Source organism: Symsagittifera roscoffensis, chromosome 4 (genome assembly GCF_963678635.1).
Source record: "Symsagittifera roscoffensis chromosome 4, txSymRosc1.1, whole genome shotgun sequence".
NCBI classification, from domain to species: domain Eukaryota; kingdom Metazoa; phylum Xenacoelomorpha; order Acoela; family Convolutidae; genus Symsagittifera; species Symsagittifera roscoffensis.
The window spans coordinates 30,985,814-31,057,902 of NC_087065.1; positions in this window are offsets into that span (position 1 = coordinate 30,985,814).

Consider the following 72,089-nt stretch of genomic DNA (forward strand, 5'->3'; position numbering starts at 1 on the left):
TCCAGACGCAGTAGAAGCAGTTCTAACTTGGAAATCGCCAAAAATGGAACACCAATTGATGAGCTTCCTGGGTTTTGCAGATTACTACAGAGAATTCATCAAAGGCTATGCAGACAAGGTTTATCCGATGCAACAGTTAATGAGACACAAGGGCAAGAAGTTCACGTGAAACAACGCAGCAGAAGAGTCATTCCAGAGAATAAAGAAAGAGTTGTGCGAGGCACCGGTACTAGGGATGCTAACAGAGAAAGAGATATACGTGCTGGACACGGATACGTCGGTAGTAGCGATTTCTGGAATTATCCATCAGGAACAAGAGTGGAACGGGAAGACAGTCTTGAGACCAATAGCGTACGGGAGCAAAGTCTTAAGTGACACGGAAATGAAGTACGGGGCACCAAAAGCGGAGATGTTTGCGGTGGTTACCTTTGTAGAGAAATATAGAGCATACCTAGGCAGCGAGCGATTCAAGCTGCGAGTCGACAACAGGGCACTAAGCTGGCTGAAGACGTACTCAATGGACCAAAGTTACATTGGGAGGTGGATAGTTCGCCTGGACGGATACAACATGATAATTGAGCATAGAACACAAGACAAACATCAAAATGCTGACAGCTTGAGCAAGAAGACGGAGTTCTACGAGAGACAAGAACAGAGGGAGGCAGAAAGACCTGAGATCAAGGATGGCTTCTCCTTCATGGACAAGGAAACGTACGACAGTCTACCACTCACGAGATGGTTGGACAAATCAGGCAAACCAATTGAAGATCACCCCGAATTACCAAAAGAAACCCCCAGAGAAAACAATCTTGAAAAAGAAACGAGGGATGCCGATAGGAATAATGCTCAAGTCAAAGATCGTAAGGGAGACGCTCAAAGCAAAAGGCTATGATCTTAACCAGGTGGAGACGGGAGAGGCACAAATGGACGATGACTTAAAGAGGTTACTCGAGAAACTAGCAGATAATAAGCCCGTGGTCGAAGAAAATAGTAAGGAGGATCTGAGGTCACAATACTGCGAAAGAGCGGGATAGTTAGTGACGGAAGTACCTCGAAGGTGACTAACACTGATGGGAAGGAAGTGGTGCAGTCACTGGTTGAAAAAATCCCAGCCGACATACTTGAACAGACTCGGGTTAGGAAAAAGAGAGTGGAGTTCAAGGAAGAGGCTGAATACCTGGGACTAGGTCAAGAGTCCGGGGAGTGGTCCACGTCCACGGAGGAAGGAAACACTGAAGGAGGAAATTTGTCCGGGGAGTGTGAAATGTGGGATGAGGACTCGGAAGAGAGCAGCGACAATCAAGATAGTCTCTGCATGATATTGGCAGAAGAAAAGATTAGACACCGCGACAGGGAATTACAAACAGATCCGTCCTCAGGAACCTTCAACTTGGACGTACAGGAAGTACGAGGAGGTAAAGAACTTGAAAGAATTGCAGTTTCGAGGAAACCATTCAGGGAACTATCATGCAACTCAAATGTCAGAACAAATCTGGTGCCAGAGGATGACATGAAGATAGTAAAGAGAATAGTATGCGTGAAGCTGAATGACGACATCCACAACCCTGGGGAAATGAATGGACAGATCATGGCACTGAAGGAAAACGTCAAGGCGAGATTTAGGCTGTCGGACCTGATAAGAGCCCAGAAGAATGACAAGATGACAAGTAACCTCTCCAAATGGATCCGAATGGGGTCCAAGGAGAAAGGGGAACTTGAAGAAGACAGCTACAAGATCCTGAGCCAGTTCTACAAAGAAAGGAAAGAGTTACTCTATCACACGGCTGACGGGGTGGTAGCATGCAAGAGAAAAGACGAAGAGAAGATACTACACAAGCACAACCTCATCATATTACCACAATTATATCAGACAGAGGTGCTGTTCAGATCGCACGACCAAATGGGGCACCAGGGGATAGACAAGGTGCAACAGAGAATACTTCACAGGTTCGATTGGCCAGGATTGAGGAAAGCTTGTGAGATGTGGGTGAATGAATGCCTGGCATGCCTGCAAGTTAAAGACCCAAGGAAGATGAAATTCCCACTCAAGTCGGTGGAAAGCTCGGAATTTAATGAAGTGGTGCAAAAAGACCATCAGAAGATCTGTATGACGGAGTCGGGGTATAACCAGATACTGGTTATAATTGACCACTTCACAAAGCTGGCAGAAGCGGTGCTGTGTCAAACAGCTTCGGCAGAGGCGACTTTTGACCACTTGATAACCCATTGGATATCGAGGTATGGTTGTCCAATGACTTTTCAGTCAGACAACGGCCAGGCCTTTGTGGGGGACTTGACTAAGGAATTAATGAAGAGGTCACACATTGCTCAAGCACACTCAACGACTTACCATCCTCAGACCAACGGGCTGGTAGAGAGACAGAATAGAACGTTGGTGACTATGCTGAGGGTATACTGCTCAAGGTACATGACGGACTGGGATAAATATCTGCCGCAAGTCGTAGGGGCATACATCAGTACTCAACACTCAACAACGGGCATCAGTCCTTTCATGATGTTGACAGGCAAAGAGAGAGCAATGCCCCTGACATTCTTTTACCCGGAATATGAAGGGAAAAGGACGTCGCTTCAAGCTTACGCGAAAGAAGCGATCAGAAGACAGCAGGAAATAAACGAGCTGTGCAGGAGGAACACTGCGCAAGCACAAATGAGACAGCGCAAGAAATATGATGAAAGGATATTACAGGCGAAGCCATATGAAGTGGGCCAGTACGTGTGGGTTCTCCAGAATGTTATACCGCCCAAAGGGCCGAAGAAACTACTCAAGAAATGGAGAGGACCATTCATGATAACAGAAGTACATCAACAAGGACGGTTCTACCGCTTGAGTACTGGGCGAGCAGCAGACTATGAGAACCTGAAGCCTCATTTCCCACCCCCAGAGGTGTGAAGTGAACGAAAAAGGCACCAGAGACAAGAATGATGGCAATGAGAACTTGAGTTTGGATGACAATGAAAAAATAGAAGCGGACTCTGAAGCGGAATCTTTTGTGGAAGAAGACTGGAACGATCCGGAGCAAGGTGAGGTGCCGAAGTGGACAGAACCAGACTTGTCAATACCAGCGGGGACAAGGAGTGGCAGTCGCAAACGCACAGGCATGAGGTATAACAGGTATGGAGACGATTTCTTGATCGATAAGATACAGCCCGATGACCTAGGCAAAGAACTAATAAGTGCGGGCGAGCTGGCGGCAGATGGTGAATGGCAAATCATCGATGATAATGAACACTACCCACAGGAAGACTACTCGACACCGGAGCGGGAGACGGATTTAGAACAGAGCGAGATAGAGAGGAGGGAGAATACGAACCTGAGGATATTAGAACGGATGCGCGATGTCAAAAACGGAAGCGAAGAAGGACAAAGCATACAGCAAATTGACATATCAGCGGGGAAGTACATGAAGACGGAGAATCCTCTTTTCGGCTGGACGGTAACAGACAGCCCGCTCGACATTCCGCCAGATAATTCAGACCCAGCATCATCGACGGGGACGTCGATAAATATTTTTGTCCGGGGAGTGGGGGTAGGACTTACCCACACCGAAAATTTAATGATAAAGAAACTCAGGGAAGTGAGAGAAACGTGCTGACTGGAACTGGATGGGGAGGAGGCCGAGCCTACCATAGGACGGAGTTTTAAAACGAAGTTTGTGCCCACAGAAACTACGAGGTGGCGGAGCTGCTGAAGTTCTGGACAGAGAAGATAATGGAGATAGCCACTGTGGAGAGAGAGAGACCTAGGTTTGATTCTCGAGAAAACACCGGAAGTAATAAGTGTGCCGCGCTCAAACAAAAGAGTCGAACTAAAAATGGGTAACGGGAACGGCATGTTGACCACGAATCTGGGAGTGGTGTGGAAATTGCTCAGGCCCTCCTGGTTTCCACATCCCCATGCGAGCCTGATCGAGGAAGTCACGGTGCGAGTGAGACTAGCGCCGACAGAGGATGAAGATTTGGCGACATTGAGTATAGTACATAGACTGATCTTGCCTCATGTGAAGGAGTCGAGTGAGGTGACGAGTGGAACAGGGTCGGTAAAGAAAATGGAACCGGGCAGTTGTCTTGACTCGACGTGTGGGAATGGCGAGCACACCTGCGATGGACGATCATGCGTCAGGATACAGTCTTTCCAGAAAGAAGACCTAGTCACCTGGTTTGAAGACATTACCGAAAGGGAGAAGAGTGAGATACAGATAGTGGCTGAGTGTTACGCGAGTACCACGGTGAACCTAGCAACAGCTCTGGTATTCTTCTCAAGAATGTGCAGTCTCCAGTCACTGGAAAGGCTAGAGTCAGAACACCACTCGGTGACCGCGTTGAGCGTGGAGTCATGGCCCGGGGTGTTGCAAGTGACCCAGAAACACATCAAGAGTTGGAAGGTTGGACTCGAAGCGGAGATGGGATTTCCCATGAGCGAAGCCTATGGTTTGCCTCTAAATGCGAAGTCCCTAGTGGGGTCAGTGATGGCCAACCTATGTGGCAGCCACTATCCATTACTTATGGCGATGGTGGAAGTATCCAGCCAAAGGGTATTGATAGACAAAGCCTTCTCAGTGCCCAAATGCGTAAGACTGGCTCGGATGTCGCATCATTCACACAAGCTGTTGAGGAAGATCCGAGGAACAGTGCCAAAAGAGCAGAGGGACGACTTGAGTGAAATCTGGGCTGAAGAACTTCTAGGTTTGGAGGGGAAAACACAAGTGACCACGAGAGACAAAACGTGATCGGGAAACCCATGGTTGGTGCTCCAAATTTGGAGGAGATCGACGTGATACACGAGAAAATGATGGAACTTGAGCCTCTTCTAGAAGCCTCAGGAGAACGCAATCTTAGGAGCATCGACCTCACACATGGGTATTGTCCATGCCACTGTCTGGCGCAGACAGTGTGGTACCCAGACCACGCCAATCTCTGCCTGATCTGAGATGTGGAAGAAATCAGGTCGTTGGGACTGCCCGATCATCAGCAAAAGGTGATCATCTTGGTGGTGAGCACGATGCTGGCTCTACGATGGATTGAAGAAAATATAGCAAAGTATCGGGAATCGAAGACGCCAACGGCAGAGTCGATTCACGCGATAGATTACAGCAGGACACTTGAGTTGTTCGAGACCGCATGCAAGATATTCGCCATACCAATGGAAGTCAGACACATGTGGAGCCGCTTGTAGTTCTTTCCTTGGCGACGTTAACGTCCTGGTTATACGTGGTGACGAAGGATCACATGAGGAAACATCAAGAGGAATATCGACAGTTCCAGGCCGAGATAGGACCAGATGCCTTTGAGAGACCTCTGCTGACCCATCGAAATGCGATCACGACGGGGTGAAAAAGAGTGGGGTAGAGTATCCAGAAACAACACTAGAGCGAGGGAGTCGATACTGGAGGACGACCTGGCGAAGAATGTAAGCCTGATTCTTCACAATTACTTCTGTTTGAACCGGGAGTCGAAGGTGAAGAGCTTACCAAATCAAGTGAAGAGATTGCAGGAGCAAAGGGAGTGGATGCGATCCTATGAACAGCTGAAGGCTTGGGAGGAGATTGTGATCAGCTCCGATGATGAAGAGGCACTATTGAAACAGATCACAGTGTTAAATATATCTGGGTCGGGTACCTCGAGGGTGAAGAACACGAGGTGAGCCGGTGGCTCAAAAGGAAATTCTAGAGTCTTGAGTCTTGAGAGGGAGGGGGCTCGAGGGTGAACTTGGATGAAATCTGGGTTCACGAAAAAGAAATTTTAACAATTGAGATATTGTTATTAATATGCTATATCTATTATATAAATCAAAATGCTGCATGACAATTTCCTGATTGAATAGGACAAAAGAAATTTCAAATTACCAACCTAAAAAGCGAGAATTCATAGGTGCAGGTGTGTGCAGATTTTGGTTGCTGTTTAGCGATAGTGTAAAAATTTTATATGGTTGTGAATTTTGGAAGATAGATAAACTTAAGTCTGCTGCAAACTTCTGTAAATGACCACTGGCACTGTATCTTGAGTGACACTCGGATTTCTGGGGATTCACTGACAGAGGCAGCACGCGATGAGGACATCGTTCTTGAGTCCGGGGAGTATGTGCCAGTCGGTCATATCTGGAAGTTTGACCTTGAGGGACACAAAAATACGTGATTTTCGAGTAAAGTTTTATTTTTCAAAATTTCGAATGGAGCCTGTCATGCTCAGTTTTCTCGCAACAACTGAAAACAAAAAGTGAAAAATCAGAACGACCGAATTTACAATTGCGGGAAAATACTTAAGAAAAGAGCAGGAAATTGCTATTCGCAATTTCCAGATACAAAATAAGACACGAGTAGAGCGAGATAATAGGAAGATAAAATAGGAGGCGAGATAATCACGAGAGAAGAGAGCAATTATTCAAACTGAACCAGAGTGAACCTTCAACGGAAAGGTGGACAGCTGGAGTGTCCCAATGGTTCAGACTAAAACTTCAATTCTAGAGTCTAAACTGATTTCTGTTGTTAAAACTGATTAGTATTGAACTTATCAAGTTATCTTATTTAATTTTCGAGTTGCTCATTAATTTAATTACTCCTCATACTCGAGTGCGTCAACATGTGAGTTCCTAATTTAATTTTCTCAAATGTGTTTTATGATTTTTATGTTGAGATAAGGCGAGTTTTAGGTTGATCCATCTGAAATGGATCAAAGTTCCACTGTCCAATAAAAAGTAACTTAACGGATTGTTCCGACCCTGTTTTTAACGGCGTCCGTGTATTTTGGGTATTTTGAGACCTAAGTATGGGAACGTTCTTATTTTTTAGAGTGGGGGGATATTTTGGTAGTAGCCTTTAAGCTGTAACGGGTTCTAGTCTCTGTCGCAAGCGAACCGAATTGGCTCCGACCGTTCTTGAGGTAGAAAACCACAAGAGATAGTGTCCCTGACTCTTGAGCCTGTTTTTCTTAAGCCTCATATGTGACCGATGTAGGTGACTGTTACAGCGCTCTTGATATCATTCATTCAATATTGATTTACAATCCCCCTCAAACTTCATTATTCAGAGTTGATTCTTCTGTGCTTGTTGAGGCTATGTTTAACCACCGTGATGAGGTTGTAAAATGTCTCGGTCGCAAAGTTGCGAAAGACCGAAATGTTACAGCAGTTCTCGGTGACATCAACCTTCCTGATGTCTGCTGGAGCCCACACACTGCTACTTCTGATTATTTAAACAAATTTTTGACAGCACTAGATGATCTTGACTTGCTTCAAATTGTTGATTTCAGCACCATAGTTTCGGGCAACATCTTTGACTTGCTCTGCGTTTCAGATCCTCATCGATTCATAGTTTTTCGAGGTGCCACTGCTTATTCTGATCATTTTCCTGTTTTTGCGCATGTATTTGCTGCAAGTTCAGTTTCACATTTTACTACAAAGCGATCTGTCACTTACTCAAAAAGTTGTCTTAATTCAGAAAGTTTCAGTCGGGCTATATCGCCCTTATACTCTATCTTGCATTCAAACTGTCATAATGAGTTCATTGACAAGTTCAACGAAACTGTTTATCAAGCACTTGATTCTTCATGTCGTAAAATTACGTCGTCTCGCAGAAAAGATTTTTCGTTTTACTTCTCATCTCATTCTATTCAAATTGCTAATAAACTGAGAAATATGAACAATTCGAATTGTTTTAATCCTCAATATCTGTCTCAATTAGAGAATGAATTCTCAAACTTAGTTGAACTCGATAAAACTCTGCTGATTCAACGTTTTTTGCCGAATTCTTCCAAGCATGCTTTTATGTTTCTTACCCAATTTAAATCAACACAACCTGTCCCTACTAAATTTTTTGGGTACGCAAACAGGTCGAGAGTGATGTTTCAATTAGTGACACTTTCAATCACTATTTCGATTCTGTTTATCAAGTATCTGAAAGTAGTCCTTCTGCTGGTGGTAGTTTGGCTGATTCGGAAATCAAACTTTCCGAAGTTGATGTCTCCCCCAGTATTGTTGGCGAGCTCCTAGCTAAATGCAAAAAGACTCGTTCTGCAGATAATATACCTGCATTCATTTATAAATCCTGTCACAGCATTCTTTCTCCGCTTATTTCTTTCCTTTTCTTGTCCATTATACAATCTTGTGTTTGGCCCGATTCCTGGAAAACTGCATTCATCACTCCTGTTTTCAAATCTGGTTCTCCTTATGATATTACCAATTATCGGCCAGTTAGCACACTTCCTCCTCTTTCACTCATTTTCGAGCGTATTTTGTTCAATTATATTTACCCTCGAGTTCGATACAAAATTTCGAATGCTCAGCATGGATTCCGCAAGAAGCGTTCCACCATAACGCAAATGCTCTCATATCTAGATGAAGTATATCGCACTCATGATGCCAAAATTCCTTGCGCTGCCATGTATTTCGATTTTAGCAAAGCTTTCGATTCTGTCAGGCACGACAATTATTGTACAGAAGTTTGCTGCTTTTGGTTTTGACGATATTTTTACCGCTCTTTTGATTTCTTATCTTTCAAACCGTTTTCAGTGTGTTAAAATTCGAACAAGCATTTCCACCACTTTACCAGTTACTAGTGGTGTACCTCAAGGGAGCGTACTGGGTCCTCTGCTTTTCCTAATCTTTATTAATAATCTTCCTGATATATTTAATCATTCAAACTGTTTTCTTTTCGCTGATGACTCAAAGTTCATTTGTAAGACAATTTGCAGTGATTTAACGTCTGATGTGGAGAGTTTCACTCATTGGTGTACTCAGAATGGTCTTAAGATCAATAAAGACAAGTGCAATTTCATTAGATTCAATGGCAAATTTGCTGATTGTATTTTTGTTAACAACCAACCTGTTCATTCTATTAACTTACTCAAAGACCTTGGTCTGCTTGTTAGTTCTGATCTCACTTGGTCAGACCATATTAGTAAAAAACTTCTATCGAGCAATAAAAGCTTTCATTTTATCAAACGTTCTATTCCATATCACATTCCACTTTCTGTTAAACTCATGTTCATCAATATTTGTGTTAAAAGTATTTTATTGTATGCTAGTCCTGTGCCTGTGTGGTCTCCCTCTTTAACTATGTTAAGGAAGCTTGAGAACTTCATCAGGAAATGTCTTACCTGGGTTACAGGTCATTTACCTTATTTAAAGCAACTTTCTTCAAGGAACTCGCTTCCCATATCCTTCACGCTTATATTTAACGACCTTATCCTTTTTCACAAAATGTTAAATGGCGACTCAGAACTCCTTTTTGCTGCGTATTATTATTTTAAGGTGACGAAATTAAGATCCAGCGCGTTGAGGACAGTGAAAACCGCAAGAAGATGGTCAACCGAGACGTTCTTCACCCACCGAACAGCACGTGCCGTGAACTACATGCTGAAAACATCGGAGATCGACTTTTTCACCTCTTTAAGCCGTTTTCGCAGTACCCTCAAAGACTTCTCACTAGAGCGCTCTAAACTCTTCAATCGTGAATCGTGAAAACTCATGCACTTGGTTTTTGAAGTGCTGTTGCTCTTTCTGTAGATCATAGTTTTTTTAACATATATTTGTTTATCTATTTATATAAATTTTGCCTTATTTTTAATAGGGGAATTAATTTTTTTTTGTTTGTTTGTTTTTTTGTCGTCGAAAATTTTTTTGTCATTTATTGTTCCTAGTACGCAGGGAGGTTCTCTGTTTTAAAAAGCTGCCTGCTCTGGTTTACTCAGAGCATATGCTTAGGTTCTTACAAAGCTTGCTCAAAAAAATTCTGTGCTGGGGCCTGCCGCGCCCTGAATTTCAAAAGCTAGCGGTTGAAAAAGATATCCATATTTTACGAGATCTTTATACTTGTCATATTTTTGCTCTTCCGCTTCAGCGGCAGCCGTACCAGGGTTACAAACAGACCCGGCATTAATCCTACAAGAAGCTAAGGAGTCTACTACCGTTACATCTCACAAGAGCTGTTTACCAACAGCCCATGGAACGAGCGTCAAACCGTCTGGTCGCTTCTGATCGGTCCTGTAGAGGTGTCGTGGTTCTAAAACAGACGGAATGTGAGCAGCTGATAAACTCTGCTTTATAAGGGCATTCAGGTTCGAATGCCTAGAGAATCTCCCTGCACTTTTGAGGCAAGAAAGGCCATGCCAACCATCTTCGGTAACGTCTTTTCCGCACACGCATTTTTGCCGTTCGCTTATTTTTGAGACTAATCGAAGTCCTATCGCATTTCTGAGTTGTTGGCTCGACAGTTTTTACCTTAGATTTTTGCACGGGACGGCGTTCAACCATTGGGAGCCAAATCTATCCTGGAACGCGTTGAATCTTTTAACGTCCGTTGGTTCCAGTCGTAAAATCAAGTCTGCAATTTTGCTGTCGAAAATTGGCTCCGTCCAATTTTTTTTTGGATTTCATTTTCCGGAGTCATTTCAATTTTTCCAAGTTCAAACCATCGTTTAAGCGCATCATCATAGGTTCCATCCACATGCTCCAAACCAAAGATTTTGCTCCAGGCATCTTTTGCTCCTAGTTCTGAGGCTAAGAAAGCGGGTACAGCGGGTAGACGAGCGGAAGAAACGCCCAAGCCGCCTTTGGCTGCCGGGAGAACTGCTTGTAAAAACTGGTTATTATCCATTTTCCCGTTATTGACCTTGCATAACAAATTTGTTAGTAATTTATCGTAGCGTTCCAAAAAAATTTTTTGCAAAAAAACAAGGGCTCGTACGCAAAAAAATATAGGAGTTTTGGCATGCTAAAGCAATTTTTCAGGAGGTAAAAACCATAATGGGCGTCTAGTTTGTCAATGACATCCGAGATTTTTTCAAACTCCTTAATTTTTTCGTCGAGCAATTATTTTCGGCAAAGTTCGCCGATTGGAGATCCTAAAATGAGGAGTTCCTCTTTTGTTTTTATTTTTACTTTGGGGCATATTTTTCCAAGTGGTGTTAAAATTGAATTATACTGTGTACTAGTAGTCGGTCCCAAAAAACAAAGATCGCACTTCTCAGTGTTCAAGCTCAGGCCGTACATTTGTTCCAATTTCAGAATGTTTTTAAGGTCCCGGAGTACTATCTTATAGTCGTCGGCTAAATTCCCATCATCTAAATACCAGATGATAATTTTCGACTCCAACTGTTTGACTAGTGTATGAATTGCTTCCGCAAAAAGGGGTGGGGCTTCAGGATCACCTTGCTGAGTTCCGTCTTCTGACATTATGACAGAGCTTCCGTAAAAAAGGTAACTAGGTTTACTATACGCGCAATGCAATGGGGGTAATTATGGAGTTTTGAATAAACATGATTCAGCATTGTTTCTCTGTTTAGAGAGTTAAAGACATTCTTAAATTCTAGTTTTAAAAGAACAGTGCAGTTTGGATTGTCGTCGCGTTCAATTTGGTTTCGAAACGAGTGCGCAGCTATTTCTGCTCCTCGTTTGGTACCGCATCCTACCTGTACGTTTCCGAAAAATTTTTGTCGCTCGGAGAGGGCCTTGCTTCCAGCGCATTTAGACGCGATACGTCTCAGCGTGTTGCCTATGGCAATCGGTCTCAACCCTCCGTCTATCTTTATTGGGGCGATAAGCTTTGCGCCAAAAAAGAAAGGTCTTAGTGGTTCGGGTATGTTGCCCTATCCAATGAGGTATATCAGCTTAGTAAGCAATTTCAGAAAATTAAGTCCTGCACTGCCATTCGACTTACTAGCAAGATCTTTAAAAATTTAAGGAACTATTTTATCAGGACCTGCTGCTGATCCGTTCGGAAAGGACATTATCGCTTTGTATAGGTCGAAATCGGTTACAAAAAAACTATCCAACTTTTTTGGATTTGGAGCTGCAAATTTGGCTCGCTGAGGGTGCTTAGACAACAATTTTTGATCAGTTATCAGTTGAAAAAGGAGCAATTTCGAAGCAGCAAGCCATATTTCTCCCTTTACATTTCCTTCATCGAGCCTACTACTTATTAACTTTGTTCTCTGCTCGAGGTCACTCAGAGGCGGGCTTGAAACTTGGGGATGGGTTTTGGAAGTGACACGTCAATTGCTCGAATTTTTTTATTGATCAAAGAGCTCATGCTTGTGGTCTGTTTGCGTCCACTTCTTTTCGGTTGCTCCAAAAAAAAACCAGAACGATGTTAAAAATAATTAGCCATTTTGTAACATCTTCTACTTGTGTACGATGTCATTTATTTTGTCCGACAGACTTTCCGCCAAGGGAACACGCGAATCTTTTGGTACTCTCTTGAGTACTCGGACATTTGAGATGGCTGTATTAACATAATTGACTAGCACTAAATCATTACCTATTGTTGCTTTTATAACAAATTTTACATCAACGCATAAAGGACACTGAAACCATTGGGTTTTCTTAGAGTCGCTAAGAGAAATATTTACAAATTGTTATGATACCAACTAGAACAACAATCACATCTAATCCAATTTATCAGTCCTGAAGGTTTCAAGCAATCTTTGCTTGTACACTCTTTGTTGTTTTTCCTCATCTTGACGCAGCATAAAGATAAAAAAAGGATTTTGACTGGACTTTAGGTGACTGAACTAACCCATGATAAGCGGTTAGTGGGAGTTTTACAAATCAGCAAATAAAAAAAATAAAAGACAATTAAATTAATTTAAATTTTTAAATCGAATTATAAAAATCAAAAACAAGGAACAATCTCACCCGAGCTCAGTAGGTCCAGCGGCGCACCACAAGACTTCTCAAGCCAGTTCCAGTTTCCCACCTCCCCACAGAAAGCCACTTGACAGACCTGTCTCTAAAATCCCTCAGAGGGCGCTCCACAAACAGGCACAAACATCAAACAAAACAAATCTATTTAATAAATTTATCACAACAAGGTCTCAGTATCCCAAGGACACGAGGTCATTCCTAAAAACAGGGCTACTACTTATTTATTATATTACTATAGTTTTTGTTCAGTAGATAAAAATCATGATCTCCGTCGAAGATGGATCAACCCTTTCACTTAACTCCTAGCTTCTCATAATTCGTAAACGAATTTAGATATTATTCATTCAATTCAGGACATGACAAGAAGCTAAAAGTTCATAAGACAGAGAGTTACAGTTTTCTCCCGAGACCCCTCCGGATTCTGGAATCCGGAAAATAACGCTCTTGTTTCTTCTCGGAAAGCTGGACACGTCGTCCCAATACCCTTCCTGATTCTCGGGATTCGTGTTGTAACGACTGTATTGGCACAATCGTCACAACTCGGAATGGTCTGATCGTCGTTTTCTATTCCAATCTCGATCTGTCTCTCAAAACTGTTGTTCACCGTTTTTCTCAACGAAATCTCTTGTTCTGCTTCTTTTTGCAGATTTCAGTTGCCGCGAAATTTCGACGTTGTCACGTGTCTTTCTATTCAAAATAACTTTTAAAAATTAACTTCTCAGTCCAGATTAACCCTTCCGCGTTCGTCAAAATGAACAATTAACACCACTAATTTGTTAAAACCGTTAATCTTCTCAGTCAGATACTATAATAAAAATTCGAGTTCGAACTTGCATTTTGATACATTCTGGTCGAATGTCACATTGGTCATGCGAAGCTTTGCAGCACTGTGACATTCGACCAGCATTGAAAAGATTTTTGCAAAAAGTAAATTTCAAACGTTTTCACAACTATGTGCGTCGTCAGGACTTTAAGAATAAACTAATCTAAATTAAGAAAATCCATCGATTTATAAATGTTCTTAACAATAATTCACAAACATTTTGGTTCTAAACCATCATGTTAAAAAGTTAAAAAATTAGCCAATCACAGTTGACTTCTAAATTACTATTAAGATTAAATTACTTTTAATTTTTCTAGCAGTTTCCGAGTCATAATTTCGATTTAGACATGTACGTTTTAAATAAAAAAAAAATATTTTGGGATTAAATTTTCTGTGTTAACTCCGTGCTCGTAAACTCATCGTGCGTGTTCAAGCCTGGTTTCTCTTTCCTAATATGTATTGCCTTTACTGTTAACAATTTTGTTTGGTTGTTTGACCTATCTATAATTTCCCAACTAAGATCTGCGCTATTTCCCTCAAGTTGGCATTGCTGAAGGTTGATACCTACCGAAGAGTCTGCATTATTATGTTTTCAATTCTAGTGGTAAAATGTCGAACAGTTTGTCCGACATAGGTGGAAGTACATCCACTATATGACAGTTTATAAACCACTCTTGACTTGAGGTCATTAGGAAATGCTGACTTCAGTGATGGTAAACATGATTCTAGTTTTCTTGAGGTGAAAACCCTTTGAACGTTAATTAGATTTTGAAACCTTTTAGCAACATATTGGCCTTGGTTACCTCTATATTACACCATCAGCATTGGGGGCTTCACATCCACTGGTGATTGAGTTGACAAACACCTTTCACTATGGAGGGGCTTGCCCTTACCCTCGATGATTTAGCCCAGGGGGTCTTTGCCGACCAATATTCAGGCTACTGATTTGTCAGCCATTGCGCACTATTAGTTTCCATTGCCTCATCAAATTGCTCCCAGGTACACCTAAAAACCCTGTGTATAGTGCCCTGGATAACACTAAGCTTTTACTGAGTTGGAGGGCAGCTTCTATAATACAGTATAGTCCCAGTATCTGTTGGTTTTTGATACCAACTGCAAGTTACACCCCTATCCTGCGTGAGCCATTCCGCCGGATTGACACAGCCGAACACTCCGACAAGCGAGAAGAAGAATATTAGTGTTGTTAATCACGAACTAATCACGAAAAGGAGGGTCAGAATAGTCTAGAAATAAATTTTTAAAAATCCGAATTGCGGCGGAATATTTTTGAGAAATATAGAAAGTGGCCATATTTGCCAGAAAGCGAACAGAAAAACAGAATAACCAAATTGACACGAGAAGAACGGTCAAGAAAAAATGCAAAAAAAACAAGTCTCTTATCGTGACGATCGCGCAAGATAAGACGTACAGCGGGAGCCGATAAGAAGAAAGGAGTCTTCAGTGGAATAGCCGGAAGGTTCGGTACCCTCTTGTGCCACGAAGTTTGAGAAATAACGTAATTTCGGAAAGAGCACGGAATTGGAGGCCCGGCGCCCAGAGACTGTTCTATGTTGAGAGACTGCAATAAACTGACTTTTTAGCTGCTTTGATGCCCTGACGATTGAATTAACCCCAATATTGTTTGTCATATCAGAGCGTGAGTAAATAGGATGAGGAAAGGGTCAATCCATCTCCAATGGATTTAGCATGTAACTGTCACTAAAAACATAGTAAAATAGGATATTCGAGCCGTGTTTTGAAGGTAGTCTTGCAGTCTGGGGATCCGAGACGCAGCTATGTGATTTTCTTCACATGCAAACGAAAGCTGATCAAAAGACCAGAAAATCAACTGGATAGTTCTAGACGGTAAAAACGGATGGAATTTAGGAAACTGACGCCGGCCAGTCGTCAATAGGTGCTTTTAATGCTCCGTCACTATGTAGTATTTGGGCGAATGTTTCAAAGACGTTTTATTGGCGCTCCTGGGTGGGCCTGTTAAAGGCATAAGACCATCATGATCAGCAAACGTTTCAGCGACGAACCCTCCGCTCCGGGCGTATGCCCGTGATAGAGGCCTTAATGTCCTGTATTGTACTGGGGTGAAGGTATCGACCCTCCGCCTGGTACTATATAGCTTTTTAACTTAGTTAAGACCAAAAATTTCGGGGGCCGGAGGGTTGGGCGGGAAGTCTACAGCCCGCTTATCCCAAGGACCTGGGACCAAAAACCATTAAAGAGAAAGTGCACAAATGAACAAAAATGGTTTTTAGCCAAAAACAATTTTACTTGAAAATAAAAAAAGTACAAAAAAAACAGTAAGAACACCAAAAACAGTAAGAAACCTAAAATGACAGTTTATATATTATTTCCGGACAGGATGTGATCTGACCTTCCTATTGTTGTTCATTCAGATTGATTTTTATCCTTTCTGATCAAAAGATTGAGTGTTTTAGTGGTGGGTAAGGTACCATCCCTTGAATGTTGTTTGAGTATTTAAACACATTAATGATAAATTTGCCGGTCACCGGAGGGAACAGTGGCAAGCTGACAGACGTGTTCCAAACTCATCAGAGCGCATCAAATACATTATCCACAACGATTGTTGGGTATCGTTGATACAAATTTAGTATCATTCTGGTACTATTACATTAAAACTTAAGTGGTGGGGTGCACAATTGTCGCGTCCGATTGCTCCCTCCATCGATTGCGAATTTCCGAGTAAAGGGTCTTAATTCGGATATCATGGCGCAAAGGAGGGTATAGTAATATTGATTAACGACTCTTAATAAGTTATTATCCTTTTTTATATATTACTTATCTCCCATTTAGACCCGAGAAACACCCCAATTTTGGGATAGCCGACTTTTTCCGAACAGCAAAAGCTTCTGCGCTGTGAGCTACTATGTAGTTCGATCCCTCCCCCCATTAGAGAAACCGCGCGGAAAAATACTTAGTTTACGTTGGCGAAAATAAGAAGTTTTCGATCAAAATTTTGCAATTTTCTGAATTTTGACAATTTGTTTTGAGAATCGAGTTTTTGAGTTTTAAGAGTTAGAGCGATAAATCTTTTTGCGTATGGAACGTGCTAGCACAACGTGCTCGGTTGCAAGGGTGATTTTTGAGTAACCCTCGGAAGAGCTCCGCGAATAGAGCTAGAGACTTAAGATTGGAAAAAGGAAGGAATCGGAGGGTACAAATTTGATAGTTTTTGGCCAAATACTTGTTTCCAAACCAGTTTTGGTCCAGTTTTCTGCATTATTCCAGTGCCATACAGGGCTACTATGATCGTTTCAAGTATTTTTAGGGATTTTCAGTAAGATTGCGGAAAAAGTCTCTGAGAATCTATATAGGTGGTGAAAAAAGACCAACTTAACGAACGTGTTTTTGGTGATTTCCCAAAGAATAGACAACCAATTGGGAAAACTTTGGTACCATAAGGCGACGTTTTTGATCACTTTCCTGGAACGCAACCGTTTTTGGGCTGTTAACTTCAAGAAAGAAAAATTTTTTCTAAGTTTGTTAGTTCGGAGGTTCCAAATTTTAGGGAACCCTCCGAGCGACAGAAATTTTTATGAAATCACCTTTTTATCCTATTGGGAAGGTTGACCGAGTCGGAAAACCCAGTTTTAAGTAAGTTAGACTGCAATCGGAGGCTTTACAGCTGTGAAATTATCTGATTTCGCAATTTTTGGGAAACTCTTCGAAGCAACCCTCCGGAGTCAGCTAAGCCCTTTAGCAACCCTACTTAGCAGAAATTTTTCACGCAACCCTCCGAGACAATTAAAATAACCCCCCAGTGTGAATTTAGCTTGTTTTGACTCTTTTTGGGAGTAGCTGGACCCCCCTTTAGGCGAAACTTGAAAAATTTAGAAATTTGAGGTTACCCTCCGAAGTGACTTAAGCCTCCTATTGACCCTCCTTAATGAAATTAGGGGAACCCTCCGAAGCAGCTTAGGTGTTTAAGGTACCCTCCGAGGTAACCCTCTGGAGTAAGCTAAGTGCTCTAACAACCCTCCGAAGTAATTCTCCGAAGCGACTTAAGCCCTTTAACAACTCTCCTTAGTGAAATTTTGGAGGGACTCTCCGAGACAATTTGAAAATCTTTAGATTTCCTTTTAAGGTCTAAATAGAAGGTTGATAACTCACGAGACGTGTATATTAAAAAAATAAGGGTGCAGTTGACCCGGATATTCGCGATCAACTTTGGATTTTAAATCGGGTCCATCAAAAGTATCCGAACAAAATTTTTTTTTGATAGTCATTTTGGTTATGTGGTTGCCTTCAGCTACGTAGTAGGACAGCTCGGGCAACCGCAGGACATATAAAACAAGACCTCGGTGAGTGTATTAGACAAGACACACTAACTTGAGAAGATAGTGTCCTGGGCTTCGTTCTTTTGGAGTGATCCAATCGAGGGAAGTCTTTTTCTTTAAGACTAAGTTTTATTTATCCGTTACTGAAACCATCACCACTTTTTTTAAAATTTGTTTGATTTTAAACGAAGCAGTGATTTGATACGTCTGTAGCGGTAAAGTGATACTGAACAAAAGATTGCTGTCACCTATAGGGTGTTCTTATCTGGTTATCAATTGTGTTTTGTGTATTAGTTATAATATCTAGTGAAATTTTGTGACACTGTTATACTAGGTGACTGAGTGGAATTAGTAATAACGTAATTCTGGGCAGGTTTGTGTGTAACTTTGGCTGAGTCACTAAAAGGATCTCTAAGAGATTGAAGGGGAATTTTTGATATTGAAGGAGCTGAGTAGGCAGGCTTAGGCAAGTTTTGTTTTAAATTCATTTTTGGAGCTTGTGCATTACCGTCTAGAGATAATTGTTTTTATCATGAAACTTGCAGCGTAGAGACTCGCAAGGGGAAACAACTAAGAAGTACGGGAAGCGCGCGGACGTTAGAATCACGGCGTAGCCAATCGTCGATTAGTAGCATCACGGACGTTTTTCTTGTGAAGCAGCAGGTGAAAGTCATAGCGATCTTTCAGTGAGCGGAATGAAACTAAGAAGTGAGAAGACTCGAGATGGTGATGAAGAGCGTGAAGCTCTTCGAGGTAGGGGAGCAAACGCTAATTCGACCCGACGACCACCATCGCGAGGACCTGGAGGCGCCTGGCGAGGAATTTGAGCGGGAAGAAACGGATGAAACTCAAGAGACCTCGAAACGTTCCGAGGTCGAAATACGATAAGAGCCGTTGTTAAAGGGTACCTCCAAATCAGAGACCAAAGGCAACAGTCGGAGAAAGGAACAATCCTCGCTAGTCAAGCAGTGCAAGAATGCGATGATGTCGAGCATAAGTCCAAGAGAAGAACAACTAAAATCAGAAGCGAAAAGAAGCTTCAAGACGATGTATCATGAGCGCATGACGTCGTTCCGAGCTGATGAATTGTCCTCTGGATATGGCTGTCCAGGGCTGATGCACTGGGACATGGACTTCACACCTAGCCCGAGAGAGGAGAAGAGCAAGAAAGCGTTGTCTGACTCGCCAACTAGAACAATGTCAGATGGGACAACAATGGGAGCATCGTCGACATACGACAGGCTGATGATGTCGATGGGCACACAGAAGGGTAGTGCATCGTCGAGTACCAGCCTGCAACCTCAATTGACGGAATCGTCCCTGGGTCTTACCCCAGTGCTGAGAACGGCTAGCAACTTGAGTGATATGTTTGCCGGTGTAATGACAGGCCTTGAAGGACCAAGAGGATGGATCGAGTTGAAGAAAGGGCTCAAAAAGGCAATGAAAGATGAGAGACAAGCTGACAGACATAAAGTTACAAGCGAGAAGAGATCAAGCCCAGCTGATTCGGGACACCGATCAGTGCCTGGCGGAAAATTTGGCGATGGCGGCCAAGGAGTCACAAGAAAGAGACGTTACGAAGACGAGAGAGATCGAGCAATTATTGAACGACCACGAAAACTCCTACGCTCATACAATAACTAGCCTGGACAAAAGGTTAGATGCCAAAGCTGACCTTATGATGCGGATGCTTGATGAGATCTTGAGCAGTGGCAACCGGGAGAATCGTCACGCTCCAACGGAGGACTCACGCCAAACGACTGACGGAAGCGGACCCCGCGGTTATGCAGGGGCCCAACCGAGATCAAGAACCAGCTTTGAGTCTAACCATAAGGAGTGACCCAGGGCAGCCCCGTCGAGGGGGGGTCGGGCGAATCCGGCCCCGCCAGAAGCGGAAGTGACGTCGGGGGTACAGTCACCGACAATGCCACAAGTCAGATCAGTGCCAGATCTGACTACCGTCTCAAAGGACACAACGATCTTCGCATCAATTTTTGAGCCCTTGAACAGATCTCTCGACACATTCATCACCAAACTCTCAAAGTCAACCGAGAGAGGAGAGAGGTCAAGAAGGACACTCAAAAAGCCTAAACCATACAAAAACGAATCAGATGGCTGCGTCGATACCCGGATAGAGGTGATGAAGTTACATTTTGAGGAAGATAATCTCTTCAAGAAACAGGAATGCAGCGCACTGACAAGCAATCTAGAGGGCACCGCCCTAAGCTGTGTAATGGCGAAAAGGACTAATGAACGAGACAGTGCTCGCAAAATATTCGACATCTTACTGAATCGCTTCGGCTCGGGTTTACATGGGCATCAAGCTATGGTGAACTTTGAAAAGAGGCGTCAAAGAGATGATGAATCCATCGACAAGTTTTTGGATGACCTCGAGCTACTCAGAAGGATAAGCAACCCTGATGAGAGGATATCGGACTGGAACTTGGTAATTGCCTCAAAATTCATGGATGGAGTAAAAGGTGATGAGCTAAAGACCATGTTGGCCACACACTTCACCCTATTGCTTGATCAAGTGCCCACGCCTGATGATCTGCGCATGAGGTCGCGTGAATACTTGCTCATGAAACCAAGTGCGCAGAATCGATACAGCAATTACGGCAACTACAGTGGAACGAATACTGGGGCGAATTCCAGTTGGTATAGACCTCGTGACGACATGGATAAGAGGAGGTCATGTGCGAATTGGGGTTCAATGGACCACCATGTTTCAGCCTGTTCTACTTACAAACAACTTATGAAGGCGATTGGCTACTTTCTTGATGACGTTGATGCAACCGACGAGGACCACGAAGAGTATGTGAGAGGGCTCATAATGAAATATGGACCGAGATGCTTCTTCTGTAATTTCGAGGTACATTTTAAGTCGGATTGCACTCAATTCTGGGATGCAGTAGGCGCTTTCGGGGGTCAATGCTAGTCGAGCCTGCCTGATGAATGAAGCCGAATCGCGAAAATAAAAAGGTGACAACAGGCACATTCACGACCAAGAAGGTGAAGACCTTACCTGATGAGGCGATTGCCTCGAGCCTGGAGGCAGAGTCAACCGGTGCGCTCAAAGTATATTATGGCCTAGCGGCACGGACCGCATTACAGAAAGTTCAGCAAGAATTGGCCGCCAAAGAATTTGAACAGTGGGTAAGGTCAGAGTTAGAAAGTACAGAGCTGCGCGAGAAACTTGACATTCTAGGAAGAACAACGAAAGAAGAAGACAACCATGAACCCAGGAAGCAGTGTGTAAAGTTGAATGTCATCTCGGGAAAGACCTTTGGCATCAAAAGAGAGGTGATGAAAATAATGGCGATCATATCGGTCGCGGGCCATCAGGTGGTGAAGAACCTGAGCGAGCCGTCCGAGATCACGGCAGTACACATGGACATCTACGCGGACTACCTGAGACAGAAAGACCCCAAACTGGATTCTAGGGCAGTGAGAGCGTTACTCACAACAGGTGGACCGAGTCTAATGAAGGTAGATGGACACTACATTGAAATTTATGGCCCATATCCATTTCTCATGAATGTGGACGGCATAAACAATTACATAAAAGCTCACGTGACCGATACAAGTGACCAGGTAGGCCGAATCTACATCGGTCGAGAAGAGCTTGAGGTCCGACGAATCGGACACAAAGTCATGCTCGAACAAGACGCAGTCCACATAAGCTGTGAAGCCGATCTGGCTGCGAATGTACTAGACGTGCAGGGTAGACAACTCTCCGTGAAGGAACTATTAGACACCGGAGCAGTGGTCAGTGTCATGCCTGTGAGCACTTATAACAAGATGGGTTTTGACAGGTCGGATCTGATTCCGACTAATATCAGAATGGCAGCGGCTAATCAGGGTGCAATATACCTGACCGGAAGGACCCCTATCATCTCGTTGCAGCTACGAGGGAGACATCTCTGGATGAGTTTCCTGGTCGTCGAGAATCTTGATGAGTCCGACCAGTTCATCCTAGGACGAGCTTTTGTGCACAAATTCGATGTCACGATTGACCTCAACGACGGGTTGATAAGTATCAAGAACCCAGAGGGGGAGTATGAAAAGAAAACAATTAATAAAATCCTGATTAACCAATAAAGGTGCCAATTTTCCTAGATTGGAAGGTTAGGTTAAAACCACATCAGGCTGTAATAGCGATACTTAGGATGAGGCACCTGAATGAGCTTAGTAACAACAGACAGGTGTGTCTGGTTCCCAATCCAAACAGTAAAAGCACAGCAATTTTAGGAAGAAGCTTCTTACTCACTCAGAGCGGACTGTGTGTGAGTGTGTTGTTGGGCACAGAGGCAACAATGGTGACAATGCAAAGAGGCAGGAAACTTGGTTACGCATTGCCTCTGAGCACAGAGTATCGGAGCGTGGAGAACTCAAAGAAATATGAAGTAACTGAATGTCCTTCACATGCCAACCAAGAATGCATATTAAAGAGGATAAGTGAAGTGAAGTTTTCTAAAAAGTTGTTTTCAATGAAATCAGAGACAGAGGAGGAGCTTTCTAGCTGCTCAAATTTTCCTGAGATACCAACAAAAACAGAATTAGCATCAAACAAGCCGGTTCTCTCTCAGATAGAGCATTTGAAAGAGAAGTTATCAGATAAGGAGCTAGACTCGCTCAGAGCGGTTTTGAATCAAAACGCAGACGTTTTTTTCGAAGCACAAGATTGACTTAGGCTGCTGCATTTTTGTAGAACATGAAATAGAAATAGAAGAGGGTTCGGTACCTCATAGGGAAGGTGCCAGGAGAATGACAACACACAAGTCCGAAGCATGCAGAAAAAAATTGAGATGTTAATGGAATATGACAGGATCGAACTGTCGAAGTCCCCGTGGGCTTGAGCGTGGTCATGGCAAAAAAGGGGGCAACTTACATTTTGTTGTTATTTTCGCTACATGAATGCGGTAACGATAAAGGACGCATACCCGGTTCCCCGCATCGACGATAGCCTCTCCAAGTTCTTCACGACGATGAATTTGGGCTCTGCGTTCTGGCAAGTGCCCCCCAGGAAACAAGATCGAGAGAAAACAGGTTTCGCGTGTGAACTGGGGTTGTACCAGTGGAAAAGAAGGCCGTTTGGATTATGCAATGCGACGGCTACGTTCCAACGATTAATAACTCAGGCACTCACGAATGTTACTAAAAAAGTATGGCAACCTCGTAATGTGTTACGTTGATGACGTGGTCATCGCGACACCAACGCTAGAGGCTCATATAAAAAGACTAGACGAGTTCTTCACTTGCATGAAACAAGCTGACCTGAAATGCAAACCTTCCCAGTGCGAAATCCTGAGAGACTCAATCAAGTATTTGGGTCGCCTTGTAAATAAACATGGGGTCAGACCGGATACCGAAGTGTTTGAAGCAGTGTTGACATGGAAAGCGTCAAAGATCGACACGCAAAGTCTAGCTTTCTCGGATTCGCTAATTACTACCAAGATTTTATCAGAGGGTATGCTGACAAGATATACAGAAGCTAAGATATGCAGAAGTTAATGCGAAATAAGGGTAAAAATTCAGCTGGACTGATGAGGCTCAGGTCTCGTTTGAGAATATCAAGCGCGAACTTTGCGAGGCTTCGGTCCTCGGCATGCCGACAGAAAAGGGGATGTTTGTACTAGATATAGATGCATCAATAGTTGCGATCTCGGGCATACTTCAACAGGAACAGGAGATGAATTGAAGAACAGTTCTCAGACCAATAGCTAACGGAAGTAAAGTCCTGAGCGACACTGAGATGAAATACGGTGCACCAAAGGCGGAAATGTTCGCGGTGGTCACCTTCGTTGAAAAATACAGAGCCTACTTAGGGATTGCTCCCTTCAAGTTGCGTGTAGACAATCGTGCTCTTGCCTGGCTGAAAACCTATTCGATGGACCAAAACTATATTGGTCGTTGGATCGTGCGTCTGGACTGATACCATATGATCATAGAACATCGAACCGTGACAAACATCAGAATGCCGACAGCCCCATCAAAAAGAAAGATTTTTATGAGCGACTGGAAGAGAAGCAGGCCAATCAAGCAGAAATTATGGATGGATTTTCTTCCCTGGAGAAAGAGACCTACGACAAACTACCACTCACCAGGTGGCTTGACAAGTCCGGGCACCCCATACCAGGACACCCTGAACTTCCCGTGGAGACGGCTGCTGAGATAAAAATGTTGGCGAGAGGTGATCCGGTTCCGTTGGAATTGCTGGTTCGATCAAACCTGGTGCAGCAAGAATTGACCAGGCTGGGTATCAACAGCATAGCCCTGCTAATTAAGACAGTGAACGTGGCACCGGATGTCATGCTGAAACTCCTTGACCTGCTTGACAGAGAGGTTAAACGGCATGACCTTGAATGGATGGAGACCATGCAGAGGTTCACAATTAACGAGAAAACAGAGAAGAGACCAGTAGCAATTCAGAGTCGAGACGTTGAACTGGATTGCCGATCGATAGTGAATCAGTTAGTTAGTTCCCTTCCGAAAGATGTCCTTCTGAGTACTTCGTATGTGAAGTGTCAACAACCGGTCGCTACTCAGACTGCTCAAGAGGTCAACGTTGATTTAATATCTAGCGTAACGAGAAGAGTTCAGTTCACCGACACGAAGGATGAGTACGAGCCGAGCTCGGATTGTTCATCCGGTGAAGAAATATTGTCCGGGGAGTCATGCACTTTCGGGTCCGGACAGGATGACTTCTCCGGGGAGACAATGTCGAAGCGACCAAGAGACAGAATTTTGTCCGGGGAGTCGACTTCAGAGCGATCAAGGGACAAAAAGATAATGATGCAGAATCCATCAGCTCAAGGAATGACTCGCAGCCTCAGCCTTGGGAAAATGTGTCAGAAACTTCATCTAGTTCCGACATCTTGGAATTCTCGATTCATACTTTGTTACTAGAATGGAAGCAGCGCGGATTCGATCGGGAGATGCACCAGGAGCCAGACAGAGACAGATATACCTCCGATGAGGAGGGGACTGTAGTCGATAATGCTGCAGATGAACTCGAACTGATAGCAGTGTCGAAACGTCCGACCAGATTACTTCCGCATGCTACGTTCGTCCGTACCAACCTGGATCCATCAGTGCAAGAGGCAACACCTTTGAAAAAGATATGTGTTAAGTTGATGGACGATGACCATGCACCGGAGATAGTTAGCGGACAACTAAACATGATGAAGACATATCTGAAAGCCATTTGAAGACTGTCGGATCTTTTAAGGGCTCAGCGAAATGATAGAATGACGAGTAATCTAAAGAGATGGATCAAACACGGAGTACCTGACAATGTAAAGAGACAAGACCTGTTGTACTTGAATAAAGAAGCGATCGTAGCCTGCAAACGCAAGGAGGAGGACAAAGATGTTTACAAATATATTTCGATAGTGCTACCGCAGTTGTATCAAACGGAATTGCTCTTTCGTTCACATGATCAGATGGGCCATCCAGGCGTAGACAAAGTGTATAATAGGATACAGATTAGTTCGAATGGCCTGGTTTGAAAAAGCCTGTGGAAAGTGGATCTCTGCATGCTTGTCATGTCAACAAGCGAAACACCCCAGGAAATTGAGGTTTCCCCTGCAGTCAATAGAGTCATTGGGATTCAATGAGGTGGTGCAAATTGATCATCAGAAGATATGCATGACAACCACGAGCTACCATCAAGTGCTGGTGATGATTGATCATTTCACGAAAAACGCAGAGGCATACCCTGCAGGACAGCATCAGCGGAAGAAACGTGCGATCACTTGATAAATGTATAACGAGATACGGTTGCCCCATCACATTCAAATCAGACATTGGCAAAGCATTCGTGGTTGATCTCACAAAGGAGTTGATGAAGAAGTCGCAAGTGGCACAGACCCACTCGACCACTTATCACCCACAAACGATTGGGCTAGTTAAAAGGCAGAATCGCACGTTAGTGTCCATGTTGAGGGTTTATTGCTCACGATACATGGACGACTGGGATAAGCACTTGCCGCAAGTGATGGGCGCTTATAGTAGCACAGAAAATTCTACCACGGGAATAATCCCGCACACGATGTTGTCCGTTCACGAGAAAGCACTTTCATTAACGTTCTTCTACCCTGAGTACGAAGGAAGGAAAACAGCACCACAAACGTACGTGCGTGATGTGATCAGGAGACAGCAGGAATTTAATAATTTATGCAGGAGGAACACGCAGCAGGCTCAAATTATACAAAAAAGAAGATTTGATAAGAGAAATGCGAATTCAAAAGCCTACTCAGTCGGAGATTTTGTATTGATGTTCCAGGAGGTGGTTCCACCGAAGGGAATCACAAAGTTGTTGAAAAAATGGCACTGAGGGTCGTTTTTATTGGTTGAGTACCGGACGGGCAGCTCATTACGAGAACATCAAGTCTCACAATGCCTCATCGGAGGACTGGTGTATTCCAGCCGACATGCATGATGAGGACTATTTGATAGTGGACCCTGCCTGCGAGGTGATTAAGAGAGGCACGCGCGACAAAAACGACGAGAATGAGGTGGTGGATAATTGCGATCTGCCACTGGACCTGGAGTTAACCGAGCGAAGGGAGCTGGACCACGAAACTCTTCCATATGCCGAAGAAGACTGGGACTGCCCAGAGCAAACTGAAGTTGATAACCGAGTGCAGCCTGACTTTCCCTTCAACATGGAACCATGGAAACACGCCAGGGCATAAGAGGAAAGAACAAGGTCAAATACAACCTGCATGGCGAGGATTTTGTCATAGACAGGATAGTTTTGAGCGACATGATCGATTCGCTAGTGGGCCTGGACGAAGTAGTGGTGCCACAAGAGATCGAACTGGTCAACGAGATAGAACAGGATTGGATCGATGATTGCTCTGAACCGGAAGTGGAGTTCGAACCTGAGATGGAGCAGATGGATGAGCAAGAATTGACAAAACTGCCAGTGCTCGAGTGGCTCCATGATCTACCAGCAGATCCGAAAGAGACAATCTTGACGATTCAAGATGTCGATCAAAACAGCAAATACGTCAGTCATAATAATACTGAGTCCAACTGGGTCGCTCCAGATGGTCCTTTACGCGTTCCAGAATCCAATCTCGATCTGCTCGATCTTGGGCGATCGACGTGAACGTCGATGGATATTTTTGTCCGGGGAGTGGGGTAGGACTCATCCACAGCGAAAACCCTATGATCAAAATGTTAAAATTGGCAAGGGAAACCCGCCTTTTGAACAATTTTTTTTTGAATTAAATTTTGATCTACCAAATCACTATTCAAACAATATCGTTATCACGGACAGTGATTCTATACTCACGGAACGTAAGTGCGCTGTAGCGATAACCGGGGTTGTAAGTTTTAAGACAGCACTAGCGGTCAACTTTAAGAGAGAGTACAAGAAAATCGAGTTTTTATGGAAACAGAGGCCTGGTGTAGGAGGGATGATAGCGCTGACCCCTGTTGCATCACAGATACCAGGGAAATACTAGTGTTTCCTGGTAACTAAAGCCACTGATAGACAACACGTAAACCTCGAAAACTTGGTACTGGCCTTAGCTCGACTCAGGGATTTCCTGGCTGAGAGAGGAGTGACCTCTCTCGCATTACCACTCTATGATACTAATAGGGGAAAATTGCATCCGAAAGAGCTATATGCCCTAATACGTGTAATCTTTTCGGAGACGGACATAGAAGGATACTTACAAGGAAGTTTTATCTGATCTTACGCCAGAGCCGCATTCAGTGCTAATAGTTTGCATTAGGATTAGGTTTTTGGATGATTCTTGGGTATTAGATTTTTATTTGATAGTGTTGATGTGTGATATTTGTATGTTATGTTATTGTTAGGTTATGTTTTATGTTATGCTTATGTTATGGAAGCCTGGAACACTCCAGGTACGAAACGTGACAGCGCTCAATTAAGTTCTTCTGACAAGATGGCAGGTGGACGATCCACCTCGGTGCTTGTGAGCACTGTACAAAAAAGATCACTATATTAAAAAAAAAGATGTGAATGATGTTTTACCTTTGAAAAAGATGAAACAGCTCGGAATGATTAATCTAAGTGAGATGAAACAACTCGGAATGATTAATCTAAGTCGTGACTTGCTTTTTAGATCTTGATTGATTGTGTTTTTTTTTTATTGAATTCGAACAGAATGAGAGAAACACGACGTGACTTACACGAAGAAGAATGAGTGATACCAACGATTTGATGGATATATCTCAGTGAGCCTAGGAACGGCTCTGGACGAGGCGTATCAGCGGTTGATCGATTGCAACTTTGGATTGGAGGAACCGGAGCTGGCGATATTCACCGTCGCACTCCTCAATGCGTTGGGAAGGGAAGCTCTTGGGGAACACCTCACAGAGGTGGTCCTGATGTTGGCCTTTGGCGCGTGCGGAACCGCCGAGAGAGGTCGTAACCAACTCATGGGATGGCGACGAGTTGAAATTTCGGGTCACGACCTAGTTCGTGAACCTGGATTAGGCGAGCAGGGGGACTACCGGTTAGGGGAAATGCCCCTACCTGTTCAGCCTGAACAGCCTCACATTGAAGCCAACGATCACGTGACGGGCCGGGCTCATCACATTCAGCAGACTCCCCAACAGCCGTTCTTCCAATGACAAAATTCAGAATGAACGAAATTCAGATACAAACGGCGGAAACGAATGAACTCTGGAGACAAAAGACGAAGACTGGAAGCAGTTTTGCACGAGGTTGAACGAGCTTCAAGAAAATGGAAAGTACGAGGAGCTGCAGATCCGCTTCAAAGAAGAGAAGATAAAGCACTTGAAGGAGCTCTATAATGCTAGAGCCAGCAAGTTGTCGCCGGAGGTTCTGGCAATGATGAATACCGAGACGAAAGCCAAATCCAAGACTCAGGAGAATTATAGTGAGGTGACGGCCCCTCAGCGAGTGAGCTTGCCTTCAAACGCGAGAAACACGATACCTGATACCTCGGAAACTTACCTGGTACCTCAGTTCCAGGAGAAATTTGAACAATTGGCCAAAGCTGCGATACAAGAAATAACCGAGCGAGAGACCGAAGCTTGGGCAGAATTAATCCTACTCAGCGAGCGGGCCAGTCACCCATCAGAAAGGAAAAGTGAATGAATCCCACAGAGCCGGCCGGTCCGGTACCGAGTGGAGTCAATGTGAGGTCGCGGGTAGTTGACATTCGAAAGGACATCGAAGGACTTCGAGCAGGTTGCAGCGGAACACCGCAAAGCCTGCCTGAACGGAATGAATTGGAATCCGGCGGCGAGCCACCAACCGGTGCCGACGGGCAGCCAACACCTGATCATAGGAGATGGTGAGTGAGCCTGGTGAGGGACTTGAACCAAACTCTAGTAGGACGACAAACTACTGTGATCTCCTTTGGAGGGGCTTCAGTGGCTCAAGTGGTCGAGATGATGGAGCTGCAGAACGACGATAGGGTGGACACGTTAACCCTGATGGTAGGGAGGAAAGATGTCTCAAGGAACTCCGTTACACACGAAGTAAAATTGGAATCATTACTGATCTGTCTCCTCAATGAATTGAAAGAGAAATACAGTCCGAGGATTCTGGTTTTGTGTACCATCCCTCTTAACGCGGACGCCGGGTCACCAGTAGCCAACTTCATGAAGAGGAACGTAACCCAGTGGAAGGTGATGATCAAGAACCTGACTACTGGAAACCCCAACGAACTCCGATTGATGGATGTCGGTGCCTTGACAAAATATGGTATACATTTCAAAACTCAATCTGGAATACAGTGGATAAACGACACGTTTCAAACGAGGATAGAAGATATGGAAGCTGAACTGCGGACAATGGTCAACCCGGGGACACGAGGTAGCTCTGCCAGCAGGGTCAGATCCCATGTCCTCAAGCATTAGTGAACCGTCTGGGTCTTTGACTACAGAGGCAAAGGTGGTACAGCCCTCTCCCAGCTCTGATGTGAGAGGAGAGACTTGGGACCGCTCTAGCTCCCCGAGGCTGATCCTTGGAGAATCGCCTTGGAACTAGGGGTGGAACACAGCAAGTGGTTTCTCAAGTGACTGCCAATACCACAGCACAACATTCAAGGGCGTCACCTGCTCAAGGGACAAAGCAAACAGATCCTGCAGCGGTGATCGATACGACTAGGGTCCGTGAGCTGCTATGGAACAGAGAAGATCCCAACCCCCGGGGGACAATATAAAGCCGATATGGCTATCAAATTGAGCATGAAGACGCTGACATGTCGTGCAGATGCGAGAAGAATGCTCAACAGCGTTGATCCTACGGTATCTGGTCTGTATCGGATAGCAGGCGTGGATTTGCTATTAGCTGAAGAAGAGCAATTCATTTGTTCCGCTACCACCCTGCAATTGGTGGATCTGGAGGGGACCATTGAACACGAGTTCATTGACGGATGTCCGTCATCAGGCCAGAGAAAGAGCTCCACCAAACCGTAGAGGGGAAATTTCTAGAGGAGAACAGACCCAACAACCGGCATCACAAAATGGGGAGTATTCAAGGGAGTAACCCAGAATCACACCAGTGGAAGGTGACGAAAGAAGGTACGCGCACCTGGAACCACCGAAAAGAGACAGTATGTTTGCAGCTTATAACCCTCAGGAATTGAAGATGGGGAGAAATTTGATAGTGGCCAGCTCTGACTACCTATACAAGCCCCGCTCACTCTTTTGGCCGGATGTGATTTTCCTCACAGCTCTCAATTTGGTTTGGGGCCAAGCGGTGGGGATGGCGATAAATATGCAGAGGGTGGTAAACATGGATCCAGAAGTAGTGATAATAGCCGGATCGAATGACCACCTGCAGAGCAAGGGCCTCCTAAACGCTCTTGTCGACGGATCAGCTCCAAGCTCGGAGGCTGTGGGAGAAGTGATCATGACGCTGCTCTCAGCCATGGTGGAGGCTGAGAAATCGATACGACAGAGTTTTGCAAGGCAGTTAGTGATGATAATCTTTGTGCTGTCTCCCGGCTATGCTCTGTTGCCCAAACCCTGCAGTTTGAGTATGCTATGGTCGTTATGCTAGCGGAGGGACGACTTGATATGATGATACCGGTACCGAAACGACAGGTGGATCCCAGCTTTTACTACTCCTACCGATCAGAATTACCTGCGATATTGTCGGACATCTCGGTTGCGATCCAACGATTCAAAGATCAAAGTACGACGCGCGTAGTGCTTGATGAGGGGCTGGGCCTGGAACTTTTCAACTTCGGCCGGTTTTTGAAATTGAGGCCAGGAGTGGGTGACGAACATCAGCTGGTGCAGCATATGGCGAATAATCTCTGGTTTAGACGGACGGACTACGTGAGGGATGAAAGAGGAAGTTTGTTCAGGTGGAACGGCCTCTCAACAGAGGAAGACCTGAAGGCTATGGCCCTGAGGACCAAACCTCACACCAATCTCTGGCTGTACTTGTTTCCTCGGTTGTGCGCGTTGGGACAGGATGCCTTCGATCATGCACCGGCAGTAGTGATGATACTTCCGAAAAATATTAGAAGTGAGCGAGCAGCCAGAGGCGACGATGTGTGGATTTAAGCAGGAGATCTATACATTGTCCTTGGACCGGTTCCGAGCGCATGGGCTGGCCACAAGGGCCAAGTACGAGAGGTCGGATGCGATTCTCGCAGGAATGGGCGTAGAATGGTCACCTGCATTAATCAGCAGCTGCTACCCTAGGGCATCGAAGAACCTGATAGCCAACTCCCTGAGGCATATCAGGAAACTGTCCATTGGCCTTGTGCTGGCCTTATACGTAACCTTCGGACACGAAAGCTTTATCAAAAGACCCCTGGTGCTTTTTACACAGGAGTTAGCTGATCTCCGACTGGATGGTCTTCTGACACTGGTTGCGATGACCTATGGGTGCTCTTAAGGTACCCCGAACAGCTGCAGGGACCGAAGAGGGAGTTCCATGATCAGATGGAGACAGCATCTTATTAAAAACTGAAGCACTGGAGGACTTTGCTCCTTCAGTACTTATTACAGCAGAACAGAAGTTTGACCTGAGAGGATAAGCCAATCTCCAGTAAATGTGAAAAGAAGAGGTCTGGGGAATGCCCTTGTTGACCGACTTGGCCCTAATGATGCGGATCGATCCACTCGCTCTGATCTTCGGATGTAGGGAATTTGTGACTGTGGTCTACGGGCCTACAGTGGTACACGTGTTTCCTGCTGACATACGAGTGGAGGCGTACAGACACTCAGTCCTGTATGTAAACCTTGTGTCAGTGGTGGACTATTCTGTGCAGTGGTGGGCTATTCTGAGCAGAGGGAGCTGAGAAGACTGGCAAGTGGCGATCGATTGTTCGAGAAGATATCCGAACCTGGCTGGATGTTAATGGACCTGAACAACAGCTTCAAGTGTCGGATGGGAGGCGAGGACCTTTCCAATGTATAGTTCAACCCCAAGCTTTGGAACCTGTGGCCTATCCTTGTTCACGTGAATGAGAACCAGGACGCATGGCTGGCGGGTTCAAATCAGTTGCCAAGCAGATGCCCACTGTATCCACGCATCAGGATGATGCTGTTGAGAGTAAACGGTCCAGTTCTGGCACCCAGGATTGGAGCTGCGCAGTATGTAGAAGGAAAAGTGTTCATCTGGAGCGAGGGGATGGATCCGCGCTTCATCAGCTGGAATGCTGCAGCTTTGCATACCTTCTATTTCACCTTTCCGGACTTGTGGAGCAGGAAGAAGATCAAAGCCATACCATCAAGGAAGCCAGAGGTCCCGCAGGCCACTGTAATGACGTGTACAGTCCAGCTGACGACATGTCTTGGCTGAAGTGGCCCAGAAGGGATACAGCTGTGATGATGGAGGTAAGCAAGGAGACCAGAGGAGGCATCTATCTGACGATAGAGGAAGTGGCGCCGCATGGTGAGGAACCTTCGGAAATTGTTATGAATGACCAAGTGCTTTATCATGCGGGTGACCTGGTGATACCGGCTCGGCCGGATGCAGGAGTTGACATGCGCCAAGGCCCCTCTGGACCGGGACCAAGACCAGACAATAGAGGAGATGCGATTAAAGAGAATCATGGGGAAGATGACCCCATGGAAGGGAAGAGCGTCAAAATGAGCGAGTTCGACTTGGGTGCTCTGGAAAGGGATCTGCTGGATTATGATTTTGATAAAAAGGAAGGCGGTGGAGCAAATGAAACGGTAGTGCCGATGACGCTAGCGTTTCACCAGGAAAGGCGAGTCCAAGCTGCTCAGTGAACCCCCTCGAAGGTTCACCGAGCAGCTTGGACTCGCCTTTCCTGTGGTATGCTTCAACCAGGGACCTAGACTCCACTGGTGACAGACTAGTTGGGGGCTCCTTAGTGTGAGGTCGGTCCGTCAGAAGAGCCAGGAAAGAACTGAGGAAGTACAAGTCAATGGTGAGAAAGTTGCAGGAGAGAGTGAACGACAAAGTGACCAACCCCAAGGTCGTGAAGTCGAAGGCCACAACGGTGGTGATGTCGCTGGCGAAGGTGTCCCACCCGAACGAAGCTGGGCAAGTGGACAAACGGGCTCGAACCTGAAGAGGAAGGAATTTGGCACAGTGATGTCGTCGGAGGCGAATGAGAATGGTTTAGAGCTTCTGAGTAAAATTTCCTGGAAGGCGGCTCTGCAGAAGTATTTCGACGAAATCATGCTTACTCCCTCATCTCTGATGGCGTTCTTAGACAATCCTTGTGTCAGGACAGCTCTGCAAGTGAGGCGTGTGTGGTGCCTTGTTGGAATAAAAGGACGGGAGTATGAAGTCACCATTGAGACGAAATCTAGAGAGAAACAGTTAGAATTGAGGGAACTTTGAGAGTGTTGATCGCCAGGGACAATTCTGCGATAGTGTGGGCAAAAAGAAAGGACCTACTTTGCTTTACGAAGTTCGTGGTGGATCGTGTCCCCACTTCGGTGCTAGAAGAATGTGTAAAGACAATCAGGCAGAGGTCGATGAAGCGTGAAGAAGTCTTATTGAGGGCCCTGTTGGAACTCTATCAAGGCATGCCATTGCAGATCCCGACAAAGAACTGAAAGACATGGAGCGCTACCGGAGATCGGAGGAAGTCAGGCGATGTTCCAACAATGACATGATTGTGACGAGAGAATTGTTAGAAGGAATTGTTAGAAGGAGTCTGAAAGAGTACGCGACGCTAGGAAAGCGGAAGTCCTTCCAGTACGTCTCGGGTGCCCCGGGAATGCAGACCCAAATCAGGCAGAAGAGGAGAATCGATAGAGAACGGCTGATGCCAAAGCTTACTCAGTGGGTGACTATGTGTGGGTGTTCCAGGTTGTGTTTACCCCAAAAGGAACCAAAAAGATGCTAAAAAATGGCCTGTTCCATTTCCAATAACTGAAGTGCACCAGGGTGGTCGCTTTTATCGACTTACCACCGGACGCGCAGCTCATTACGAAAAAACCAAATCGCACAATGCCACATCGAAAGACTGGTGCTTCCCGGCTGACATGCATGAGAATGACTACTTGATAGTGGATCCCGCCTGTGAAGTGAACGAGGGAGGCACTCGTGACAAGGATGGCGGAAATGAGATGACGGATGACTGTGATCTGCCACCGGACCTGGAACTAACTCAGCGAATAAAGGTCGATGACGAAACCCTACCATATGTCGAGAAGGGATGGAACTGCCCAGAGAAGACCTAGAACTCGACTTTTCCTTGACCATGGAGACGCGACAGAGCAGGAGGGGAAGGAACAAGAAGAAATACAACCCTTATGTTGAAGACTTTGTCGTAGACAGAATTGTATTAGACGATGTGGCGGACTCAGTAGTGGGTTTGGACGAAATAGTGGTATCACAGAATGTCGACCTGATTGATGATACAGAAACAGACTGGATCGACAATCGATCGGAACCGGAAACTGAATTCGAACATGAGGTTGAACAAATGCATGAGCAAGAGTTGACAAATTTACAGGTGCTCGAATGGCTCCATGATATATCAACATATCCAAAAGAGACAATACCGACAATTCAGGCTGTCAATCAGATCAGCATCAAATACATCAGTCACGACGACAACACCGAGTCAAACTGGATTGCTCAAAATGGCCTCTTATGTGCTCTCGGTTCTAACTTCGATCTGCTCGATTCTAGGCGATAGACGGGGACGTCAATGGATATTTTTTTCCGGGGAGTGGAGGTAGGACCCATCCACACCAAAAATTTTATGATCAAAAAATTAAAATCGGCACGTTGACCGGGTAACTGGAAACGGAGGGCAAAAACCCTAAAGAACCGCCTTTTGAACCAGTTTTTGAGTCATCTTTTGACCTACCGAACCACTGTTTGAACAATTTTGTTGTCACAGATATTGATTTTATACTCGCGGAACGCACGTGCGCTATAGCGATAATTGAGGATGTAAGTTTTAGAACAGCATAAGCGGTCGACTTCTGGAGAGAGTATAAGAAAACCGAGTTTTTGTGGAAACAGAGGCCTGGTGTAGGATGTATGATAGTGCTGCCCCCTGTTGCATCACAAATATTGGGCGAATGCTTGTGTTTTTTGGTAAGTAATGCCACTAATAGACAACACGTAAACCTCGAAAACTTGGTACTGGCCTTAGCTCGACTCAGGGATTTCCTGGCTGAGAGAGGAGTGACCTCTCTCGCATTACCACTCTATGATACTAATAGGGGAAAATTGCATCCGAAAGAGCTATATGCCCTAATACATGTAATCTTTTCGGAGACGGACATAGAAGAATACTTACAAGGAAGTATTATCTGATCTTACGCCAGAGCCGCATTTAGTGCTAATAGTTTGCATTAGGATTAGGTTTTTGGATGATTCTTGGGATTTTTGGAAACGGACATAGCAGTCTACTTGCATAAGAAGTTTTATCTAAGCATCTGCTAAATCTATGATTAGGGTTAAGAGTTATTTTGTTAGGATTAAGAGTTTTCTACTAGGTTCACTTTTTAAATATTAGGATTTAGGTTTAGGATAGGAATTGAAAGTTAGGTTTTTGTATACTAGTACTGGTGAGTGATATTGACATTTTGTGTTATCGTGTGATTATTATTATGTGATGACTGTTTTTTTTGTGACCTGGGCTACTCCAGGTGCGAAAGGTGACAGCATCTCATCATTTTACACACCTCGGTGTTATCTTTTAAACTAAAAACGAAAAGAAAAAGTCAATTGAAAGCTTTTAAAAGATAATAATGATGTTTTATCGGGGAGATAGAATAGCTTGTATAGTGGTTCTAAGTTTTGACTTGTCTTTTAGATTGTGATTGATCAAAAATTTGATTGTTGATACTCGAAACCAAAAAATTGAAAATGAAGAAGGGAATCAATTCAAGAAAAGATGAGCGATACAAATGATCTTTATCTCAGCGAAAAAGGAACGGCTCTGGACGAGATATACCAGCGGTTGATAGATTAATACTTTGGAATGGAAGACCCGGAGCTGTCGATGTTCACCGTCACACTCCTCAATGCAATGGGACGAGAAGGCCGATCGCCTCACAGAAGTGGTGTTGATGTTAGCCTTCGGCGAGTCTGGTACTGTCGAAAGAGGCCAAAATAGGCTCATGCGATGGTGACGAGGAGAGATGTCTGGTCACGTCTTGGCTCTTGAGCCAGGACTAGGAGAACGAAGGGACTACAGCTTAAAGGAAAAGCCCCTACCTGTCCGTCCGAACAGCCTCTTCTTGGGGTAAAGAGATCACGTGATGGGTCCATTCACATTCGGCGGATCCCCCAACATCCAGCTCCTCTATCCAAGAAAGTCTAGGTGAATGAGATGGAAATGCAGACATCGAAACGATCGAAACCCTGGACAAGAAGGAGAAAGATTGGCAGGAGTTACAGATCAAGTTGGAGAGTATAAGGCGATAGCTCGAAAGAACAAAAGTTGGAACTGATGGAGGCCCTACGAGTGTTGATCGCCAGAAACTTATCTGCGATAGCGTGCGCTCCTCTGTTTTGTGAGATTCGTGGTGGATCGCATCCCCACTCCTGTGTTGGAAGAACAAAGGGAGGAATTGGTCGTGAACGGGCCTTCCTGAGAGCCTTGCTGGAGTTACACCGGGAGATGCCGCTCTAGATACCCACCAAGAACTGAAACGACATTAAGAGCTACCGGAGACTGGAGGAAGTGAGGTAAGACTCCAACAAAGAAATTAAACTAATTCGGGATTTAATTGTAAAAGCCAGAGATTCAAAAGAATACGTGATCATGGGTAAATTGAAATCCTTCCAGTACGTGTCAGGTGTACCCGGAAAAGCGTATAATCATTTTTTGGTTGAGGAAGCAAGAAAGCAGGTGAGCTTTGAATGCGGTTCATGGGACGGTCCGTTGAAAACCAGCTTAGAGTGGGAGCTCACAAACCCTTCAAGGTGCCCTCACCCAAACACCGGTTTGATATGGGACGTAACAGTAGACGTCGTATTAGAGTTGAATGATGACACGAGTCTGCACGATTTAGCCGTAATGGTTTAGCGTTTTTGTCTGCAAGATTTAGGCGATAGCTCTGCGAATAGTGAAGCAGGATGACAGACCATCCAAGGAATCGTCCGAAAAGAATTCTCCAAGTGATTGGATGAAGAAGAGCACTTGCCTAGCTTCCAGCTGTGGGATGGAAGGACATGTGTGTGGGACTGAGTAGTGCTTGAATCAGCATTGTCTGATAGCCAAATTGTACTGAAGATTGAGAATGTCGGACAAAAATGAGATAGAATTAATGAGAAAACTGGAGGCTGGCGAGAAGCTCTAAAAAATGAGATGAATCTGAAAAACAGTGAAAAACATCGTAGAGCTGCTGGTTCGAAATATCTTGGGGTATCAAGTTCCGCACCTTACTGCAATAGCAGATACCCCACACGCATGATGGTATTAGATGCGAATACACAACAGGTGTTGATTGATCAACTCTTCTCAGTGCCTAAATACGTGATGCTGGTCAGAATGTCGGAGAGGTCGTATGATTTGTTAATGAAGATCATACGGACTATCCTGAGGAGATCTGAAGGCAAATTGCAAGACGCGGTGGCTGAAAATTTCGTGAAATTGAGTGAGCTTAATGTGATTGAGTTCCAGAAAAAGAAGGCGATTGGAGCATTACCGACTGAATTCCCCACGATAGATGAAGATGACGGAATGCATCAGATCATGACAGAGGTGGAACCGTTGCTAGAAGCTTCAGGAAACCTAGAGAAACATTCAGATGACCCAGAGGCTGTATCCTTACCACAGCCTGGCGCAGACCTTTTGGTGTTCCAACGAGGAAGATTTGTTCTCGACGGGATTGCCGGACCAAACCCTGCCTGTATCGATCTTGGTAGTTAGAGCCATGATCGCGCTGAGGTGGTTGGAAGCCAACGCGGAGACGAGCGAACAGGAAATGATCATACAAACAACTAGCAACTAAACAACGTAAAATTTAACATTTTAGATTTGTTCAAGAACACCTGCAAAGTCCTGATGATACCCAAAGCCATCGAGAGGATGTGGAAAAGGCAGATGTTAATGCCTTGTTTCCGTGCCGTCATGACGTCGTGGATGTATGAACGCTCGAAGCGTCATATTTCCAGGATCACGGAGGTCTATAAATCCTTCCAGCTGAATGTAGGACCGGAATCCTATAAGATAGCATTTCGGACGCATAGGGACGCCGTAACCACAGCAAAGAAAACTGTGGCTGGAATGCCTTGTACCACTGAAAACTAGAAAAAAGAGGTTTTATAAGCTGACCTGAAACAGAATCTGAGCCTGTATTTGCACAATAGTTTCTGTAGGAACCTGGAACAAAAGGTGGACGTAGATCTACTGCCCTAATGCAAGCAGAGATTGCTAGAACAAGATAGTTGGGGCACGGCCCGCAACTCTGTTGACGTACTGCAGAAAGTGCTGGAAGAAAGCGAGATGGACGAAGAGGCACAAGAAGCGATGATGTAAGAATTGAAGGCGAGCCGAAGCAGAGCCCGAGAGAAATGAAAAACTCAAATGTTATAGTTCGTAAAAACTTGACCAAGTCAACGAAAAATGAGTAGTGAAATTTTTAAATTTCTTGTTTTGTTTATGTCTGGTCAGAACAGATATTGAAACTTCTAAACATTGCTATCTGACTTTGTTAAATTGCAATGGATATTTTAGTTTATCAAAACTTATTTATGCAGGCCGTAGGTGAGTATATTAGTTATAAATTTTTAACTTGTATATTATTTAAAAGTTTTTAAACAGTATAGGACACATCTTCATTTTGTGGCGACCTGGTAGAGTTTGGGTACGCTCGCTCGAGAAAGGTGGGCACCTCATTACCTTTCCTAGCCACAGAATTTCTTAACTTTAATATTGAGGGCAGTAGCATACATGAACGATTATACTTTGTGAGTAACTCTAAGTTAATTTTAACCGGTGCGTGGCCATGCCACATCTCAAACTTTTTAAAATCAGCAGGAGAGAAAAATTTTTTTACTGTGAAAAGAAGTTAGTAGTCATAAACAAATTTTTATTTTGAACACTCCTCATGGTGCATATTTTGCGAAAATGTTAGAAGGCAGTGAAATGTAGTACGACTCCGTTAATAGCACGCGCTGAATTGAGGTGACCTGAATAGTTTTCAATTTTTGATACCATTTGTAAGTTGATTATAGAACACTGGCAACCACTTAAAGATAACGCGGAGTTATGCGTTCAATGGGGACATTGAGGGGACTGTCCGAGGAGTTTGTGCCATTCTCCGGACTGGCAAAGTCGAACCCACCGATGCACGTGAGGAAGGGCGTTAAAGGCGCTATCAGTGAGTTTGTGATAAAAAGGATGCTCAGAATCTTCTTAAGTTATTAAGGGAAATGCAAGAAACATCCATTTTGATCAAAAAATAGTTAAACACTAACCAGACAGACACAATCGGATTTATAAGACGAAAATCAGTCGGAAGAAATTAAGAGAGAATGGAAGCTTCTTATTGTGGTAGCAAGACACGATAAGGCGCTTATCTGAAGAAGATTGAACGGAAGGAAGGTCCAGTGGGACATCCGGAACGGGTCCCAAACCTCCCGTGCCACAAAATCGGAATGATAACGCCGTTATTTCAGGGAGAACACGGAATTAGAGGCCCGGTGCCCACAGAATGTTAGAGACATTAAATGCACATTTTAGCTAATGCAATGCCGTGAATGATTTAATTAACTCCAACATTGTTTAGAATTTCAGAGCATGAATAGTTAGAGCAGAGGAAAGTATCAACCCATCTCTAATAGATTTTTAAATAACAGTCACTAAAAACATCGTAAGTTATGGTTTCCTAGCCATGTTTTTGATAGTTATCACTTAGTCTGGGGATTTGAGACCCACCTATGTTGTTGTTTTTGCATGTAGACGGAAGCTGATCAAAATTCGTTTGTCGGGTGACCTCAAAACGTTAACTTTTTACTTAGCCCTTAACAGACCAGAAAAATAACTGGCTCCTTCTAGGCGGTTAAATACGAGAAGAGTTAAGGTAACTGACGTCAGCCAGTCGTCAATAGAGACTTTTTCAACGCTGCGTTACTGTGTAAGGTCTGGGTGAATGTTAGACTTCATCATCCAACTGCTTTATAAGCCATTTTTTTAATTTGTTTTTTGTTCAAAGCAGTCAGAAAATTGTCATGCAAAACTTTAATTTATAAATAGAAATAGTGTATTCCATAACAATCATTTGTAGGTAAAATACCTTTTTTGTTACCCCAGATTTCATCTGAGTTCACACTAAAGCCTCATTTCCTTTCCCTGCTCAAGACTCAAGAATCCACTCTGAGTACCCGACCTAATTCGTGCCTATTGCTTTTGGAGTACTTGGACCAGACACGCTCGACACCGTGATCTATCTCGTCAATTCTTCTTCGTCATCGGAACTGATCACGATTTCCTTCCATCCCTTCAGCTTCTCGTAAGCCCGCATCCACTCTCTCCGTTCTTGCCATCTTGTGGCACTGTTTGGTAACTTCTTCACCGTAGCCTCTCTGTTTAGACAAAAGGAGTGATGCAAGCTCAAGCTAAAATTCTTTGCCAGATCTTCCTCCAGCATTGACTCCCTCGCTTTAGTGTTGTCTCTGGATAACTTACCAGCCCGCTTCCGTTACGTGGTTATTCCATTTCGATGGGTAAGCAGCGGCCTCCTGAAAAACTTCGGTCAAGTTTCTGCCAGGAATTGGCGATATTTCTTTTGATGTTTCTTCATGTTGTTTTTTGTCAAGACATACAAGCAAGAATTTAACGTCGTCCTGAACCATGAGAAAAACTGTATGCGTCTCTATACGCGCTTCACTTCCAGCGGTGCAGCGAATACCTTGCTGGCAGTCTCAAACATCACAAGCCTCCTGCTATAATCAATCGCATGTATCGCCTCCACGGTTGGTGCTTTTGACCCTCGGTATTTCATCGCGTTCTCTTCAATCCATCGCAGTGCCAGCATCGACCTCACCACGAAGACCGCCCTTTTTGTTGATCATCTGGTAAACCTATCGCCCGAACATCCCATATCAACTGAGACGGCCTTATCAATCATCACTCTCTGGCTATACGCTTCCACCATTGACATGTGTAGCGGGTACTGGTTCCGACAGAAGTTTGCCATGACCGACCCAACGAAGGATTTTGCATTCAGCAGCAGACTCTAACCTTCACTCAACGGAAATCACATCTCTGGTTCCAAGCCGATCTTTATCTGTATTATGCTTCTGAATCATTTACAACACTCCAGACCAGGACTCCGCACGCAACGCCGTAACTAGATGGTTATCGGATTCAAGCCTCTCTATTGACTCCAAAAAACATAACCTTGAGAAGAGTCTTAGCGCCGTCGCCAAGTTCGACGTGGTACTCGCGTAACAGCAGCCAAAATCTGCACATAATTTTTCTCTTTTTCTGTAATATCACCAAACCACGTGGCGAAATCTTTTCTCTGGAACGACTGAATTCTCACGCAAGATCAACATCAGAAGAGTGTCCCCCACCTCCGGCTGTTATATTGAAGCAAGTGCCTGGCTCCATCTTTTTTGGTGTTTCATCTCTAGATTTATCCACTTTCTTTTTAGATTCTTCACGATGAGGCAAAATCAGCTTGTGTATCACATTCAAGTTCCCTAGGTCCTCATCCTTCCCTGGTGACAACCTTATTCACTCCGTGATCGCTTCATTCAAACTCGCTTGAGGGTGCGGGCACCAAGAAGATCTCAATAACTTCCAGACTGTTCCCAAGCTCGTGAACAGTACGCTGTTCCCGCTGCCTAACCTCAATTCCACTCTTTTCCCTGATCGTTGCACACAGATTATCTCGGGTCCTTTTTGAGAGGTAAGCCCAGACTCGGCTTTTCCATTTCTAACGTGTCGATTTCAAATGTTTTTCCCTCCAAAATTTCAACAACTCCGTGACTGCTTCTGTGCTCAAGAATGGATTGTATGACATTCCAATTACTCCGGAGACGTACCGAAATTCTCCCTATTTCGAAGGCTTCAAATACTCCTCCGCCTCTATCATTGCTCGATGCACGTCAAGATTACTGTCAAACTTCTTGTTCGAGAACCTCTGGGTTTCATCAATTTTCGCATATTTCTCGAGATTGCCTGGATTCATCGGCCTTTTCAATCCCAGCACTCTGCTCTACGTTTAGGATGATGCTCGAGACCCTGTTCTCCATCGCCGGGTTCTTCGTGGCCTTCTGGTAGCAAGCTTGGATCACTGCATCCGGCATCACCGACATGATACATCTCATGAAACAATTGGCGTCCTTCCTCCTCGTAAGACACAACCCGGAGTCATCTCGAGCAACATACTGCATCATCATCCGGTACACATGAAGACCCCTGTCGCCTTACTTCAGTTTGTCGCATGAGGTCAGATCTTCCAATGCAACTCCAGTCAAACTCCATGTGAACAATAACTGACCCTCAGTCCGGTTGAAAGGGTTCGCCATCTGAGGTTGGGCAGATGACCGTGCCCTCAACTCGTTCTCGAAGTACTCAAACTGCAATTTCTCCCACGATCTGCTTTCTGCTGCGTGGCCCAATAATCCATCTCAAGAAACACGTGGCGTCCTTGCTTCTCGCATGACTCAACCCCGGACACCCGCGGTCCAGCTTCTTCAAACAAGTCCCTAGTTCTTTCATCTTATCCACCGCTATCCACCAGGAACGAGCAGTGTTCCTCGTAAGTCCCTTTTTTAAGCGGATCATTTATGATATGTTGTCCGACGCTCTGGTGCTGTCTGGAAACCCATTCCTTGTCGACATCCACCTCCCATGTTTACCCACTGGTGGAACCTCTCTCCATCCTCGCCATCTGTGGTTTAAAGTTATTTTCTGTCACTGGACCAGGTGCAGCCTCCAAATCGGCCTTCATCTCCACTAGCTTCCTAGATGTCGATTTGTCCTTGTAAGCTGCAGTCTTCCATCTTGCCAAAACCATCGGAGGTGTCTCCCACAGTTTCGCCTCTGACAACGCCTCCGCTGAAGGACTCCCTTCCTCCATCTCTCGCTTCCTCTTCCTTGACCTTGGTTGTTTGCCCGGGGGTATAGACACGATCATCACAGAAGCGGCTTCCTTTTCCTGGCCCTCTTCTCCTGACTCTTGCCTCCCCTGTCCTCTTGCATCAAGCACCTTTTTCCCTATCTAGTCAAAGGTTTAATAATTATATTGGCTAAAATATGTGGTTCATCTTAATCACTCATTTTGGTGTGAATTTTTTCTACGCTCATTTTTGTTTTGCTTAGTAGAGCTGTCTTTACAAGATTTGGGCTCGATGTTCGGCTTCTTTTCCCGGATATGAATCATCTTGCTAAGCATTTTTTCTTTTGCCTTCTTATCCAGTCCGCGTCCCATCAAGATAGGCTCTTAGAATTCCACCACTATGTCTCATAGTTCCTCCTGAACTCTTCAATATCCACTTTTTGCTTCACCTTTTGATTGAACTTCATCTTTCAAAAATTTGTGCCATCCTTTTTGATCCAGAGTATTCAAAAACCTTGATTAATTCCCTCAAAGTGTTTTTCTCCTTGCTATCCTTGCTCAAGAACATCATGCCAAGGTCCAGTGGTTGACTCCCAAGCTGTAACTCTAGATTTTTTTGGGGAGAGCCCGACGGTGGTGTCGCTGTATCTTCCTCACCGTTCACCACTCAAGTCCAGGAGTATTTCTCACGTAGTGCCAGGACTGTAGCTCCCAGGTTTTGCTTCTTCAGTCGGGGTTAACCCCGTTTCCATGTCCTCCTCGGGGTCACTCCAGGAGTGTCGACTGGCAGAGGCGAGGGCGTGACTGGGTTCGGCTACTTATACTCCGCGAGAGGCACATAAAGAGCGACAGCCGCTGCAAGCCTACGTCCTCATGTTGTAGCTCCACTTTTTCGAGGCCATAGGGCGCCAAATAACTCCTCTTGCTGCATCTTGACTCCGCCATCAAGTGCAGGTGTTCTTCCTCCACTTTTATTAGCCGTCATCACATACTGGGTCTTTGTTCTCGAACCCAGCCCTCTCAAGCACTTTGCTTACTTGTCGTACATCGCACATCGACGGCATTGAACCCCTCATCTTCTTAGCCTCGGTCGTCCAAGAGTTTATCTTAATCTCCTTCGAGTATAAATATGCAGCTGCAGAGTACTCAACAAACAAGGGATCCCAGCCTTGTGTAAACACCCTTTGTGGTTGCTCTACCACTTCTTGCACTGACGGCACCAACATCGGGTTGTTCATACCCGACGTCATCCGCCTCACAGCGGGGAATTACGGGAGAGTGGCCGGCAGCAAATCCTGCTCTAGAATTATCTCTAACTCCTTTCTCACCAGGTCAAAGGCCTCCGTCCAAGTCGGTATCCTCAAAATTTGCCGGGCGTGTTTCATGATGTGATTCAGGTTCCAAAATTTATTTTAGGCCTCGATCGGTCCCTCTTGCTTTCCACTTATCCTGCTAGGTAACTGGCCTCTGAAAATCCCAAACAACACCGTCTCGCTCATCAGTGTTCTCATGTTTCCCTGCACGCACCAGTTCAGTGCCGTTTCATCTAGAGTGCTAATCAAGCTTACATGCACCACCGAGTGTCGATATGTCGTAATCAAGGGGTCCGGGAAAGCATAGTTTACTTCCGGTCCATGGACGCAGGTCATCACTTCTCCCAGTCCTCTGACCACTCTTAGAGGATCCGGTTGCATCGCCAAGCACAGGTCCGTCAAGAGAGGCATGCCCCGTTCACCTCCTTGACTTGCTGCTAAGTATTCGGGCTTGCTTGTTCCCCCGCAAGTGTCGGTTCTGCATCAAGAGGTACTCCACCAGAACCATCTTCAGTCCTGCAACACATTTGTAGGAGTAGGTCTCAGGACTTGCATGAGCTCTAGCCATGGAAATCGGTTCCACATACTTCATCAGACGATGTAATACTGCGAGATTCCCATTAGTCAAGAGGGTATTTTTCAAATACCCATCAATTCTGATGGTCTCCACACCTCTGCTAAACATAAAAGCTGAGCACATAATGAAAAGTACCCGGAAAACAACAAATATAATGCCAGTAACAGGTTGGAAGGTCCTAAAAGAACGTGTGGAAGAGCGTCTTCCCCGCGGAGAATATACCGAATCTACTTTTTCTCTCAACACGGGCTCAAGAATCTCATGGTTTTGAGTGCTTTTCTCGTTCTCTAGTTTCTCATGGCGTGCTCTTTCCAGAAACCATTGATGTTAGTGTCATTCTCCGAACAAACGAACGTTCCCATCGTCAGTCTTCTCTTTTCGGCTGGCTCAAGTTGAATCTGCATAATTTCCCATACCTGCTTTATCAACGTAAATGCAGTTTCTTCATTCTTGTCCGTCACACTATCTAGCCTCGGTGTCAGGAGTGGTCATCTTCCCCCGCTTGTGTCAGGCGATAAACCGTTGATTCCAGTTGCTTCTCCGCACACGCCACGTTCCTCCGATCTTGTAATGGTAGCCTCGAGCTACTCGTAGAGCCTACAGTCGTGAGCTCCATGCTTCGAAACCATAAACTCGCGGTCAAGTGGCTGATCACATGTCCGGCTGGCCACATGTCTATTATTTCGGGCTTGAAATTGAGTTGTCTGGCGAGATTTGAAATCTTCAGACATAACACTTCATCCAACACAATCAGGATATCTACCAGTTCTTAGATGCATTTCAGGGCATGATACACGTCCGCCCAGGCCGCTGCCACTTCCACTTTCAGGGTTCATACGTTTTTCGGCTCCACCTCCCGGTTCGGAACGGCCATCAGCATACGCAGCCCGCTGCCTTTCGCTATCAGGACCAACACCGCGTACACGAATTGAAGATTAGGTATGACTGCCACCAACTCTTGTATTTCATTCATCGAGGCAAACAACGTCTGTATCGCCTCCCAGATCTTCTTTGGGGTGGGCATTCCACTCCTCGAGGGCTTCAGTAGTCGTGCTGCGTGCAGTTGGTCGTTCATCCCTGCAAACAGTAACAACTCTGGTTCGCATGGTGTCTCTGATTTCACTGCTACAACCAGGGTCAAAACAACTGGTTCAGCTCTGCTCCTTGCAACAAGTACTCAAGATTCTCAGGCCAAAAGAGCTTCTCTGATGTTTCTGCAAAGTCCGATCCCGCGACGATCACCACCAGCAGCTCCCAGGACCGAGCGATCATAGGCAGCCAGTGTCTTGGCCGACTGAGACGTTCGACGCTCATCTCTGTATCTAGGATCCTCCGCCAACTGCGAACATGCATAGGCGGCATCAGGATTTCCCATGCTCCTAGGATGAAGAAGCTTTTCCACTGCTCGCAATTGCGCCGGTTTGGCCACTGTTTCTAGCTTTGCCCATGTGGTGTTTCACTGGCTCTGCGATCACGCCTGGACTACCTAGCTCCTTAAAGGGTCGATAACTGACAGGACCAAAGACCAATCATCTCGGGATGCCTGGCTTGCCAGGTCCGCCGTCTCTATAGTCCTTTCTCGACTATGCTCAGGTCCTCATGGAAAAAGGCTATTGAGCTCTAGGATCTCCATCAACTCCCGCCTGTAGGCCAATTCTTCTAAATCCAGATTCTTCGCTCTTTCTAGATATATGGCCTTGCTCGCTTCCCCGCGCCTTCCGCCAAGGACGTATTCTCGTTACTTTTCTCCACTATCGCAACTTACGACCCGATTGAACTCTATGGCGTTGAGGACTGCCTGACGGCTTTTTCCAGGATAGTCGAGCCCCACTACCTGCTCCTGCTGCTCGCTGAACTTCTCTAGAATCGATACTTTTCCCCAAGCTGTTATCTACTGGCCTGACTGGGAAGAAAGGAGGCCCCGGCGAAAATTGAAGTAGTCAGTCTTTAGCAAATCCGACTCTAGACTTTTGATGTGCCTCTGGAAAACTTTACTCAACCATTTCACGCCTTTAGGTCAATCAAAGTGAACGATATCAGCGGAGCAGACATCCAGTAAGGAATCTTCCATCATAAGTGCAACATGAAGCAACTTCAGACGCAGGATACTGTTCATCTGGACTTCTCGTATCACCCCATTGATCTGACGCACTCGTTCATTCATATTTATCCCATTCTCCGGTCCTTGTGTATTTTGTATGGTACCGTGCAGATCGTGACTATTATGGGATCCAAGTAGATCCTTGCCTGCTTCAAGAGGCAGCTCACCTTCTCTGGCAACCTCATCGCCTTCCTCGCCTCGCTTCTAGAAACGTTGTTTGTCCCCATCATGATGAGCACTGTGTGTATTTTCCTTACCTAAGGCATCTCAAGTGAAGCTAGCGTTCGATTCATCGCCGCGCCTGAAAAACTCAAGATTCACACTTGCCAGTGTGCTGGGATCCCCGCCAGGACCCTGACGAGACTGTCTCCTATTATAAAGTGAACTGCGCCTTTCGGTATCCTGGTTCCGTGAAGTAAGCCACCCAAGCTGCTTCGTTGATCACCACCCTGCTTTCGCACTGGGCACTCGTCCAATCTTCCTTGTGGTATCGGTGGTCTTTTTCTTCAATGTTCTTCTTGTAATTTGAGATAACGGCGCCTCTCACCAGTTGTTTTTTCCAGGGGTTTTTGAGGGTTCTCGACTGCAACCTCTCTTGCAACTCCTTGAAGCGCGGAGTTCCAGAGCTAACCTGGCCACCACCAATAGAACTGGGCGTCAGAACAGGTAGTGCCACATCCACCATCAGCGGATTGATCCGGCTCAACTCTAGATCTCTCAAGGACGGAGTGGTTTCCGGAGGGGTCCACGTCTCTAGATTTTCGCTCATCTGTTTTTGAGCCACCCTATTGAGATTAAAAATACCACTCGCCCTGGGTGCTTCGTTTACCTCCATCTTTGACTCCGATCTGCCTTAGTTTCATCGAAGTTTCATCGAGCCATCAAAGTTTCATCTGTTGCCGTATTTGCAATCATTAAGATTCGACTTCAGCTGGTTGCGGCTTGCTGTGGTCTCTTGCACCTTGCGGGTCTGTTCCAACTCGGCCTTCATCATATCCCTCTCAAGTATATCCCTCTCAAGCTGCTTTGTCCCTGTCCCGAGCGGCTGGGTTCCTTTCCAGAGTGGCTTGATCCCGTTCTTTCTGGGTCTTCTCCAATACTCTCCTCAGTTTTTTGAGGTCAGGGTATGCCTCCTCCGTCTGCTGAGCTCTTATAATTGATACGGGTTTGCTGCTGGACTGAGCCCCAGTCCTTGTGGCTGGCCTGGTCGGGAGAGGAAACTCGCCTGCACCGTATTTCGTAGTATTGCTGAAGCCAAGACTTCTCGCCAAGTCATACCCTCTCAAGCCTCCTTGGGAGCTCCACGGCAGCCATCTAGTTTATTCTTGTTTGATTTTCCAACCGACGTGTATCCCACCATTAGCACGACTTCCATTGCTGACTCCCGGCCTTATCCTTGTGATTCCAGCTGCAAGATGGCATTCAGCATCACCGCCATCCTCTCGTCCACCTGGGATTGATCAAAATCCCTCAGACGCTTATTTAACTCATCAAGTGTGAGCTTGTTCAATGCCGCTGGCAGCGATTTCCAAAGCGATCGGCCATTCCTGAATATCACTGAACACTCAAGAAAAAACCGTACTAGATTACCATTCCAGAAGAAACCGTACCAGATAATCACTCAAGAAAAAACCGTAGCAGAGCGTGATTTACTGGATCCCCACTCAGACTCTTGCTCGTTAATCTCGATCGTCTCAACCTGATTCTTCTTGATTATTAATCAAATTGAGTCTGAAAACAAAACCAAGTTTTAAACTTGCCCACTTCTCTTCACCGATGTAATCCCCATTCACTAGCTTCTAAAAATTAAAAAACAGTCTTGATTAAATGATATTTCCGTTAATCAGTCCATTTCTTGCTCCAGTGGGCGAAAAATCACATTTGCATGCATCATTTCAAAAGTTTAATCAAGTATGAAATCATGCAGATCTGTCTACATTTTTATCATCGTGTGATTTGGTTCAATATTTCAGTTTGAGTATCATGACATTAAATCAAAACCTACTCATATACCAAGTACCATACCCCTTTAAATGAAAAACCCTATGCCCAGTCGACTTTCAAGCCCAAAATCAAGACCCTTACACCCACACATTAATTTTCCTCTGTTCGGATTGTAAACAGTAAGTCTGTAGGGCATAAAGTTCTGTACCTCATTATCAGGATCCACCCATTTCTTTTCACTGACCCTTCGTTGCCAAAAGAGGACAAGTATTTGCCTGGCACCTGCGATACTGAGGGTGGGAACGCCAACAACTCTCCAAATCTCGGTCTTTGTCTGAACAAGAACTCCACATTTTGATAAAAATTTTTGAAGTCCGCCTCTAGCTTGGTCTTAAAGCTCCTGTCTGCTGTTATCTAGATCGCACTGGTCCTGTCAGACAAGATGAAATCATTGTATGTGATCAAGATGTTCTCTCAACTATTCATTGGTTATATCAAATTTGGTCTTGAAACTTTTTCCAATAATGGGCTCAACTTCCTCATGTTACTTCTCAAGTCGACCGCAGGTTTGTCTTGTTTCCCTGAGTTTATTCTCCATCATTTTTTTTCCTTGTCGGTAAGTCCTACCCCCACTCACCGGACAAAAATATTTATCGACGTCCCCGTCGATGTTGCCGAGCTCAAGTTATCGGCTGGTATGTCTAACGGTCGGTCCAGTCAAACCAGGGGTTTCTATTCTTCACGTTTTTAGATGCAATTATGCCGATTTGTTGCTTGCTTTGTCCTTAATTTTCGCCCGCTGGCAGGTCATATATCCACTCTAGAATCCTCAAGTTCTTGTGCTCCCTCTTTTCTGTTTCGCTCTTTTCTAGATCCATCTCTCGTTCTGGTATACTGTGATCCTCCTGCCAGAAATCTTCATCGTCATCAATGATCTGCCACTTTTTAACCAAGACCAAGACGCCCATGCTCACCAAGACACTCCCTACCTCATCCGGTTTTCTCTTGTCAATCAAGAAGTCGTCGCCATATCTGTTGTATCCAATGCCGGGCTTTTTCCGCCAGCCTCTTCTCGTCTCCGGAGTCATGGGCTTGTCGGGCTCTACCAAATCTGGCCCCTCATTCTGCTCTGGTTAATTCCAATTCTCTTCTGCAAAAAAAACTTCATCGGAGTGGACTTCTATCTTTTCATTGTCAACCATGTTTGTGTTTTCGTTACCATCCTTCTTCTCTCTGGTGCCCCTCACGTTCGTCTCACATGCCGGTTCCATTATCAGATTTTCTAGCCCTTCCATGTTTTCAGGCACGCATCAATCCTCCGCTGACGGGACATGCGTCCTGTGCTCAGACGGTAGAACCGACCATGAACGGTCCTCTCCATTTCTTCAGTAACTTCTTTGCTCTATTTGGAGGGCTTTATTCTGAGACACCCAGACATACTGTTCCATAAAGTACGGTTTTTCTTGTGGTGTTTTCTCATCATACTTTTTGCGTTGTCTCATCTGTGCTTGAGCTGTGTTCCGTCTACACAGTTCATTCAACTCTTTTTGTCTTTTGATCGCTTCTCTCACGTAGGTTTGGGCTGACGTCTTTTGCCCCTCGTTTTCTGGGTAGTACAATCTCGATGATATTGCCCTTTCTCTGCTTGTCAGCATCATGAATGGACTGATCCCCGCTGTCGAGTGATACGTGCTGTTGTATGCTCCCACCACTTGCGACAAATACTTGTCCCATCCTATCATGTACCTCAAGCAAAATACCCTGAGCTCATTCACTAGTGTCCTATTTTGCCTTTGCACCAGCCCATTTGTCTGTGAGTGGTAAGTCGTCGACCGTGCTTGAACGATGTGGGATCTTTTCATTAACTCTTTCGTCAGATCCCCGACAAAAGCCTTCCAGTTGTCTGATTGAAAGGTCATGTGACAACCGTATCTCAAGATCCAGTGCGTAATCAAGTGGTCACAAGTTTCTTCCGCTGAGGTCGTTTGACACAGTACTGCTTCCGCCAGATTACCAGTATCTGTTTATATCCCGTTTCTGTCATGCAGAATTTTTGGTCGTCTATTTTTTGGTCGCACGACTCCATTAAGTTCCGAGCTTTCCACCGATTTGAGTGGGAATTTCATTTTCCCGGGTCGTTCAATTGTAGGCATGACAAAAAAGCACTGACGCATCTCTCGCACGCGTTCCTCATACCAGACTTCCCGTATAGTTTTCGTCCGCTTCTTCTCAATCCCCTGACAAATTTTATCCTTCACTCTCTTCCTGATTGATCAACCACTCCCCGAACTCTTTCTCTGCTCCGAGCTCTTCGGCCTTCTCTTTGAAAGACACCTTTATCCTCCTTGATGTTGTCTGCATGAGTATCTCATCTGGGATTTTCTCGACCTACGTCCGCGCCACTTCTTTACTCTTTAGATCTCTGTCTTCCAACTGATTTCTTCAGCGCGGACCTACTCCTATTCTCCTCATTATCGTGATTTCTGGTTCATTCGATTTCTTAATTGTGTCTCCGGGCTTAATTTTGGCCAGTTTGACATAATCCCATCATATTTTGTCCCACTGCTGTTCTTCGTTCCTTTACCTCCTCCATTTCGTAACCTTTCGCCTTCAACGTCTCTCTGACTAGTTTCGACTTGAGCAATAGTTCTACAGGCTTTCCCAATTATCTCCCTAGGATCTTTGTCTCCCGGTGTTCGGTAGGTAATTCAGGGTAATCATCGATCGGTTTTCTAAGTTTATCGAGCCATCCCGTGAGTGGCAAGCTGTCATAGTTTTCCTTGTTCATAAATGAATTTTTTTTTCAGGCCTGTCAGTCTCCCTTTGCTCTTTCCTCTCGTAAAATTCCGTTTTCTTACTCAAGCTGTCTGCATTTTGGAGCACATCCCTTGTCCTGTAACCATCTAGTCGAACTATCCATCTCACGATGTAATTTTGATCCATTGAGTACCTTTTCAGCCAGGCGAGTGCTCTGTTATCGACCCGTAGTTCGAATGGCTTGCCGCCCAGATATGCTCTGTATTTCTCTATGAAGGTGACCACCGCAAACATATGCGCTTTGGGCGACCCATATTTCATCTCTGTGTCGCTCAGGATCCTGCTCCTGTATGCTATTGGCCGCAAGACGGTCTTACCGTTCCATTCTTGCTCTTGATGGGATGCAAGAAATCGCGACCACTGAAGCGTCTGTATCTAGGACTTACATGCCATTGTTTTTCGGCATGCCCAATACTGCAGCTTCACAAAACTCAATTTTTTCTCTGAAAGGACTCTTCTGCTGCGTTGTTCCACGTGAATTTCTTGTCGATATGTCTCATGAGATGTTGCATCGGCTATACCTTGTCCGCGTAACCTTTGATGAACTCAGTCTTCGGTGAATTCCAAGTCAGGACTGCCTCTACAGTATCTGGATCAGGTCTGATGCCATGCTTGTCCACCATCCTCCCGAGGTATTTTATCGTGTCCTTTAAGATCTCGCAGTTCGAGGGCTTGCATTTCAATCCTGCCTTTTTTATACATGCAAGTGCTTTCTCCAATCGCTCAATGTGATCCTCTAAGGTTGGCGTAGCGATCACCACGTCGTCCACGTAACACAAACTCATTACCAAGTTTCCAATTTTCTTGGTTACTCTTGTCAGTGCCTGTGCCATTTGTCGCTGAAGTGTGGCTGTCGCGATAGTCATCCTCTTCCATTGGAACAATCCCAGCTTGCAAGCAATCCCGTTTTATCCCTCTCTTGTTTCCTAAGTGGTACTTGCCAAAAGTCCGAGCCCAGATCAAGAATTGTGAAAAAAAACGCATCCCCCAATTTCGAAAGGTTCTCATCTATTCTCGGGATGGGATAAGCATCCTTCTCTGTGACGGAGTTCAGATATCGAAAGTGACAACAAAATCTCACTTGATCTCCTTTCTTTTTGGCCATCACTACTCCAGACGCCCACGGTAATTTGGATGGTTCTATCATGTCATACTCTAGCAACGATTTGTGTGGGGTCATGCGCATCGTCCCTCCCTGTGCGGTACCGCCGACTCCTCTAGTTCGAATTCATGCTCAACGAAATTTTAGCACCCAATAACCGCCTTATGTCTCAAGAAACATCCTGATTCCTATCTAATACATTCTTGATGGCTTCGTGTCTTATTTTGGCCCTTAAATATTCAATTTCTGTTATAACGCTCTATCCATTTCCAATTCCTCTGGTGTGGGTCTTTCTGGAAATTTCGAACAGCTCGACAGTCCATCGACCATTTTTGACTTAAGTGAATTGAGAAGACCTGACGAAGTTTTTATTTTTTTCAATTTACTCAAGATACGAATGTTGTCCTAATGATTCGGACAATATAAGAACTTCATATTTTTAATGGTTTGTTTTCAGTCATTTCATATTTAGTTTTCACCTGCAAGATGTATCCTAGTAATCCCCCCTCTCTGGAGTGTGATTGGTATATCAAGAATATTCAACAAGACACTGACGCTTTTTGGATTTGGTATTACACAGAACTGCTTATTATCACTGAGTTCATTGTAGTTCTTAATTCTGAAGCTTACAATTGCATCTTCAATAGCTTGCAACCTCATCCTACTATTCAAGAAAACGGGAACTTTGCACTCCTTCGTCATTACCGAGTTTAACGAATTTTTATACGTACTTACTTTTCGGATTTCGAATCCTGAACATCGCATTATTAGGATCAATCGTTACAACAAAGTTCTTGATAAAATCCCTGCCTAAATTGAATTGATCCCGTTCATCTCGGTTTTAAACTACACGGAAGCTCATCCACAGATTGCGTTCCCCTAAACTTGATGATATTGTCGGTGTTCTGTCAAGGATCCTTAGCGCCCTTTTGCTTGCCGCTGACAGCCGTAATCTGGAGTCTTTGTCAAATGCCATCCGTCTTCAGGTTTCTATTAGTATCACGCTCAAGGCAGCTCCTGTGTCTAGTACTCCCATTAAAGGCGTCTTTTTTCCATTTTAAACAGGTACATGTGCGGACACGTCTGCTTCTGTTCTCAAATGCAAAGCATCTTCCTCAAGCATTGCGCAATTTCCAATCGATCTCACTTTGAATTCCTCTCGACTCACGAAGATTTGGCGGGCCAGGTCACAATCGCACGTTATCGTCGTCTTTGTATAGATGTTGATTCCATCTATAATTAGCCTGACCTCATGTTGACCATACGCCTCGATGTATCTGTTGTCATCTCTTATTGATTTTCCGCCCTCTCTCGTCGGTAATGCTCTGATCGCTCTCGAAGGAGTTTGCGGACTGATGCTTCGCCAATAGTCCGCATATACGTAAATGTGAATCAGTGTTTGGAAACTTGGTTCGCTTAAAGTCCTCATTACAGTGATTATCGACTTTATGGTCGCTCCTATCTTCGTGATCCTGAAAGTTTTTTCAGTCTCCATTTCCAAGGCATTGTAACCTTCAGATTGTCGCTCATCTACGGATCGGTTCTTGCTGCTGAAAGTTTCTCCACTCTTTGCCGTTTTTCAATCTCGTGTCTCATCCTCTGTTCAATCTCGTTCAGTTACTATTGCCTCTGTTCAATTTCGTTCAGTTTCTCGTTCAGTTCCACATCTTTTTTCACTTTAATTATTTCATCAGCTGCTGCTTTCTGATATTTTATCTCCAGCGTGCCTTTGGTTTCTATCCGCTTCGTTTCCTTCTCATCGGTTACCGTTTTCACCAGATTTTGAGGACAGTTCAACTTTTATCACGTCCTTATTCTGCAAGTCTTTATCAACCTGTCTATTTCCGGTGTTTTGCACAGCTGCTGTTGCTAACTTGTGTTTTGGGTGATTTTGTTTTCACTGCCTCCCAAAACAAGGGACGACCCATTCTGAAGTTACCTTCCTGGCTGCTGAAAAAACCTCTCGCGCCAATCTTGATTATTAGGCCTCTATAGAATTCATAATCTTCCATCTGGTTCATGTCGTCCTCATCTGGTGATAACCCAGGCTTTTCATACCTTGTTTGTAAGAGGTGCCATCCGCCACGTGATGAGCTGCCTACCCAAAATTTGCACACGACCTGCTTTTGTCCATACTGTCTATCAGCTTGTACCACGTCGACTTTGTTGCTGGATCCCCCCTTGGACATTTCGATTGTCCGAAAATGAATAACGGTTTCATTAACATGTATTCTCTAGATTTCATTCTCTTTTCTACGAATTTCGAAGCATGGCTAAATTTCCTCCTGTTGGTTGACTCTTCTGGGTCACTTCTTCTTCTCAAGCTCTATAGTTCCTCCAAAAATCAATCAATAGATTTATCCATGTTGCTTAGTATCGCTGTACAAGCTTGTATTTCATCATTCAAGTTCTCTAGCTCAAGATGTAGCCTCATCACCTTAGTCCAGAAATCGTTGCACCCATACAAATCATCTCAAAACACTTTTGGTTTCTTGAAGGTCTTTGTCGAATTGCCGCCTTCTCTATCGCTTGATTACGTTTTTCTCGTGCAAATGCTTCGAGTGTCTTGTTCATCATTTCCCAAGTGTTTCCCCATGTCATGGCATCTGGTGCTACACTCGTGTGTAACTTCGATTCCCTTGGGACTCTCGTTGAAATTGATCCGCCTTCTTTCATTGCTGCTTTTAGTGTTTCCGATCCTATGATATGGTAGATCTGAGGCAAGGGAGTAGATTCTTGTTCCTTGCGATGAGGTTCCGCAAAGTCAACCTTTGTTCCAGGTTGTTTCACTGTTATCTCCGCTACTGCTCAATCTTGAGCATTAGAATTTCTCAAGAGCGCACCCAATTTGGACTGTATGGCACAGGTCTCTGCCTGCACAACTCTGCCAGAGTTTGCCGTTTACAGTTTCATACCGTTTTTTGTTTCCTCCATATTCATTTTGATGAACCTCTCCCGTTCCTTGTCAGTCGTTTCTATTCTTTCAGCCATTTGAGGTATTTTCTCTTCAAATGCTCCAGCTAAGGTGAAGTAGTTGTCAAGATTCTCGTTTTTATTGTATCGAACCTCCCTTTTCCTTTCCTCGCGGTCTTCCTCGGCTCTCTTGAGCTTTTTGTCTATCTGCTCGAGCTTTAGCATCAAGTTTCCCAACTCCACCGGTGGTTGGTTTCGATTCTGTTACAGGTCTTGCTGATTGACCCGCAGCTTTCTCTGTGGACCCCGTGCTCTGTTCCGCTCCGCCACCGGCGTCCATTCTTAAGGCAGAATCTGATCCAAAGGTCTTACTTTTGCTCGTCCCAACTGTTATTTCTTCTTTTTCTTGGGCCTCATCCCCAACATGGCGGCCAACCTCTCCGTGAAAGAATTCTTTTTTGTTTCTGAATCATCTCTATTGTTTCCGCGGTAGTGCCAGCGAATTCGTTCCCATTGCGAGTTCTTCAGCATTTGGCATTGGCGTTGACCCTGTCGTTTTCTTCTCGACGTCGACGATACTTCGTTCTGGTGTCTCTAGATCAACTTCCGCGACAGGCTTACTCTTTCGTTTCCTGAGCTTTTCTTCAGTTGTGTCCTTCATTTCTTTCTCTTCTTTCTTGCTTCGAGTGTTCAACATGTTAACTGAAACATCTTTCTTCTTTAGTCTTGGTATCATTGTTACCGGTGTCTGTCTTGGCTGCCCTATTGGGCGTTTTCGCCTTTGTGCGACTCTGCCTTTTTCTGGTAACGACACTCTTGTCCTCCTAATTTAGTTTTTTTTTTTACAAATTTAGTCTATGTACACTTTCTTCTCTATACAAATGTTAATAATAAGTAAAGTAATAAATAAACAAAAATCTTCAACTCTTCTTAATATTTTCATAACAATTTCAGTCAAATATCTTTTTAACTGTCCGATTTAAAATTGAAATTCCCTAGTAGTTTTTGTCATCGTTCCTATCCAAACTTTTTAACTCTGGACTATTAATTTAATTTCGAGGACCCCCAAAAGCCCAGGTACCGTGCAGCTATTTATGCCTCTCAAGAATTTTTTCCTGGGCATTTGTTTTGTTCCTCTACTGGCCCCCTGTACTCGGTTAGCCAGGCTTCGTATCCGAAAACGCTCCGAGAAATTTTCACAGGTTTACTCAAAAAGCTATCACCGTACAACCAGAAGGTGGACAGGTTCCAGTTGAAACGTACCACCGGTACACTAGAATGGGCATGTGGCCCGGAGCTGCGTCAGGAGGGTTCGATCCCGTAGTCTTGAAAACACCCAGGGGCGCCATAAGAAGCACTATGTAACAGTCGTCTGCTGATGTCCCATATGAGGTTAAGAAAAATAGGCCCTATAACCATTGGGTCAAGGGTCAGGGAAACTATCTCTTGTGCGTGTATACCTCATGCAGTCGTAGCTAATTCGGTTCGCGTAAGACATGGAGTTACAAAGTCGTGTTACCGCTTAAAGACCACTACCAAAATACCCACCATCTAGAAACAAGGGCGTTCCCATGGCTAGGTCTCTAATAACCGGTAATACACGGACGCTGTTAAAAACAGGGTTGTCAGCTCAAGCATACCGTTAGTTTTTAAAGGACAGTGGAACTTTTATCAATTTCAGATGAATGAACCTAAAACCCACCTTATCTCATCATAATCATGTAAAATAAATTCTAGAATTTAAATTCAATACTCACATAGTGACATGACTCTAGACTCAAGTGAATATTGTAACTAAGATCGCTCTGGAAGTTTTGAGTAATTAGTTTTAACTCAAGTAGTTTTATCGTTTGAACCATTGGGAAGCTTCGCCCGTTTACCTGCCCAATCAAGGTTCTTTTTTTCCCAACGATGGCACTCTCGTATGATTTCACAATGTTCTCTGTCGGGAACACTAAAACTCTACTCGAATTGGTGATTTCAGTAAAAATGCGGATAGCAATTTTACTCCAGCACTTTTTTCGATCAACTTGCCCACAATTATGATTCGGATCTTCTGATTACATTGACTTTTCGTTTCAGTTGTCGCGACAAACTCAAGCATGACATGGTTGATTCGGTTTTTTCAAAAATTACACTTTCCCCTAAAATCAAGTAAAACTTCGAATATGACCGACAGTCACATATTCATAAGTTTGCTCCCTCATTATGCATAAACCAACCCACCTATCAAAAGGCACAGCAAGCAACCCGTTATCTCTGAGGTATTTCCTCGTCGTTTCAACGGCTGTCTCTCCTGAGGTTTGCTTTTTTTTGCATATGCCTCTGCCGCGGCTTCTGTTTTGCATAAAGTTTCCATTTGATATTTTTTGCTTTTTCAATTGGGAGATAAAAAAGTCCATATCAGCCAAAAAATGCGTTTCGTTAAATGGGACCCATTGACAGAATTTCATGTACCCATCCAGGAAGTTCAATGATATAAAGCACCTTAACTGATTGCTCATTCCCCCACCCCAAGAGGTTGATATTTTCTCTCGGACAGTTTTTCTAATTTTTTTCTATACTTTTCTGATGTTGTTTTTAAGCACGCATCAACTTGAAGCCTCACGAAACGGAAAATGGATGACCAACACTGTTCGTCGATTCTTTCTGCACCAGCGGTTGTGCCAGTCGATCATATTTGGAAGTTTGACCTTGATTTGGAAGTTCGATCTTGATTTTGGGGAAAAATGTAGCTTTAAAAAATTCGAATCGACCCTGCCATGCTCAATTTTCTCGCGACAACTAAAAATCACTAATAACTTTGATAAGAAGACTCAAATCAGACTTGCGCGAAACCGATAAAAAATCACAATAGAGTGAAATTCCTTTCGCAATTCCACAGAAAACCATCAATTCGAGTAGAGCATTGAGAATTCAGTCGAGAGTGCAATCGCTGGGCGAGAGAAAATTATGATTGGGTAGGCAGACAGATGAAGCTGTCCAATGGTTCAGAGAAATAAACTACTTGAGTTAAGACTTCTAGCTACGAAAAACTTGAGGAGTTGCTTTACTTATTTTATTTACCTAATTTTAGAGTCGCGTCACATTGTGAGTACTTAATTTAACTTCTTGAGATAAGGCGGGTTTTGATCTTAAATGGATAAAACTTAAGCTTTCCTATAAGAAATAATGGTACGCTTGAGCTTCGAACCCGGTTTTGAACAGCGTCCGCGAATTTTGGGTATTTAGAGACCTAGCCACGGGGACGTTTTTATTTCTAGATTGGCGATTTTTTAGTAGTGGCTTTTAAGTAGTAACACGATTTTGTAGTCTCATGTCTTATGAAAAAACTCCTATTGAATGTGGTATATAAGTAAAAGAGGTAGTTTCCCTGACCCTTGAGCCAATTGTTATAGGGCCTACTCTTCTCAACTTCCTATGTGACATAAGCAGACGACTGTTACATAGTGTTTTTTGGCGTACCGGTGTGCCAACATTTGAGTTCCGGGATAGTAAAGTAAGGGTCCCAACAATTGAGTAAATTAAGGGTACCAACACTTAGTTCTGGGATAGTTAATTAAGTGTTTTACAATTGAGTGCTGGGATAGTTAATTAAGGGTCACAAAACTTGAGTCCTGGGATACTAAGTTAAGTGTTTCAAAAGTTGAGTCATGGTATAGTAGATCAAATGTCCAAACACTTAGTCCTGGGATAGTAGAGTAAGTGTCCCAGCACCTAGTCCTGGGATTGTAAATAAGTGTCCCAACATTTGAGTCCTTGGATAGTAAAATAAGTGTCCCAACACTTGAGTCCTGGGATTGTAGATTAAAAATCCAAACACTTTGCCCTGGGGTAGTAGATTGAGTGTCCCAACACTAAGTCCTAGGGTTACCGCATTAAGTGCCCCAACACTTGAGTCCTAGGTTAGTAAATTAAGGGTCCCAACGCTTGAGTCCTTGGATAGTAAATTAAGGGTCCCAAAAATTGAGTCCTGGCATAGTAAGTTAAGTGTCTCAAGACTTGAGTCCTGGGATAGTAAACTAAATGTCCCAACACTTGAGTCCTTGGATAGTAAAATAAGTGTCCCAACACTTGAGTCCTGGGATTGTAGAATAAACATTCAAACACTTAGTCCTGACATAGTAAATTAAGTGTACCAACAGCTGAGTCCTGGGATAGTAGATCAAGTGTCCCAACGCCTAGTCCTGGGAGAGTAACTTTTGTAGGAAAACTAGTAGGAAGACTAAGTCCTGGGATAGTAATTTAAGTGTCCCAACACTTGAGTACTGGGATAGTAAACTAAGTGTCCCAAAACTTGAGGAGTCCTGGGATAGATTAAATGTCCCAATACTTAGTCCTGGGATAGTAGATCAAGTGTCCCACCACTAAGTCCTGGGATAGTAAATTAAGTGTCCCAGCACACTTGAATCCTGGGATAGTAAATTAAGTGTCCCAATACTTAGTCCTGGGATAGTAGATCAAGTGTCCCAACACCAAGTCGTGGGATAGTAAATTAAGTGTCCCAGCACCTGGGTCCTGGGATAGTAAATTTTGTTTGAAAACTAAATTTAATTTGGACTGATAATTATATATTAGACTGGAGTTGTTTCAAAATGTTTAGAATAAGGGTTGTAGATTTTCTTCATTTGTTATTGACTCTTTTTTAACACCTGTAAATAGATTAAATTGTACATACACAGAAATTGTAATTAAACAACATGAGGAAAACGAGGCTGTCCTTGCCAGAAAAAAGCGGAGATGGAAAAAAAATCACCCCCAATAAGGCAACCGAGGCAGACACTGATAACAACGAAACCAAGGCTAATGAAGAAAAACGTTTCAGTTAGCATGGTGAACACCCGAAACAACAAAGAGAAAAAAACTGAAGAAAAGCTCACAAAACAAAAGAGTGCGCCTATCATGGAAGTTGAAATTGAGACACCTCAACAAAACATAGAAGAAGTCAAAAAAAAACTGAGTCGACGCCAATGCCAAATGCAGAAGAACAGGAAACAAAAACAATTGAGTTCTCACCAATAGGCAATGAAAACGAGGTCACTGACAACACATCGGAAACAATAAGGGAGGATTCACAGACAAAGAAGACATCCTTCACGGAGAGATTTGAGCGGGGTTGAGACCGAGGGGTAAGGAAGTGGTGATAACAGGAACAGACAAAAGCAAGACCTTTGGAATGGTTTCCGCTGTAACAGCGGAGGCTGGTGAAGGAGGTAACCAGATCACAGAGAGAGAGCGGCGGGTCACTCAGCAAAGCCCGTAACAGAACCGAAAGTACCGCCAGCGGAATTGAAAGAATTGATGATAACCTTAGATGAGATCGACAAAAAACTCAAGTGTGGTGAGGAAGACCGTGAGGAAATGAGGAGAAAATTCATGTATTATAAAAATGAGAACCTCGACAACTACTTCAGTTTAGTAATAGCAGTTGAAGAGAAGCTACTACAGATGGCTGAAAGATTGGAAACGAAAGATACGGAACGAGAAAAGTTCATCAAGAAAAATATGGAAGAAATGAAAAAGCGAGGAGAAACTGAAGTGAAGAAATTGAAAGGAAGAAACTGAAGTGCGTGGTAGCAAAGAAGGAAGAAGAACGTATTACTGCAGACAAGATTTTCGAAACTCTGCTGAATCGTTTCGGACCTGGATTGAAGGGACAAAGGGATGATTGATTGATTTTTGGAGGAACTATAGAGCTTGAGAAGAAGAAGTGATCCAGAGGAGTCAACCTACAGGAGGAAATTTAGCCTTGCTTCGAAATTCGTAGACTAGAGAATGAAATCTAGAGAATACATGTTTTTCAAAATATTTTTGAATCGTTCCGGATCCGGAATGAAGAGTCATCAAGCTATGATGATAATTGAAAAAAGGAGACAGAGTGATGACGAATCGATCGATCAATTTCTGGGTGACCTAGAGAACTTGAGAAGAAGAAGTGATCTGGAGGAATCGACTAATCGGAGGAACTTTATCATTGCTTCAAAATTCATCGTTGGGGTAAAAAGTGACGAATTAAGAATGATGTTGGCGACATATTATACGCTATCGAAATCTAGAGTGTACTTGTTAATGAAACCGACGAATTACTCATTTTCAGACAAACGAAATCTGCAAGGGTGAAGCCAACAACAAAGTTCGACGTGGTACAAACCGAGAGACGACATGGACAAGCGAAGGTCATGTGCAAATTGTGGATTGGCATATCATCCCGTAGCGGATTGTACCTCTTAAAAACAAGGGATGAAAAGCTTGGGATATACACCAGATGAGGAAGACATGAGTCAGATGGAAGAACATGAGTTCTATTGTGGCTTGATCATCAAGATTGCGAGATGCTTCTTCTGTAATGAAAAATGTCGCGTCACAATGCACTGTCCTCTGTTTTGGGAAGCAGTGAAGAATCAGAATCACCCGAAACAAAAGTAAGCGCTAGCAGTTGTGCAAAACCCCCGGAATAGACTGACTGAGAGCTCTTTGCAGAACAAGGACGTGACAAATAATGATTTATTGACGAAATATGTGAAGGCGGTGACCGAAGACAGAGATGCCGCGGGGATAGCAACAAAAGGTTCTCTGGAGATAGACTCTCAGAAGGCGTCAGCAGACGCAATAAACAAAGTGGAACAAAAGCTGAAACAGGAACTAGAAAAACTGCAAAAAATCGAGACACTTTCAGCAGCAAGAAGCGAGCCTGAGTCATAAAAAAAGTCTGAAGATCACAGGCAATTGCAATACCTTGAAAATGGAAACTGGAAAATCTTTCGGGATCACGAAAGTAGAGGCGAGAATAAGGTCAATAATCACCGTAGGTGGCCACGACGTAACAGGAGTCTGAGCGACCCAAGTGACCAAACACTGATGCACACAGATGTATATGCATGTTATTTGCGTACCATTAGCCCACAGGCTCACTCGAGAGCAATCAGAGCGTTACTGATGAGAGGAGGCAGAAACCCGATAAGAGTAGACAACAGAAACATAGAAGCGTGTGGTTCACAAGTGTTCAAGCTAAATTTAGATGGAATCAACATCTACGGAAAAACGATGATAACGTTCGAGGCCGGCCAAATCTTTGTGAGTCGAGAGGAACTCAAAGTGAGATCGATTTGGCATTGCGCCATACTAAGGGAAGACACCATGCACTTGGGAACAGAAGCACACCTGTCCGCCCATGTACTAGATATAAATGGAAAAAAGGCTCCATTAAAGGAACTTTTAGATCTGGGAGCTATCATGAGCGTTGTACCAATAAAAACATGGAGACAGATGGGATTTGACAAAGAAGACCTATTAGATTCCTGAATCCGGCTGTAAGCGGCATACAAGGGGGCGCTAAGGATCCTTAGCAGAACACCAATGATAGCCCTAAATTTGGGGGAATGCAATCTGTGGATGAGTTTTCTTGTAGTGGAAAACCTAGACGAGTTGGATCATTTCATTTTAGGTAGGGAATTTTATCAGGAACTTTGACGTAACGGTTGATCTTAAAAATGCAATGTTCAGGATTTGAAATCCGGAAATGAAGTACGTAAAAAAATCGGTAAATTTGGATTTACAAAGGAGAGCAAAGCTCCAGTTTTCTTGAGTAGGAGGTTGATGTTAAAATAGTAAATTGAAAATCAGGAACTAAAATGAATTCAGTGATAAAAAGCAGGTATGTATAGTACCAAATCCAAACAGCCAAATTGTTGCTACTTCGGGATGATCATTCTTGATCACCAAGAGTGACCTCTGCGTCAGTGTCTTGTTGAATACTCTTGATATAACAATCACACTCAGAGAGGGGGGTTACTAGGATACGCCTTGCCGGTGAAAATTAAATATGAAATGACTGAAAACAAACATTAAAAATATGAAGTTCTTATATTGTCCGAATCATTAGAACAAGATTCGTATCTTGAGTAAATTGAAGAAAATAAAAAGTTCATCAGTTCTTCTCAATTCACTTAAGTCAGAAACGGACAATGGACTGTCGAGCTGTTCGAATTTTCCGGAAAGACCCACACCAGAAGAATTGGAAATGGATAATCCGGTACTACCAGAAATTGAACACTCAATGGAGAAAGCAACGGGCGAACAGCTCGAAGCCATCAAAGATGTGCTAGATAGGAATCGGGTCGTCTTGTCGAGACACAAAGCGGATATTGTGTGCTGTAATTTCGTTGAGCATGAAATAAAACTAGAGGAGTCGGCGGTAACGCACAGGGAGGGGCAAGGCGCATGACTCCACACAAATCGGATGCATGTAGAAAAGAAATAGAAACGTTGCTAGAGTATGACATGAAAGAACCATTCAAGTCACCGTGGGCGTGTGGGGTATGATGGCCAAAAAGAAAGGAGATAAACTAGAATTTTGTTGTGCGATTCAATATCTGAACTCAGTCACGGTGAAGAATGCTTATCTCATCCCGAAAATAGACGAGGGCTTTCAAAATTGGGGAATGCAAATATTTACAACTCTTGACCTGGGGTTGGCCTTTTGGCATTTACCACTTAAGAAACAAGATACGGATAAAACGGGGTTTGCTTGCGACTTGGGATTGTTCCAATGGAAGAGGATGCAACGCGACAGCCACATTTTAGCGACTAATAGCACAGGCAATGACAAGAGTAACGAAGAAATATGGTAAGTTGGTAATGTCTTAAGTGAACGAATTGTTGACTACAACGCCAACCCTAGAGGACACATCGAGCAAAATACCTGCATATATGAAAAGAAAGGGCAGGATTGAAACGCAAGCCCTCGAAAAATGACATCTTCAAAAACTTGATAAAATAGCTCGGGAGGATGGTGGACAAGCATGGCATCAGACCTGATCCAGACACTCTAGAGGCAGTCCTGACTTGGAATTCACCGAAGACTGAGTTCATCAAAGGTTACGCGGACAAGGTATACCCGATGCAACAACTCATGAGACACAAGGGCAAGAAGTTCACATGGAGTAACGCAGCAGAGAAGTCCTTTCAGAGAATATCATGAAAATTGTGCGAGGCACCGGTTTTGGGCATGCCTTTGGAGAATGGCATGTATGTCCTAGACACAGACGCTTCAGTGGTAGCCATTTCTGGCACACTTCATCAAGAACAATAATGGAACGACAAGACCGTCTTGGGACCAATAGCATACGGTAGCAAAGTACTGAGCGCACGGAAATGGAGTACAGGGCGCCCAAAGCTGAAATGTTTGTGGTGGTCACTTTTGCGGAGATATACAGAGCATACCTGGGCAGTGAGCCATTACTCTCTTGACTGATAACATACTCAACGGATCAAAGCTACATCGGGAGATGGCTAGTACGACTAGATGGTTATAACATGATAATTGAGCACAGGACAAGGGATAAGCCCCAAAATGCAGACATCTCGAGTAAGAAAACGGATTTTTACGAGATGAAAGAGCAAAGGGAGGCTGACAGGCCTGAAAAAAAATTCATTTATTAAATCAGGAAAACCGATCGATGATAGCCCTGAATTACCTACCGAGCACCGGAAGACAAAGATCCTAGGGAGATAATCGAGCATGCAGGTGGAATTCCTGCTTTAGTCAAAACTAGTCAGCGAAACGTTGAAGGCGAAAGGTTATGACTTAGATGAAGTTGAGAGGGGGAGAGCAGTAGTTGAACAAGATCTAATGAGCTTGCTACAAAAACTAGCCGACGACAAACCCGCAGACACGAGTGAGAAGGGCAATGAACCGGAAATCAGGGTTCGGGAGAAGATAAATCCTCAGAGGACAGAGATCCAGAGGGTAAAGAAGTGGTAGGAACGAAAGTCGAGAGCATCCCAGAGGAGGTACTCATGGAGACAAAGTTAAGGAGGAAAAAAATGTGATTTCAGGAGGAAGCTGAGGAGCTCGGAGGAGATCAAGAGCAGACATGAGCTTCAACACCAGACTAGAGGCTGATTTCAAAAGAGAATAACAAAAAGTGGGGTTCCTGTTCAGACACAGACCAGGACTGGGAGATCTGGCGGCGCTCCCACCATCAGTTTGACAGATGCCAGACCAGACAAATACTTCAGCTTTTTGGTGATAAGGGTCAGTGAGAGGAGCGTGGTGGACCCTAAACATTTGGTACTGGCTTTGACACGACTAAGAGACTTTCTAGTAGAAAGCGGAAAAAACGAAGTCTTGATACTAATTTACGATCCCATTAGAAATAGATTGAACCTCCGAGAGGTGCATGCTATCATGCACGTTAAATTTCGGTACATCTACACAAGAAATATTACGGAAATAACGGTACATCTACATAAGAAATTTTAATTGAGCATTGATGGAGTCTCGAGTGGACACAAAAGTCTTGTGTCGGGCTTGGGTCTTGAGTGCAGACGAGGGTCTTGAGCTAAAAAGGGGCGGTATATGGCAGGAGATTAGGTTTTAACCTAAATAGCATGACAATCAAACTAGAGTTTTTTTTCCAAATTGCACGGTGCTAAAACATAAACATATTTACACGATTTTAACTCTTAATTGAATCATTTTTGAAAACACTGTTTAAATAATGTTTTAGAAGCGTAGGGAGGGGAATTATTTCGGTGATTAAAAATGGACAGGTTTAAAAATCAATTTTGTTTTCAGGTTGATTTTGATTGATAATCAACGAGAATCAAATGGAAATGATCGTGTTCAAGAACAAGAGCATCGGTGAGGATCCAGTATTTCACGCTGCAGTACAGTAATTCATGATTATCATACTGGTACGGAATTTCTTGAGTAATAATCTGGTACGTTATTTTCTTGAGTGTTGAACTGGTACGGAAATTTCTTGATTTTTGAACACTCTTCAATAATGGCTGATTGTTTCTGGAAGCCGATGCTAGCGGCTCTAAAGAAGCCCACATTTGACGAGTTTTACAGGCGGCTAATGGATTTGGACCACTCTCAGGTGGACGAGAGGATAGCAGTGATGCTCAATTCCGTCTTGCAGCTATAAACTCAAGGAAAAGGCAGGGTGTCAGCTACAGAAGCAGTGCTGTTGGTTGGCTACACATCAGATGGAATATCAAACCAGGAGCAGACAAGATGGCTGTCATAGAGTATCGATGGAGGCTTGAGAGGATTTGACTATGCGAGAAATCCTGGCTTAAGCAACACTACTGAGTATGGTGCTGGAGATTTTCCCCTCGCGACCAGGCCAGCCATGAGGACTGGGACTCAGTCTAGCAGTAAACCCTTGTCAATCATACGATCTCAACAAACTGAGGAGGCATATCCGGATATCAGTAAACTAAGAAGAGAGTTGAAAAAACCCAGAAGGAACCGGATCAAGCTGCTCTGGATGGGAATCAGGCTTCTCTTTAGAGGGATAAAGCTGCGCTGGTACGTTATTGAAAAAGACAGCCATTGTTGAGAGAGATTTGTTGAAAGCTGAGTTGGAACAAAGCCAGAGAGTACATGAGACCACAGCAAACTGCGACCAACTGAAATTGGAGTCTAAGCGACTGCAGAGAACACCGCAGGAATTGGGGAGTGGCAAGGAACGTAAATGGAAAACACCAATTGAACCCTTGATGGCGAGATCTAGACCGGATTCAAAGATGGAAGTGGATGAGGCCCCCAGAGCTAACGGCCGTTTCAATCTCGATAGATTAGCTCAAGAACAGATGAGCGAGGACTTGGAGGCATGGACTCCCCGGAACTCATTCTTTCCTTGGGAGATCTTGAGTCGGGCTGGATCAGGCCACTGATGGTGGATGTCGCGCTACCTGGCCTGAAGCCCAGTTCAACTGGAGGTAGTCAAGCAAATGTGGGAACATGGCGTCTCTAAGAGCTGCAGCAGAGGTTGCAGTAGAGGACTCCCGAAATTCCCGCATTGGACAGAGCAACCAGTGAGGAGCATGTCGATTTCAAATTACAAGAAGAACACTGAAGGAACATATCATCGATACCGTAGGGAAGATTGGACGGCTGCACAGTGTGAGAGGAGGGCGGCTGAAAGACACAGCATGAGCGGAATATTTCGCGCAGCCCAGGATACCCGAGGGCACGATCCACTTGATAATAGGGGATAGCCTTGTCAGGGTTCTAACCAGAATTAAAGCGCATTGGCAAGTGTTGAGTTTTTCAGGCGCGGCAATGCCCTCTACGGACGCTGGAGGTGAGGAAGATTCACACAGTCACCATGATGACGGGGACTAACGACGTCTCTAAAGGCGAATCAAGGAAGATGATGCGATTGCAAGAGAAGGTGAGCTGTCTCCTGTGGGAGATGAGGATCTACTTGGGCCCTACGATACTCACGATCTGTACGGTGCCGTACAACTTGATAAGAACGACAATGGGATGAACATGAACGAAATAGTGCGCCATGATAATTAGGTAAAACGAGAGGCACAGAAGAGAAGTATCCTACCCTTGATGTTGTTTGATGTCGCGTGGATGATGGAGAAATCTTTACCGAATGGCTGCTCCTCTGACGGCATCCACTTTGATGGACCAAAAGGTGTTGAGTAGTTGAGCGTATCTTCCAGAAACATATCATCAGTCTCGAGTCGGATTTCCAGTTCACCTGCCAGCCCCGCCGCCAGAACAGTAGGAGTCAGGTTGGGGGAGAGGATCGGTTCTAGAGATAGTTCAGCGATCAGCAGGAGTAGACAGCCGGGATCAAAACCCCTGGAGAAGGACGTGACGGATTTTTATACGCCACAGAGATTTGTAGTGTCGTCAGTAATGGTGGTAGGGAAGAATGGAGCAAGATGTAGGCAGAAGGCCCGGGAGAAGCTAGTAAAGCCAGGTATCTGGAGAGAGTGAAAAACTTGGATTTAGAGGAATCGGCCTGCAGGCGACATTTGGTGGAGATCCTGTAGCTCAAGAGCCTATCCCATGAAGATCTAAATACTCACTATTGTGAAGGCTGGTCAAAGGCACATGAAGGAAACTTTTCCCGAGAAAAGATCTTTGAGACGGCGGAATTGGCAGGAATTCCGAGAATATCGGTCTTTGGCCCTGTCAACTATCGACCCCTTAAGGAGCTGGGGAGCCCAGGCTTGAGTGCAGAGCCATCGAAACACCGCACGGGCATAGCTAGAATCATAGTAGCAATTCCAGCACAACTGAGAGCCGTGGAGAAAGTTCTCAGGCCAAAGAGTATGGGCGGGCCCGAAATTGACTGAAGAACCATGATAAGGAGAACCATATGGAACTTTTCAGCAGAAAAAGGCAATAGGCTGTCTTTGAACGTTCAGACCCTGGAGCTGCTAGAGTAGTGATCGCGACGGGATCGGACTTCGCTGGAACATTACCGAAACTGTTCTGGCCTGAAACTCTTGTGTACATGCTGCCAGGGGCGGAACTCAACCAGATGTTAGTTCTGGTCGTAGCAATGAACACTTTGTGAACCTGGTTGAACGATCACCTGCACGCAGCTGGTCTACTCGAGCCCTCAAGGAACGGAGAATCAACATTGAACAAGATCAGGGAGGTAGTACATACGTTGTTCGACTCGATGAACGAGATACAAGAGTTGGTGGCGGCCCGATTGTGGTCAAAGACGAAGGTGGTGTTCACTTCGTCGTCACCCGGTTACTCAAGTATGCCCCGCTGCTCATCAATTCGTTCACGCGGTTTTAGTCTTGATTGCGGAAGGCAGCGGGTTGCCTATGTTAATGGCAGCTCCGAACCGAGAATTGAAGCCAGCGAATTTGAGGCTTCTGAAGTGGTATCGGCCTGGGCTGATATTTCCCATGCCTTGAGAGGTTTCTACGAGCTAGCCAGTATCTTGGTTGTTTTGGATGAGGTTGTATGTCTAGAGATATCAATTCTGGCTAGACAACTCAACATAAACTCAGAGATAACGGATGACCATCCTGTGATTGGCCAGTTGACCGCGAGCCTGTGATTCTGGAGCATGGAGCTGACGGATGCAGGCTCTACGAGCAGCTGGAGACTCAATAATGATAGAAGGGACGTGTCGAGTGCGGAGCAACAGCTGGAGTCGATGGTATATCGCTTAACCCAAGAGAGAGGAAAATGGCCATTCCTGACGCCGAGGTTAGAAAATGTGACGGACAAGGCGAAGGATATAACACCTCCATTGACAAAGAAAGTGTGGGATTTCATGCAGAATAAACTTGAACAGGCCGAGAGAAAGGGAATGGAGGATGTTCGCTATCTCCGCAAACGAGACGACCATCAAAGGTTTTTATAAGGATCATGCTACGGGAAACTTGAGGACGAGAAAGTCATATAAAACCCTGGAATTCTTGAGCCCGTGTCGGGAGAAGAAGTATATGGACGAGACATTCTTGGCGGGGAAGACGTTTTTCGACGCGTTCAACCCGGATCTCTTGAGCATGTCGATTACCCTGTTTTTGGCCTTGTGTCTAGTGTTTCCCAGATACCTGTTCAACATGGGTCCAGCCTTCAAGTTCAGTAGGGTTTTAGAGTCCCCCAGGATCGACCAATACTTGAAGTTGATCCTTCCAACGCACAGAAATCTTGAAGTGTTCCACCGCCTGATGAAAAATGTGGATCCTTTGGCCATGAATAGAGCTAACTTGTTTCTTGAGACTTATATCTACGAGTGTGCTACTGGGTAAAAGTCACTTCTAGTGGCATATCAGTAGTATAGCTAATTTACACTGGGATCGGGGGGGGAGGTGATCACGGGAGGTATCATTGCGAGTAAAATTGAGATCCCAACGTAAATTTTTGAGATCCGATGTAAAAGTACTGATCCCATGTAAAATTTTCCATGATCCCAAATAATGATCCCACAACTTTGATCCCAATTTATAGTTTTTTTAACCAATGATCCTGAATGTAAATTTTAGTTAGGTTGATAGCTAAATCGTCCAAATGCCCAGACGGTGTATTTCGTTCTTTTTGTTCATGCACCAAATTGGAGTGGTATATAAAGTGGTTATAGTGAACATTTCATGCATGGTATATGAAAGACGCTTGATTTCTGCACTGAATATGTTCGAAATATGTGTATAGAATCAACTTGAATTTCTTATGTATTACTATAGACTGGTTTCTGTAAACGTCTATGTGAAGTACTTTCAGGAAGAAACTGTTGAAGAATTAAACGGAAAACATACGTTTCAACGTTAAATTGAATTTTGTCAACTTTTGCTTCGAATATAACACCAAATCTAACACGCACACTGGTACACATTAAAACATAAAACTTGCCTTAAAGTCAATATTAGATAAGAAACGTTTGAAGCAAAATTATTTCTGGCTTAGCCACTGAATGTAAATGCTGTTACTCTTTACTGCACAATATATCACACACTATCACATTAACAAATATTTTTTTTCTTATTTCCTGCGAAAACGTTTTGGTTGCGTTGGCACATCTTCAACGGCTTCACGATCTAGAACAGAATTATCCGACGAATCTGAAGATGATTCTGCAGAAGTTTCAGCACTCAAATCGGCAATATCGTCACTGTCAAGGTCACTCTCGTTTATCTGATCGAGACGGGCAAATCCAGGATCCATCCGGAGTCTGGAACCCTCTTTCATTTGAGGCTGTTGACATAAGATCGAACAATGAACGATGTACATGTGATTGACTTGTGTGGGGGTCAATGAAGCTATTTTGACTATCGTATTGCACATCTTGCGTATAATCCCAGTCTATTTGTGTTCGATCAAGTTCTTGCGAGGATACATTTCAAATTTAGCGGTTTCAAGCAAGCATGCTCCTACTATGGTAGGTACATTCCAATTAATGACTCGTGTCGCTGAAGTCAATGTCGCTAAAGCATCACCAAATATTTTAAATGTCTAGAAGTCAAAAGCAGAAATTTGTTGCATTGTTTCTTCAGCTTTATGTACAGTTTTAACTTTCACTCTTTTTCTTTTCGATTCGCATGTTTTTCCATATGCAGAATTATTCAACAATTTGTACAGTGTTTCTTCAAGTTTGTTTCGTGCAGCTTTCCTTTTGTTTGTGTTTAGGGTTTTATAGGGTTCTAACCATAGTTCTTGCTTGAACTTTAAAACTCTATGTACTTTCGTTATTTTCAAACCCAACCGAACATAGAGTTGTAAGAGTTTGTAATGCACTGTATAATTACTCTTGTTATGCAATGTCTGAAGCAGTTTTTTTAATTTGCCAGGAGCAACTCGATAATTATCA